The following is a 72,089-nucleotide window of genomic DNA, read 5'->3' as shown; positions in this document are numbered from 1 at the left end:
ATCTATAATTTCCTCACAAACAGAACACAAAGAGAAGTAGTCAACAGAGTAAAGTCCGAGGCAGGTACCGTGAAAAGCTCTGTTCCACAAGGCACAGTACTCGCTCCCATCTTGTTTCTCATCCTCATATCTGACATAGACAAGGATGTCAGCCACAGCACCGTGTCTTCCTTTGCAGATGACACCCGAATCTGCATGACAGTGTCTTCCATTGCAGACACTGCAAGGCTCCAGGCGGACATCAACCAAATCTTTCAGTGGGCTGCAGAAAACAATATGAAGTTCAACGATGAGAAATTTCAATTACTCCGATATGGTAAACACGAGGAAATTAAAACTTCATCAGAGTACAAAACTAATTCTGGCCACAAAATAGAGCGAAACACCAACGTCAAAGACCTGGGAGTGATCATGTCGGAGGATCTCACATTCAAGGACCATAACATTGTATCAATCGCATGTGCTAGAAAAATGACAGGATGGATAATGAGAACCTTCAAAACTAGGGATGCCAAGCCCCTGATGACACTCTTCAGGTCACTTGTTCTATATTGGCTGGAATATTGCTGCACACTAACAGCGCCTTTCAAGGCAGGTGAAATTGCGCATAACGGAAATAAAACACCTCAATTACTGGGAGCGCTTGAGGTTCCTAAACCTGTATTCCCTGGAACGCAGGCGGGAGAGATACATGATTATATACACCTGGAAAATCCTAGAGGGGCTAGTACCGAACTTGCAAACGAAAATCACTCATAACGAAAGCAGAAGACTTGGCAGATGATGCAACATCCCCCCAATGAAAAGCAGGGGTGTCACTAGCACGTTAAGAGACCATACAGTAAGTGTCAGGGGCCCGAGACTGTTCAACTGCCTCCCAGCATACATGAGGGGGATTACCAATAGACCCCTGGCAGTCTTCAAGCTGGCACTGGACAAGCACCTAAAGTCAGTACCTGACCAGCCGGGCTGTGGCTCGTACGTTGGTTTGCGTGCAGCCAGCAGTAACAGCCTGGTTGATCAGGCTCTGATCCACCAGGAGGCCTGGTCACAGGCCGAGCCGCGGGGGCGCTGACCCCCGGAACTCTGTCCAGGTAAACAGTCCACAACAGTCGACTAACACCCAGGTACCCATTTTAAACTGATGGATGAACAGGGACAGCAGGTGTCTTATGGAAACACGTCCTAATGTTTTCCAGCTGTACCGGAGGAGATTCGAACCCCGGACCTCAGTGTGCGCGCTGAGTGTGCTAGCGATCGAGCTACGGGACACCTTGATGGGTAAACATAGGCAACCGGTGTAAGGAAACACGCCCAATGTTTCTACCTTCGCCGGGAATCGAACCCGGACTCACCGTGTGAAGAGAGAGCTTTTGCCACCAGGCCATGGGGCACCATATAATAATAATAATAATAATAATAATAATAATAATAATAATAATAATAATAATAATAATAATAATGATAATAATAATAATAATAATAATAATAATAATAATAATAATAATAATAATATCTTTATTTACTACAAGTACATGTGCAAGGTATACAGACCTAGCTGACAACAACGACATACTACTATATAGAAAGCAGCTTGTTATGCTCCGCATGTCGGGCTGTCCTGGGAGACAGTAATGGTGAAGCTGGAGGTGCTGTCCTGGGAGACAGTAATGGTGAAGCTGGAGGTGCTGTCCTGGGAGACAGTAATGCTGAAGCTGGAGATTTTGTCCAGGTAGTCGGGAATTATACGCAGGAAGGAATACATATAAATGACCTCATAGGGGACAGGAGCCGTAGTGGGGAAACAAGTGTAGTCAAAGATAAGATAAAACCAATATTGCAAACTAGAAATACACAGTAAATAGCAAACAAGAGGACTCCACTAGCAATAGTGAGGATATATTACCAAAAACAACTGGTGGGAGCTCCATTGTTGGTGCTAGGGAGGATAGGAATAAGACAGGTAAACATGCACCAACAGGGAATAATAATAATAATAATAATAATAATAATAATGATAATAATAATAATAATAATAATAATAATAATAATAATAATAATAATAATATCTTTATTTACTACAAGTACATGTGCAAGGTATACAGACCTAGCTGACAATAATGACATACTACTATATAGAAAGCAGCTTGTTATGCTCCGCATGTCGGGCTGTCCTGGGAGACAGTAATGGTGAAGCTGGAGGTGCTGTCCTGGGAGACAGTAATGGTGAAGCTGGAGGTGCTGTCCTGGGAGACAGTAATGCTGAAGCTGGAGATTTTGTCCAGGTAGTCGGGAATTATACGCAGGAAGGAATACATATAAATGACCTCATAGGGGACAGGAGCCGTAGTGGGGAAACAAGTGTAGTCAAAGATAAGATAAAACCAATATTGCAAACTAGAAATACACAGTAAATAGCAAACAAGAGGACTCCACTAGCAATAGTGAGGATATATTACCAAAAACAACTGGTGGGAGCTCCATTGTTGGTGCTAGGGAGGATAGGAATAAGACAGGTAAACATGCACCAACAGGGAATACAGTCACAGAAACCCAAGGCAAACGGAAACCAAGCCTGTGCACATACTATGCACTTGGTATCTGCAGACATGGGAAATCTGGAAAAACAGACGGGACATGCAACTATGACCACCCTAGAAAATGCTGTGCCCATATGACAACACGAAAATGCAAACTCCCTTCCTGTAAGCTTTTTCATCCTGAAATGTGTACCTCTTCAGTACAGGAAAGACTGTGCTGTAACTAAAATTGCCAGGCACACCATCTAAAGGGGACAAAAAGATACAAAACATCCAGGCCATGGGAAAACCTGGGTAGCCACAGCCACTCAAGAGGGAGAGGTTTTTTAGTGCCAGGAAGGAAAAAAAACTGGCAGGAAATGGCAGAAATCGTACACCAAATCCAGTCATTCCTGGAGTGGAACCACAGTCGATGGCCTCCACTCCAAACCAACAGATACAGATACTAATGCCGGAAAAAAAATCCCCCCCCCAATACCAACAATACCACCAGTCCGATAACATTCTTCTTTGCAAATATACAGGGTCTAAAGCCAGCAACAAACAACAAAATACCTTTCATCCGTGGACTGCTTGCAGAAGCAAAGGCAATGTTCGCAGCTTTCACTGAGACCCACATAAAGGATCACTTGGACAACGAAATATGGATCCCAGGTTACAACCTATACAGATGTGACAGAGTGAACAGGCAAAAAGGAGGGGGGATTGGCCTGTATATTGCAGAGTCACTTGTTTGCACAAAACTGCTTAATGCCTCAAATGATGTAGTGGAAGTTTTAGCAGTAAAGATCGAGAACCAAAACCTAGTCATTGTGGTAGTCTACAAGCCTCCGGATGCAACATCCCAGCAATTCCAGGAACAGCTGTTAAAAATTGACCACTGTCTGGAAAATCTTCCAGCTCCTGCACCCAACATCTTGCTCCTGGGGGATTTCAACTTAAGGCACCTAAAATGGAGGAATATAGCAAATAATATTGTTGCAGTAATAACACCAGGAGGCAGCTCTGATGAAAACTCACACTCACACGAGCTTTTAAATCACTGCACAAAATTCAATTTAAACCAGCAAATAATAGAGCCTACTAGACTGGAGAATACACTAGACCTCATCTTCACTAACAATGATGATCTGATAAGAAATGTCACCATATCAAAAACAATATACTCAGATCACAACATAATTGAGGTTCAGACATGTATGCGCGGAGCCCCAGACCGACATAATGAGACTAGTCACGAGGGAGCATTCACCAAATTCAACTTCAATAACTAAAACATAAAGTGGGACCAAGTAAACCAAGTCCTAACCGATATAAGCTGGGAAGATATACTAAGCAACACAGACCCCAACTTATGCCTAGAACAGATTAACTCGGTGGCACTCGATGTATGCACAAGGCTTATTCCTCTAAGAAAAAGGAGGAGTAGATGTAAAATAGAAAGAGATAGGCGCTCCCTTTAAAGGCGACGGAAAAGAATAACAGAGCGGCTAAAAGAGGTCAATATAACTGAAATGCGTAGGGAGACACTGGTCAGAGAAATAGCAAGCATCGAACTTAAGCTAAAAGAATCCTTTAGGAGTCAGGAATCGCGGGAAGAACTAACAGCCATAAATGAAATCGAAAGAAACCCAAAGTATTTCTTCTCCTATGCCAAATCAAAGTCGAGAACTACGTCCAGTATTGGGCCCCTACTTAAACAAGATGGGTCCTACACAGATGACAGCAAGGAAATGAGTGAGCTACTCAAGTCCCAGTATAACTCAGTTTTTAGCAAGCGCTAACCAGACTGAGAGTCGAAGATCAAAATGAATTTTTTTATGAGAGAGCCACAGAATTTGGTTAACACAAGCCTATCCAATGTTATCCTGACGTCAAATGACTTCGAACAGGCGATAAATGACATGCCCATGAACTCTGCCCCATGGCCAGACTCATGGAACTCCGTGTTCATCAAGAACTGCAAGGAGCCGCTATCACGAGCCTTTACCATCCTATGGAGAGGGAGCATGGACACGGGAGTCGTCCCACAGTACTAAAACCAACAGACATAGCCCCACTCCACAAAGGGGGCAGTAAAGCAACAGCAAAGAACTACAGACCGATAGCACTAACATCCCATATCATAAAAATCTTTGAAAGGGTCATAAGAAGCAAGATCACCACCCATCTAGAAACCCCTTCAGTTACACAACCCAGGGCAACATGGGTTTAGAACAGGTCGCTCCTGTCTGTCTCAACTATTGGATCATTACGACAAGGTCCTAGATGCACTAGAAGACAAAAAGAATGCAGATGTAATATATACAGACTTTGCAAAAGCCTTCGACAAGTGTGACAATGGCGTAATAGCGCACAAAATACGTGCTAAAGGAATAACAAGAAAAGTTGGTAGATGTATCTATAATTTCCTCACAAACAGAACACAAAGAATAGTAGTCAACAGAGTAAAGTCCGAGGCAGCTACGGTGAAAAGCTCTGTTCCACAAGGCACAGTACTCGCTCCCATCTTGTTCCTTATCCTCATATCTGACATAGACAAGGATGTCAGCCACAGCACCGTGTCTTCCTTTGCAGATGACACCCGAATCTGCATGACAGTGTCTTCCATTGCAGACACTGCAAGGCTCCAGGCGGACATCAACCAAATCTTTCAGTGGGCTGCAGAAAACAATATGAAGTTCAACGATGAGAAATTTCAATTACACAGATATGGTAAACACGAGGAAATTAAATCTTCATCAGAGTACAAAACAAATTCTGGCCACAAAATAGAGCGAAACACCAACGTCAAAGACCTGGGAGTGATCATGTCGGAGGATCTCACCTTCAAGGACCATAACATTGTATCAATTGCATCTGCTAGAAAAATGACAGGATGGATAATGAGAACCTTCAAAACTAGGGAGGCCAAGCCCATGATGACACTCTTCAGGTCACTTGTTCTATCTAGGCTGGAATATTGCTGCACACTAACAGCACCTTTCAAGGCAGGTGAAATTGCTGACCTAGAAAATGTACAGAGAACCTTCACGGCGTGCATAACGGAGATAAAACACCTCAATTACTGGGAGCGCTTGAAGTTCCTGAACCTGTATTCCCTGGAACACAGGCGGGAGAGATACATGATTATATACACCTGGAAAATCCTAGAGGGACTAGTACCGAACTTGCACACGAAAATCACTCTCTACGAAAGCAAAAGACTTGGCAGACGATGCAACATCCCCCCAATGAAGAGCAGGGGTGTCACTAGCACGTTAAGAGACCATGCAATAAGTGTCAGGGGCCCGAGACTGTTCAACTGCCTCCCAGTATACATAAGGGGGATTACCAACAGACCCCTGGCAGTCTTCAAGCTGGCACTGGACAAGCACCTAAAGTCGGTTCCTGACCAGCCGGGCTGTGGTTCGTACGTTGGTTTGCGTGCAGCCAGCAGTAACAGCCTGGTTGATCAAGCTCTGATCCACCAGGAGGCCTGGTCACAGACCGGGCCGCGGGGGCGTTGACCGTTCTACCTCATAGTCTTAATTGTGTTTAATATCTACAGAATCTATCTCCTTTTTTACAACTTACCGCATCACTGTTCTATCTTATTTTATTATAAACTAGCCATAACTTGTCCTCAGTAATTCTACCTCACTTTAAGAAATACTCAATTGCCCAATTTTATTCTAAAATCCCTATTATTGCCCAATTTTGCTTTAAACTATATTGATCAAACTTATTGTAAACTTCTTTTATTGACCATTTTTATTCTATACTTTTTTAAACTAGTGTTTTCAACTACAACTTTTATATCATCCTGTCTACCATCTTACTAGCATATTATAACCAAGTCATTGCCATTTTTATTTTTATCATTTTTTTTATTATTCTTTTGCTACCTTAACTTGTGTATTTTATCCTGTCAATTTAAATCTAGTTATACTGTAATTCTTGTAGACAACTTATATAAGACCTTAGTGCAATTACAATTGAGAGTCTTGTGCCTTTTTTATATTATTAGATTAAACTCAGTTGTACTATAGCTCATTGTAGCTCAATACATAGTCAATACCAAATTCATTATATTAGACCATAGTGCAATTACTAGTGAGAGACTGGTGCTATTTTTAATTTGTATTTTTATATTATTAGATTAAACCTAGTTGTACTATAGCTCATTCTAGCTCAAAACATAGACTCCACAAAAGTCATTATATTAGACCTTAGTGCAATTACAAGTGAGAGTCTTGTTCTATTTTTAATTAGTATTTTTATATTACTAGTTTATACCTAGTTGTACATTAGTTCATTCCAGCACAACACATAGACAACATCAACTTCATTATGTGTAGTAGTGACTACACCTGGAGTTTACCTGGAGAGAGTTCCGGGGGTCAACGCCCCCGCGGCCCGGTCTGTGACCAGGCCTCCTGGTGGATCAGAGCCTGATCAACCAGGCTGTTGCTGCTGGCTGCACGCAAACCAACGTACGAGCCACAGCCCGGCTGATCAGGAACTGACTTTAGGTGCTTGTCCAGTGCCAGCTTGAAGACTGCCAGGGGTCTGTTGGTAATTCCCCTTATGTATGCTGGGAGGCAGTTGAACAGTCTCGGGCCCCTGACACTTATTGTATGGTCTCTTAACGTGCTAGAGACACCCCTGCTTTTCATTGGGGGGATGTTGCATCGTCTGCCAAGTCTTTTGCTTTCGTAGTGAGTGATTTTCGTGTGCAAGTTCGGTACTAGTCCCTCTAGGATTTTCCAGGTGTATATAATCATGTATCTCTCCTTCCTGCATTCCAGGGAATACAGGTTTAGGAACCTCAAGCGCTCCCAGTAATTGAGGTGTTTTATCTCCGTTATGCGTGCCGTGAAAGTTCTCTGTACATTTTCTAGGTCGGCAATTTAACCTGCCTTGAAAGGTGCTGTTAGTGTGCAGCAATATTCCAGCCTATACAGAACAAGTGACCTGAAGAGTGTCATCATGGGCTTGGCCTCTCTAGTTTTGAAGGCTCTCATTATCCATCCTGTCATTTTTCTAGCAGATGCGATTGATACAATGTTATGGTCCTTGAAGGTGAGATCCTCCGACATAATCACTCCCAGGTCTTTGACGTTGGTGTTTCGCTCTATTTTGTGGCCAGAATTTGTTTTGTACTCTGATGAAGATTTAATTTCCTCATGTTTACCATATCTGAGTAATTGAAATTTCTCATCGTTGAACTTCATATTGTTTTCTGCAGCCCACTGAAAGATTTGGTTGATGTCCGCCTGGAGCCTTGCAGTGTCTGCAATGGAAGACACTGTCATGCAGATTCGGGTGTCATCTGCAAAGGAAGACACGGTGCTGTGGCTGACATCCTTGTCTATGTCGGATATGAGGATGAGGAACAAGATGGGAGTGAGTACTGTGCCTTGTGGAACAGAGCTTTTCACCGTAGCTGCCTCGGACTTTACTCTGTTGACGACTGCTCTCTGTGTTCTGTTAGTGAGGAAATTATACATCCATCGACCGACTTTTCCTGTTATTCTTTAGCACGCATTTTGTGCGCTATTACGCCATGGTCACACTTGTCGAAGGCTTTTGCAAAGTCTGTATATATTACATCTGCATTCTTTTTGTCTTCTAGTGCATTTAGGACCTTGTCGTAGTGATCCAATAGTTGAGACAGACAGGAGCGACCTGTTCTAAACCCATGTTGCCCTGGGTTGTGTAACTGATGGGTTTCTAGATGGGTGGTGATCTTGCTTCTTAGGACCCTTTCAAAGATTTTTATGATATGGGATGTTAGTGCTATTGGTCTGTAGTTCTTTGCTGTTGCTTTACTGCCCCCTTTGTGGAGTGGGGCTGTGTCTGTTGTTTTTAGTAACTGTGGGACGACCCCCGTGTCCATGCTCCCTCTCCATAGGATGGAAAAGGCTCGTGATAGGGGCTTCTTGCAGTTCTTGATGAACACAGAGTTCCATGAGTCTGACCCTGGGGCAGAGTGCATGGGCATGTCATTTATCGCCTGTTCGAAGTCATTTGGCGTAAGGATAACATCGGATAGGCTTGTGTTAATCAAATTTTGTGGCTCTCTCATAAAAAATTCATTTTGATCTTCGACTCTCAGTCTGGTTAGCGGCTTGCTAAAAACTGAGTCATATTGGGACTTGAGTAGCTCACTCATTTCCTTGCTGTCATCTGTGTAGGACCCATCTTGTTTAAGTAGGAGCCCAATACTGGACGTTGTTCTACAGTACTACAGTACTACAGACCACTACCCTACCTTCCTCCTGACAAACATTAGTAAACCACCACTTGAATACAAGAAAGTCTCATTTAGACTCCATGACGAGGTCTCAATAAGGAAGTTCACAGCTGACCTAGAGACTGTTGACTGGCCTACAGAATTCTCCAAGGCCAATGGTATTGATGACTGGACAGACATTTTTCTTAACAAATTACTTAGACTATACAACAAACATTGTCCTATAAAAACGAAACAGATCACAAACAAACGGTTGGTTGCCCATGGCTAACCATCACCATTCTGAAATCCATTGACAAGAAACACCAATATGAAAAGCAATATAGACAGGGCTTAATACACAAAGATATTCTTAAACACTATTCATCAGTTCTCACCAAAGTAATAAAGAAAGCCAAACAACTATACTACTCCAGTAGATTCACAGACACTAGAGGAGATATAAAAAGACCTGGAAAACACTCTCTCAGATTCTAGGGACCCACAAATTGAAAAAAACCAAGAATATTGTCCTAACTAAACCTAATGAAACACCACTACATCCCACTGACACAGCTAACAAGATAAACGACTTCTTCTCAACCATAGGATCTAATCTCGCCAATAAAATCCCACATACCAATGCTCATGCCGGGGACTACCTAGATGGGAATTTCCCAAATTCCTTCTATCTTGCACGAACTGAGCCCTCGGAAGTCACCGAGATTATAAAGTCACTTAAAAATAACTCAGGGAATCTGTCTCATGTCCCACCATTACTGTACAAGCGAGCGGCCCATGTCCTTTTGCATGCTATTTCATTACTTTTTAACAAGTCACTAGAAACTAGCACCTTCCCGAAACTACTCAAGATGGCAAGGGTTACACCAATACATAAAGGTGGTGACCCAACAGACTTAAACAACTATAGGCCAATATCAAACTCACCATTGCTATCCAAAATCTTTGAGAAACTCGTGCACAGGAGACTATATTCATTTATAACGGCACAAAACATACTCAACCCCTGCCAATTTGGATTCAGGAAAAATAAAAGCACTAATGATGCAATCATAAAAATGCTAGATCTGCTTTACACAGCATTGGAAAATAAGGAATATCCACTAGGAATTGTTATTGACCTAAGAAAAGCTTTTGACACGGTAGACCACGACATCCTACTCCACAAACTTGACCATTACGGTATAAGAGGCCATGCTCTTGCTTATTTCATATCTTACCTTACTAATAGGTATCAGTATGTCACCATTAAAGACACAGCATCAACAACACGGCCACTTGGTACTGGAGTTCCGCAGGGAAGTGTCATTGGTCCCCTGCTCTTCCTCATATACATCAATGATCTTCCATACGTATCCCAACACCTGAAACCCATTCTCTTTGCTGACGACACGACTTATGTCATCTCTCACTCTAATCTTGCCACCCTCAACACCATTGTTAACGAGGAGCTGATCAAAATATCGACTTGGATGACAGCCAATAAACTTACGCTTAACACTGACAAAACCTACTATATTATAGGGCGAATGAGTTAGTCAGTGCTTGGGCTGCTACATCTAGCTATGACAGTCTTCCCAGTACCACACAGGCGAAATTAATGGACAAATATGATGCAAGGGAGAGACTTGTTTGCTTTATGCTCAGCAAGGCAGATGACTGCAACATTCCTTTCACTAATTATGAACTTGATGCAGCACTAACTAAGGGCAACTCCACGTCGCCTGGTGAGGATGGTATTACTTACAACATACTCAGATTGCTGTGTCGAGCACCAGGTAATCCTTTACTTGAATTATATAACATGAGTTATGTCACTGGGGAGCTCCCTAAATCATGGACCAATAGCCTCATTATTCCCATTCCAAAGCCCAATCAACAAAACTCATTTCGCCCAATATCCCTTACTAGCTGCTTGTGTAAAACATTTGAAAGGATGATTCTTAATCGTCTTATGCACAGAATTAAGGAATTCTTGTCACCCCGGTTGCATGGCTTCATGCATGGAAGGAGTGTGCATCATTGCATTACCACCTTTTTCACTCTGCACACTGACAGCTCATACACTACGTTCCTTGACCTTAAATCCGCTTTTGATGTAGCCAACAGACATGTAATCATTAGTGAACTTGCCAGAATGGATGTTGGAGGATGGCTTCTCCGCTGGATTAAAGGTTACCTATCCAACAGAAAGTCGTCTGTGTTGTTCCAGGGACATAGAAGTGTAACTAAAGATTTTGAATTAGGAACCCCACAGGGAGGTGTGCTTAGTCCCACCCTTTTCAACATTTTGATTAATGCCTTACTTAATGCCATGCCTAGCCAGCCCCATCATTATATGGTTAGTTTTGCTGATGACATAATGATTCACACTACCGGATTCTCCAACACCCAAAACATTCTTAATCATGTTTTAGCCTCGTGTCAGGACCTAGGGTTAATAATCTCAGGGGATAAAACAAAGATACTCAACAGGCGTCCTCCTCGGCAGAGAGGCACAGTTCGTCAGATCCAGTTGCATGATGGGTCTCTTCTAGAATATGTAAGCAGATACAGGTATCTAGGCTTTGAGGTTCCACTACTTGGACCTGTTGTAACGAGACTTTGTCGCCAATACAAAGAAAGGCTGAGAGCACTTAGAGTTGTGGCAGGTTTTCATCCCAGGTATGGTGCTAATGTTAAAATTGTGAAAATGATGTATCTTGCTTATATTAGATCATTGGTTGATTATGCAGCGCCACTACTTGCACTCGTGTCTGACTGGAAGCTTGGAGGGCTGGAAAAACTGCAAAACGAAGCAATGAGGATCATCCTAGGATGCCCTCGTACTGCCAAAATTTTAAATATGCGGAAAGAACTTAATATTCCAAGCATTAGAGATCGTGTTACTGAAAGAAATATCCTTATTGGGGTCAATATGCTTAGGCTAGCCCATTCAAACCCCTGCACAGAAGCCCTCCAAACTTTCCTCAGCACTGGTGAACATCCTTCCAGATGGATCGAAAAAACTGGAACCGACCTCCGCATGAACCAGCTACATGATCTATATCAAGTTGGACAACAGAGACATTTCCCTGCTCCATGGGATATTACCCCATTCCAAACTACCATTCCTCCATTTCCCCCCAAAACTCTTCTTAAATCACAACCAAAGCTTCGTCTTGAAGCCAAACATGATGCCTTAAGCTGTATTGATAACTTAGTCACACAGAACAATCTTTCACAAATTATTTACGTCGATGGTTCTGTTCACCAGTCCACTGGTGCAGCTGGTAGTGCTGCTGTTGTCACACAGAGTGATGGCTCTCATAAAGAAATTGGAGCACGCATCAATAACTGAGCCTCTACCCTTCAAACAGAACTGTTTGCCATACTCCTTGCACTTAAATGTGTCCATGTATCTAAGGTTGACACTTTAATTGTAACTGATTCTCTGTCATCCATAAATGCTCTCAACTCATTAAGTATAAATTGTGGCATGCTTTTGTCAGAAGCCAGACATAGATATGGTAAGATTGTGGACAGTGGAGTCAGAGTGCACATGCTGTGGATTCCATCTCACATTGGTCTTCAGATGCATGATAGAACTGATAAATTGGCTAAGCTGTATGCTTTCAAAGAGGGGGTAGATTACAATCTTGGGTTGTCATTTAGCAGTTTGAGAACAATAATACGAAAAGAACTTCAAATGAACTTTATTGACTTAAGACTTAGGGAGATTGACACAAGTCAGTCCATCTATCATCATTCCATCATGCAGGAGGAGCCACATGTCTATGGTGCATCCAACAAGATAAGCAGACTCTTGGATGTCACTACTGCCCGGCTCCGGCTGGGTTACAAGTATCTTTGGCAGGTTAAATCACCACCACCAGATGTAGACCAAACGAAATGTAAACTTTGCCAGATGGACTATTGTCACACATTGCGTCATTATGTACTGGAGTGTGATAAAATTAATGAATTTAGAAACAACTCACTCAGAAGTGTTCAAGAAATGGCTAAGTATTTTATCCACAGTGGTATATTGCAGTCCATTCTGGAGAAATACCCTGACTTTGCTAGCTGTAAATAAAGCATTACCACATGTGTGCATGTGTGCATGTGTGTGTGTGTGTGTGTGTGTGTGTGTGTGTGTGTGTATGTGTGTGTGTGTGTGTGTGTGTGTGTGTGTGGGTGTGTGTGAGGGTGTATGTGTGTGTGTGTGTGTGTGTGTGTGTGTGTGTGTGTGTGTGTGTGTGTGTGTGTGTGTGTGTGTGTGTGTGTGTGTGTGTGCGTGCGTGTGTGTGGGTGTGTGTGAGGGTGTGTGTGCGGGTGTGTGTGAGGGTGTGTGTGTGTGTGTGCGTGTGTGTGTGTGTGTGTGTGTGTGTGTGTGTGTGTGGGTGTGTGTGTGCGTGTGTGGGTGTGTGGGTGTGTGTGTGTGTGTGTGGGTGTGTGTGTGTGGGTGTGTGTGAGGGTGTGTGTGTGGGTGTGTGTGAGGGTGTGTGTGTGTGGGTGTTGGTGTGTGTGTGTGTGGGTGTGTGTGTGTGGGTGTGCATCCTTGTGTGTATGCATATATTTGTACGCTCGTGTGCACATGTCAGTGCATGCGCCCTCGTGTGTGTATGTGCACGCACGCGCTAGTGTGGGTGTATGATCCACTTAATATTTGTATTTATAACTCATTACAATTGTGACCAGGTGTGGACGTATCAGTGGTTCATTACTTAGTAATTTGTTCATGACTGTAACCATGTATAGGAGTGAAGCTGATTCATTACCTCTGTAACTTGCCATGATTAGTGACCAGATCTACCTGGAGTTCATTACCTTTGTAACTAGTTCAGCTATCATAACTTTGGGGTCCAGTCACTGGACCCATTATGTACCTTTGTAATCTTTTGACTACCGCCCACAGGATGGGTATGGGGTGCATAAAGATATTAAACTAAAGTGTGTGTGTGTGTGTGTGTGTGTGTGTGTGTGTGTGTGTGTGTGTGTGTGTGTGTGTGTGTGTGTGTGTGTGTGTGTGTGTGTGTGTGTGTGGTGTGTGTGACTCAACAATCAATATTTGCACCAATAACTCATTACAGTTGTGACCGGGTGTGGAAGTGTGAATTGCTCATTACTCTATAATTTGTTCATGATTGTAGCCAAAGTATAAACGTAAGTAACCATTCTACAGAATTCATTACCTTTGTAACTTGTGAGCTCATTACCTTTGTACCTAGTTCAGCTATCAAAACTTTGGGGGCCCAGTCCCTGGACCCATTACGTACCTCTGTAATCTGTAAATACCTTTGTAACTTGTCATGATTGTGACCAGACTTACCTGGAGTTCATTACCTTTGTAAATTGTGAGTTCATTACCTTTGTAAATTGTGAGTTCATTACCTTTGTAAATTGTGAGTTCATTACCTCTGTAACTTGCTCAGCTATCAAAACTTTGGAGTCCAGTCCCTGGACCAATTATGTACCTCTGTAATCTTTTGACTACCGCCCACAGGATGGGTATGGGGTGCATAATAAACATATTAAACTAACTAACTACTATATTATGTTTGGTAGCAGAGCAGGAGATGCACAAATTAACATTAAGATCGACAACACTCTAATTACCAGACATAATGAGGGCAAATTCCTAGGCCTATACCTTAACAACAACCTGAATTTCAGCACCCATATCCAACACAACCAAAAAAGTATCCATAACGGTTGGGATCCTCTCCAAGATACCGTACTACGTGCCGCAAAATGCCCTTCTCACACTATACCACTCACTTATTTATCCATACCTCACCTATGCTATTTGTGCTTGGGGATCAACTGCAGCAACACACCTAAAGCCAATAATAACCCAACAAAAAGCTGCAGTAAGAATAATCACTAAATCCCATCCCTGGCAACACACCCCCCCCCACACGGCGAGGGCCTGGGTTCGATTCCCAGCCAGAGTTGAAACATTGGACGTGTTTCTTTCCACCTGTTGTCTATGTTCCCCATCAGTAAAATGGGTACCTGGGTGCTATTCGACTGGTGTGGGTCGCATCCTGGGACACTGACCTAATTTGCCCGAAATGCGGAGCATAACAAGGGACTTTCTATATAGTAGTATGTCATTGTTATCAGCTAGGACTGTATACCCTGTACATGTACTTGTAGTAAAATAAAGATATTATTATTATTATCTAAACTTACTCCTTGTTCAGTACATCCACACTTACTACTGTGCAATCTACATCTACAGGACCTTAAACTCCAATATCAACCTTGACCTAAAACGCTTTCTTGATAGTTGTGACAGAACCCACAGGCATATCACCAGACACAAACATCTCTACGACATTCCTCGTGTCCGACTAAACCTTTACAAAAATTCAATGTATGTCAAAGGCCCTAAAATCTGGAACACCCTACCTGAGAACTCTAGAACTGCAGACACATTCATCACCTTCAAATTATTATTATTATTATAATCAAGGGGGAAGCGCTAAACCCGGAGGATTATACAGCGCCCGGGGGGGGGGATGTGGAAGGCATTCAGGCTTAATTCGGGGAACTGGAGCACAGATCCAATTCCCTAAATCAAGAGCCCCTCACCAACATCAAGGAACCTTCCTTGAGGGGCATCACCTTCAAAACTACCATTAGAAAACATCTTATCTCCCTGATACACCCCATCAACTACCTACACGAATACCACCTGGTGGTTCACACTTACACTCACTCACCCATTTGACCATAAACAGAAATATTAATCTCAATCTTAAAATAATGAATCCTATGATACTCCAATACTGAAACTATGTACTGTGCCAAAACAAAAGCATTCACATTGCTAAACTCACAAACTAGCATTTAGTCACTTAGCCATAATACCAACTTACCTCATAATTTGTAATATTTTAAAATAAAGAATTAAACTAAGTCTGCCCGAAATGCCTAGCCATGCTAGGCGTTCTAGTGGTACACTCTGTAATAATTATTTAACTACATGTAAACCACACAATAACCAAATTCTGTAAATTCAACATTGTAATCCTTATAGAGAATAAACTTTGAATGAATTGAACGAATGAATGGAACTCTCTCCAGGTAAACTCCAGGTAAATTATGTCAGTGTCCCAGAATGCGACCCACACCAGTCCACTAACACCCAGGTACCCATTTTACTGGAAAGAAACACGCCCAATGTTTCTACTCTGGCTGGGAATCGAACCCAGACCCTCGCCGTGTGAAGCGAGAGCGTTAGCCACCAGTATATTATGAAGTTATAAAGATTTTTAACTTAAAGGATTCCCAGTGGAAATAAGTTACTTTTTCTGACTTTACTGGGTTATCCTAGGTAATATACACATGTTATTATGATAATTTGCATAATTGTATTTATGCGTACCTGTACCTCAATAAACTTAATTCATGCCTCTGGAAGTGAGTCGACTACATCATCCAGTATAAGGTTCACACGGCTCCACCACGCCCGCTACCCTTCAACCCAACAATAACAAATCATATTCAAAAATTGCATATATATGTAATGGGTATGTGCAATAAGCAATACGATTTACATATGAGTGCAAATATATTATATTTCCTTTAATATATTTATGATACTGACATAACGAAATAAATAAACAAAGAAGAGACCCTTTTTTTTTTGTCTTTAGAAAGAGACAACCTTGTGGAACTTATTTGGTATTAATTACATCTTTAATGAAATTTATAAATATCCTATTTATGTTAATAATCGTTGCTAAATATTCCACTCAGTGGCTCTTTTATTCCATCTCTTGTGTTATTTTTTCTTAGAATTGAGTTGCGTCAGCTGCTGAGCACAACATCAGTGAGAACCTTATCATTATCTTTCACTCTTCACTTTATCAATGTTCCTTCATGTTATGTCAGTAGTTAATTTAACACCGCCAATATATAAACATTTAATATGCTTACATAAAATTTTCGGTGAACCTGGATAATGCTGTTTTTTTTTTTTTATCCAAATTCCCCAGGCCACTCCGTCGATGTTTAGCAGGATGTAGCTCTTGAAGCTGTCTAGCTCTTGATCCAAGGAACTGGACTCTACCTCCACTTCCTTGGATCGATCCTGAATGTCTCCCATTTTCCAGGCGTTATATAACCCCAACAGGTTGAGCGCTTCCCCGTGAATAAAATGAAAATAATTGCCAGGATGTTATTCCAGAGTAATAACCTCTCAAGGTTCCTTGATGTTGCTGAGGGGCTCTTGATCTAGGGAATTGGATCTGTGCTCCGGTTACCTGAATTAAGCCTGAATACCTTCCACATTCCCCCCTCCCCCACAGGCGCTGCATAATCCTATGGGTTTAGCGCTCTGCCTTAATTATAATCCAGATTAATGACCCTTGTAATAATAATTATTTTATTTACTACAAGTACATGTACAAGGTATACAGACCATAGTTGACATCAGTGACATACTACTATATAGAAAGCTGCTTGTTATGCTGAGCATTTCCCGCAAATTATGTCAGTTTTGACCCAGGATGCGACCCACACCAGTCCACTAACACCCAGGTACCTATTTTACTGCTGGGTGATCATGCACAACAGGTATTTAAAAGGAAACATGTCCTAATGTTTCCACCTGTACTGGGGGTTGAACCACGGACCTCAATGTGTGAGCTGATTTTATACCAACTGAGCTATGGTATAATTGTAATAATAATGACAATAGTAAGGTTGCATAGCAAAAAAGTCACTGACTTTTTTGGGGTTATCCTAGGTAGTTTACACATATGTTACTATGTATGATAATTTGTGTAACTGTATTTTTGTGTATCTGTACATAAATAAACTTATTTGAAGGTCAGTGGCCCATAAACAGCAACAGCCTGGTTGACCAGGCAGGCACTTGGGCCAGGCTCTGGGAGTAGAAAAATTGTAGCAACTCATGAAAGGTACCTAATTGTGCAATGCTCTGCTGTACTATGTACATTAATGCACATATAATATTTTTTGTAGGTACGTTATTAAATATTTACATTATACATGTACATTAGTTACTGTCTGACATTTGTTTCAGAAATTGAAATGAACAGTTATGACATTTGCCAGCAATGTAGTTGCAGGCAGTATCCTTACATGATGTTGATGTATTTACTTACTGTACATTTATGTTTCATTTATTTTCATAACAAAAACATTTATTTTGTACATATTGTAGCATCACTAGTACCATTGTAATGACTCTCTGGGATACTATGATGTACATAAAATTTATGCCTCCTGATGACTCCCAGAATGGTACTAAGTACGTACAATGGACCCCCAGATATCGGCCAGTGTGGCAGTCGGCCAATTCGGTAATCGAGCACTCGGTAATCAAGAAATTTCCCCCCAGATTTCAGCCATCTCCTCGGAATTCATTGGTATGAGATGCGTCCACCTGCTGGCGATGCACTTCCTCGCGTATATTTCACTCAGTCTGCGGTCTCTCTCGTTAGGTTAGGAATACTCCGCGCATTCATCCATTGTTGTTGGTGCTTGTTAATTGATTGCAACTATGAAATAAGCCACCATGGGTAAAGAAGATGAGAAACACGATAAAATTCAAGAAAGAAGTTATTGCAAAATATGAAAGTGGTGTACGTGTGGTGGAGCTGGCCAGGATGTACGAGAAATCTACATCAACAATCAGTTCCATCCTGTTGAAGAATACAGAAATCAAGGAAGCTGATGTTGCGAAAGGTGTAAATATGCTAACGAAACAGAAGTCTCAAACAGTCAAGGATGTGGAGAAGTTGTTGATTTCAAAGTGAAGCCTTTACTTGTGTATCACTCTGAAAATCCCCGAGTGTTTAAGAAAAACAATGTCATGAAGAGTAAATTGTGTGTGATATGGAGGGATAACAATAAGGCATGAGTCACAAGGTTAATTTTCTTTGAGTGGGTCAATGAAGTGTTTGGCCCGAGTGTGAAGAAATACCTCCTGGAAAATAAATTGCCACTCAAGTGCCTCCTGGTAATGGACAATGCTCCTGCTCATCCTCCAGACTTGGAAGACCAATTGTTGGAGTTTAGTTTCATCACAGTGAAGTTCTTGCCCCCTAATACCACTCCTCTCATCCAGCCCATGGACCAGCAGGTTATTTCAAACTTCAAAAAACTGTACACCAAAGCAATGTTTCAAAGGTACTTTGAAGTGACCTCGGACACTGAATTGACCCTAAGAGAGTCCTGGAGGAATCGCTTCAATATCCTCCACTGCATAAGCCTTAGAGATAAGGCTTGGCAGGAGTGACTTCCAGGGCTTTGAACTCTGCTTGGAGAAAATTGTGGCCAGAATGTGTTCTCGACAAGGGTTTTGAAGGGTTTGAGGCTGACTCTGATGACCCTATGCCTGTTGTGGAATCTATTGTGTCTTTGGGGAAGTCCATGGGGTTGGATGTGAGTGGCGAGGATGTGGAAGAGTTGGTGGAGGACCACAGGAAAGAGCTAACCACTGAAGAGCTGCAACACCTTCAACAGGAACAGCAACAGATCACAGCTGAGGATATTGCTTAGGGGAAAGAATGTGCCTTCTTCAGTGATTAAGGACATTTGTGTAAAGTGGAGTGAGGTGCAAAGTTTTGTGGAGAATTATCACCCTGACAAAACTGTTGCAAGCTGTGTCTGCAACATGTTCAGTGACAATGTCTTGTCCCATTTTAGGTAAATTTTACAGACGCCAGAAACAGGCATCTCAGACAGATTTTTTATGCGACAGGGGTGCAGTGACTCTCAAGCTGGTCCTAGTGCCAGTAAAAAACAAAGAAGAGAAGCAACCCCAGAGAGGGACTTGATAAGAGATAAGATAAGATTTTGTTCGGATTTTTAACCCCGGAGGGTTAGCCACCCAGGATAACCCAAGAAAGTCAGTGCGTCATCAAGGACTGTCTAACTTATTTCCATTGGGGTCCTCAATCTTGTCCCCCAGGATGCAACCCACACCAGTCGACTAACACCCAGGTACCTATTTGCTGCTAGGTGAACAGGACAAGTGTAAGGAAACGTGTTGAAATGTTTCCACCCGTTGGGAATCAAACCTGGGCCCTCCGTGTGTGAAGCGGAAGCTTTAGCCACCTTGGAGGGGGATTTCCCTTCCAAACAATAAGCTCTCCTCCCTCTCACCTCCTCGCCTTCTTCCATATGCCAACAAGAGTATACAATTGAGGTATGTAATATTCATTTATCATTAAAATTACTGCTTTATATTTCTTTCTCATTGTTTTCTGTATGTAAAACTATAGGTATTCTTTAAAAAATGTATTGTTAATACTTTTGGGTGTCTGGAGCGGATTAATTGGATTTACATTATTTCTTATGGGAAATATTACTTCGGATTTAGGCCAACCTTCTGGAACGGATTGTGGCTGATAACCGGGGGTCCACTGTACACATTTCTTTTTCATCAGGCGTACTGTGGGTGTGCAATGTATCGGTAAGGTGGGTATTGGCCAGTTTTCTTGGTATTGATATCGGTCTAAATTTTAATATTGGTATCGTCTCATTCCTAAAAGACCCACATTTACTTTTGCCAGATGAATTTTGCACATTAGAACGATGTGGACCTTAATATGAGCTCACTGTGGTTCTTGCATAGATTTACTTAGCACCCAGTTGCCCACTTGGTGTAAATTTAAGCTTCCACCTGTTGCAATTAAGTCATTTGTGCTACTAATATATTAAACATTAGTGAAGAGGTCAACGAATGTATGTAAATCTTAGTCCATAGTTGTATAGGCAAATTGTTGGAGTCTGAACATTAACTGGTTTGTATATTTTTTGTTATACAGTGGTATGTAAACTTATGTAATCCATTGGTACCCTGTAATGTATGTAATCTCTTGATATCCTGTAGTGTATGCTATCTCTTGGTATCTTGTAGTGTAACTTATCTCTTGGTATCCTGTTGTGTATGTAAGCTCCTGGTATCATGTAGTATATATAATATTTTGGAATCCTGTATTGTATGTAATCTTTTGGTCTCCTGTCTTGTATGTAATCTCTTCGAATCCTATAGTGTATGTAAGCACTTGGTATCCCTTACTGTATGGTATCCTGTACTGTATGTAGGCTCTTGGTATCTCGTACTGTACTGTATGTAGGCTCATGGTATCTCATACTGTATGTAGGCTCTTGGTATCCCATACTGTAAGTAGTCTCTTGGTATCCCATACTGTAGGTAATCTCATGTAATCTCTTGGTATCTTGTACATGTATGGAATAAGTTATTATACACTTGATCAATCCTTATTTTGTAATAGAGGGAAGTATTAAAAGATTTATATAAATAACATTCCCTAATTTTATGAAATGTTTAATTAATTATCGTCTCAAAACAGGAACTGTGGTGTTATCCACATGCAGCTCAGTGATGCGTGGACAGTTGTATGCGGTGGCTTCTGGCCTCTTGGCTGCGCTGGCAAGTCTCTGTGGCAAATATGCTATGGCCAGTACAGAAGCTCAAGATCTTTGTGAAAGTGTCCTTTTAATGCTTCATAATGAGGAAGAAATTACAAATACAAACAATGTCATTACCATATGTGATCAGGTAAGTGAGAACACTATGGATAAGGACTAAACTAATAAAATATCTGTTAGGTATCTATTTACTACACTGCACGAACATGATAATAATAGTAGTAGTAGTAATAGTAATAATAATACGTAATAGTAAATAATAATAATTTTTTTTTTTTTTTCAACAAGTCGGTTGTCTCCCACCGAGGCAGGGTGACCCAAAAAAGAAAGAAAATCCCCAAAAAGAAAATACTTTCATCATCATTCAACACTTTCACCACACTCACACATTATCACTGCTTTTGCAGAGGTGCTCAGAATACAACAGTTTAGAAGCATATACGTATAAAGATACACAACATATCCCTCCAAACTGCCAATATCCCAAACCCCTCCTTTAAAGTGCAGGCATTGTACTTCCCATTTCCAGGACTCAAGTCCGACTATATGAAAATAACCGGTTTCCCTGAATCCCTTCACTAAATATTACCCTGCTCACACCAATAATAATAATAATAATAATAGTACAGTATAATAATAATAATAATAATAATAATAATAATAATAATAATAATAATAATAATAATAATAATATTTATTTCTACAAAGTACATTGTACAATTTATACAGGAATAGATGTCATTATTGGTATATTTTATAGAAAGCCCCTGTGTATGCAGAACATTTCAAGTGGCCTTAAAATTAACTTATAACTATGGAATGACTATTTAAGTATGGATGGAAAAAGAGAGACAAATGCAGTGTAATGCAATCCTCTACTGACAGTGTTTCACTCACACAGTGGGCTTTGTCAAGTTTGCAGCCTTTGACATTATCACCGTGATTTATGATTGATATTTTTTTAAATTTTTTGTAAAACAATGTGTTATAACATTTGAAACAGTTATTATGTATGTTGTTCGAATGAAAATAATAAGCAATATTTCGGCATTATATGGCGTTTTTAGCTGTACAAAATAAGAAAGGTTTGCGATGTTGAAATACTTTTTCATAAGTAAAGAAGGCTTATGACTAATGGGGTGGGGGGGGTTAGGTGGCCAGTAATGGCAGTTATGTGGATAGAGAAAAGATTATTTTGCCATGATTGTAACAAAGAACAGTTCTGTGACCAAAGGAGTTTGTCCATTGTTTCCAAATCTATTGATCCAGCAGATTTTGCTCCGAATTTCCGAAGTCCATTAAATAGAGGGTTAACTGTATATGGTGCATAAGTGGATCTTTGCCATGGTTTGTGTGTTAATGTATGGTGTCCATGGACTGTCTCTAAATGAAACAAAGCATGATCTGATAAAAGAGGAATTATTAAGTACTGAGAAATTAAAAAGTTAAGATAAATCCTTAAAACTTTTCATGCTACTAATCTTTCCCTTCATTCCTGTTTGATTGGTCAGCTAAGGCAGATGGGCAGAGCTAAATTATGGCACGTTCTTCTTGGATTATACAAGAACTAGCTACAAGCAGTATTAAAACAGGGAAGTGTTTTTGGGTATGCCCAAATGAGATAAATCTGTGGACTAAAATCACAAGGGTATTAAAAGAGGTCAACATCAAAGCTGCTTTCATAGAAAACCTGGAAGCTTTCTACAACAGATGGGAACATAAAAAGTCCGGGCTGAATGGTACTGCCCTTGATACTGGCCATGTAGTCAGAAACTGTAAGGCTGGAGATGATGTCCTGGTAGTCAGTAAATGGGGGGCTGATAGTGCTGTCCTGGGAGACAGTAATGGGGAAGCTGGAGGTGCTGTCCTGGGAGACAGTAATGGTGAAGCTGGAGGTGCTGTCCTGGGAGACAGTAATGGTGAAGCTGGAGATGCTGTCCTGGGAGACAGTAATGGGGAAGCTGGAGATGCTGTCCTGGGAGACAGTAATGGTGAAGCTGGAGATTTTGTCCAGGTAGTCGGGAATTATACGCAGGAAGGAATACATATGAATGACCTCATAGGGGACAGGAGCCATAGTAGGGAAACAAGTGTAGTCAAAGATAAGATAAAACCAATATTGCAAACTAGAAATACCGCAGGAAATAGCAAACAAGAGGACTCCAGTAGCAATAGTGAGGATATATTACCAAAAACAAATGGTGGGAGCTCCATTGTTGGTGCTAGGGAGGATAGAAGTAAGACAGGGAAACATGCACCAACAGGGAATACAGTCACAGAAACCCAAGGCAAACGGAAACCAAGCCTGTGCACATACTATGCACTCGGTATCTGCTGGCATGGGAAATCTGGAAAAACAGATGGGACGTGCAACTATGACCACCCTAGGAAATGCCATGCCCATATGACAACAGGAAAATGCAAACTCCCTTCCTGTAAGCTTTTTCACCCTGAACTGTGTACCTCTTCAGTACAGGAAAGACTGTGCTATAACTTAAATTGCCAGGCATACCATCTAAAGGGGACAAAAAGATACAAAACATCCAGGCCATGGGAAAACCTGGGTAGCCACAGCCACTCAAGAGGGAGAGGTTTTTTAGTGCCAGGAAGGAAAAAAAACTGGCAGGAAATGGCAGAAATCGTACACCAAATCCAGTCATTCCTGGAGTGGAACCACAGTCGATGGCCTCCACTCCAAACCAACAGATACAGATACTAATGCCGGAAAAAAAATCCCCCCCCAATACCAACAATACCACCAGTCCGATAACATTCTTCTTTGCAAATATACAGGGTCTAAAGCCAGCAACAAACAACAAAATACCTTTCATCCGTGGACTGCTTGCAGAGGCAAAGGCAATGTTCGCGGCTTTCACTGAGACCCACATAAAGGATCACTTGGACAACGAAATATGGATCCCAGGTTACAACCTATACAGATGTGACAGAGTGAACAGGCAAAAGGGGGGGGTTGGCCTGTACATTGCAGAGTCACTTGTTTGCACAGAACTGCTAAATGCCTCAAATGATGTAGTGGAAGTTTTAGCAGTAAAGGTCGAGAACCAAAACCTAGTCATTGTGATAGTCTACAAGCCTCCGGATGCAACATCCCAGCAATTCCAGGAACAGCTGTTAAAAATTGACCACTGTCTGGAAAACCTTCCAGCTCCTGCACCCAACATCTTGCTCCTGGGGGATTTCAACTTAAGGCACCTAAAATGGAGGAATATAGCAAATAATATTGTTGCAGTAATAACACCAGGAGGCAGCTCTGATGAAAACTCACACTCACGCGAGCTTTTAAATCTCTGCACAAAATTCAATTTAAACCAGCAAATAATAGAGCCTACTAGACTGGAGAATACACTAGACCTCATCTTCACTAACAATGATGATCTGATAAGAAATATCACCATATCAAAAACAATATACTCAGATCACAACATAATTGAGGTTCAGTCATGTATGCGCGGAGCCCCAGACCGACATAATGAGATTAGTCACGAGGGAGCATTCACCAAATTCAACTTCAATAACAAAAACATAAAGTGGGACCAAGTAAACCAAGTCCTAACCGATATAAGCTGGGAAGATATACTAAGCAACACAGACCCCAACTTATGCCTAGAACAGATTAACTCGGTAGCACTCGATGTATGCACAAGGCTTATTCCTCTAAGAAAAAGGAGGAGTAGATGTAAAACAGAATGAGACAGGCGCTCCCTTTACAGGCGACGGAAAAGAAAAACAGAGCGGCTAAAAGAGGTCAATATATCTGAAATGCGTAGGGAGACACTGGTCAGAGAAATAGCAAGCATCGAACTTAAGCTAAAAGAATCGTTTAGGAGTCAGGAATCGCGGGAAGAACTAAAAGCCATAAATGAAATCGAAAGAAACCCAAAGTATTTCTTCTCCTATGCCAAATCAAAATCGAGAACAACGTCCAGTATTGGGCCCCTACTTAAACAAGATGGGTCCTACACAGATGACAACAAGGAAATGAGTGAGCTACTCAAGTCCCAATATGACTCAGTTTTTAGCAAGCCGCTAACCAGACTGAGAGTCGAAGATCAAAATGAATTTTTTATGAGAGAGCCACAAAATTTGATTAACACAAGCCTATCCGATGTTATCCTGACGCCAAATGACTTCGAACAGGCGATAAATGACATGCCCATGCACTCTGCCCCAGGGCCAGACTCATGGAACTCTGTGTTCATCAAGAACTGCAAGAAGCCCCTATCACGAGCCTTTTCCATCCTATGGAGAGGGAGCATGGACACGGGGGTCGTCCCACAGTTACTAAAAACAACAGACATAGCCCCACTCCACAAAGGGGGCAGTAAAGCAACAGCAAAGAACTACAGACCAATAGCACTAACATCCCATATCATAAAAATCTTTGAAAGGGTCCTAAGAAGCAAGATCACCACGCATCTAGAAACCCATCAGTTACACAACCCAGGGCAACATGGGTTTAGAACAGGTCGCTCCTGTCTGTCTCAACTATTGGACCACTACGACAAGGTCCTAAATGCACTAGAAGACAAAAAGAATGTAGATGTAATATATACAGACTTTGCAAAAGCCTTCGACAAGTGTGACCATGGCGTAATAGCGCACAAAATGCGTGCTAAAGGAATAACAGGAAAAGTCGGTCGATGGATCTATAATTTCCTCACTAACAGAACACAGAGAGTAGTCGTCAACAGAGTAAAGTCCGAGGCAGCTACGGTGAAAAGCTCTGTTCCACAAGGCACAGTACTTGCTCCCATCTTGTTCCTCATCCTTATATCCGACATAGACAAGGATGTCAGCCACAGCACCGTGTCTTCCTTTGCAGATGACACCCGAATCTGCATGACAGTGTCTTCCATTGCAGACACTGCAAAGCTCCAGGCAGACATCAACCAAATCTTTCAGTGGGCTGCAGAAAACAATATGAAGTTCAACGATGAGAAATTTCAATTACTCAGATATGGTAAACATGAGGAAATTAAATCTTCATCAGAGTACAAAACAAATTCTGGCCACAAAATAGAGCGAAACACCAACGTCAAAGACCTGGGAGTGATCATGTCGGAGGATCTCACCTTCAAGGACCATAACATTGTATCAATCGCATCTGCTAGAAAAATGACAGGATGGATAATGAGAACCTTCAAAACTAGGGAGGCCAAGCCCATGATGACACTCTTCAGGTCACTTGTTCTATCTAGGCTGGAATATTGCTGCACACTAACAGCACCTTTCAAGGCAGGTGAAATTGCCGACCTAGAAAATGTACAGAGAACTTTCACGGCGCGCATAACGGAGATAAAACACCTCAATTATTGGGAGCGCTTGAGGTTCCTAAACCTGTATTCCCTGGAATGCAGGAGGGAGAGATACATGATTATATACACCTGGAAAATCCTAGAGGGACTAGTACCGAACTTGCACACGAAAATCACCCACTACGAAAGCAAAAGACTTGGCAGACGATGCACCATCCCCCCAATGAAAAGCAGGGGTGTCACTAGCACGTTAAGAGACCATACAATAAGTGTCAGGGGCCCGAGACTGTTCAACTGCCTCCCAGCACACATAAGGGGGATTACCAACAGACCCCTGGCAGTCTTCAAGCTGGCACTGGACAAGCACCTAAAGTCAGTTCCGGATCAGCCGGGCTGTGGCTCGTATGTTGGTTTGCGTGCAGCCAGCAGCAACAGCCTGGTTGATCAGGCTCTGATCCACCAGGAGGCCTGGTCTCAGACCGTGCCGCGGGGGCGTTGACCCCCGGAACTCTCTCCAGGTAAACTCCAGGTAATCCCTCCCTTAATAATCAGAAACATGCTATCTACTTTCAGCTGGAAAATCAGTTTCTAGTTTACAGTGCAAGGCCCAAGGACAAGTCCAGGAGCTTTGAACTGATTCCTAAAAGCAGGGGTCGATTCATAAACCATGTTTGTGTGTTACTATTATAATAAAGAAGCACTAAACCCATTAGGGTCATACAGTGCCATGTATGTACAAGAAAGAATATAAGCTGCTTGATCATGCGCTTAAGACCACAACAGTGCATCTACCTCATCCACTAGGAAAATGATAGGATGGATAATGAGAACCTTTAGAACTAGGGACACCAAGCCCATGATGAGTCTCTTCAAATCGTTTGTGCTCTCTAGGCTGGAATACTGCTGTACACTAACGGCCCCCTTGAAGGCTGGCGACATTGCAGACCTGGAGAGTGTACAAAGAACTTTCACGGCACACATAAGTGCGATAAGGCACCTAAACTGCTGGGAACGGTTGAAGGTCCTTGACCTGTATTCCCTCGAATGCAGGCGAGAGAGATACATGATAATATACACTTGGAAGGTCCTGGAGGGATTGGTACCAAACCTACATATGAAAATCATTCTATATGAAAGCAAAAGACTCGGCAGGAGATGCAACATTTCCCCGATGAAAAGCAGGGGTGCCACGAGTACATTGAGAGACAACACAGTTAGTGTCTGGGGCCCAAGACTATTCAGTTGCCTCCCAGCATACATAAGGGGGATTACCAATAGACCCCTGGCTGTCTTCAAGAAGGCACTGGATAAGCACCTAAAGTCAGTACCTGACCAACTGGGCTGTGGTTCGTATGTCAGCTTGCATGCGGCCAGCAGTAACAGCCTGGTTGATCAGACCCTGGTCCACCATAAGGCCTGGTCTCAGACCGAGCCAGGGGGGCGTTGACCCCTGAAACCCTCTCCAGGTAAACTCCAGATAAGTAGTAAGGATTCTTAATTGTTATGCATGAGCCTCTTGCAGAACATAAACTGGATCTATAGAGACTGTCAATTAACAATGTAGTTCTTTCTTTCTTTCAACACACCGGCCGCATCCCACCGAGGCGGGGTGGCCCAAAAGGAAAAACGAAAGTTTCTCCTTTTACATTTAGTAATATATACAGGAGAAGAGGTTACTAGCCCCTTGCTCCCGGCATTTTAGTTGCCTCTTACAACACGCATGGCTTACGGAGGAAGAATTCTGTTCCACTTCCCCATGGAGATAAGAGGAAATAAACAAGAATAGGAACTAGAAAGAAAATAGAAGAAAACCCAGAGGGGTGTGTATATATGTGCTTGTACATGTATGTGTAGTGTGACCTAAGTGTAAGTAGAAATAGCAAGACGTACCTGAAATCTTGCATGTTTATGAGACAGAAAAAAGGACACCAGCAATCCTACCATCATGTAAAACAATTACAGGCTTTCGTTTTACATTCACTTGGCAGGAAACAATGTAGTTATGTTCTTAAAAACAGTGTAAACAAAAAATCATATAAAATAAACTGATGAACATATGGGAAAATAGATTTATGTTTGTGGGATCTCCCAAAAATGCCAAACAACTGTTTTTAAGCTTTGTAATTCACCAAAACTAAAAAATAACCAGGTTTTGAATTCCTTACATTATAATTGTCGCTGCTTGTTGATCTAAAAGTGTGTGGAGCACGTTGATGTGACTTTGTACAATACCTGTATAAACATGACATGCAGTTTCACAACTGTCATCTGCTATCACAATCATAGTCACCTTCAAACATAAGTAAAAATACTGAACAGTAGGGCCCCACTTATACGGCAGGTTAGGTTCCAGGTTACTGCCAGAAAGCAGACATATGCAGAATGCCATTTTTTCCACTTATAAATACATATAAATGCCAGATAACAACTTTACCCTAACATATATTAAGTAGCAATAGAACTAGGCATTAAAACAATAAAAATAGTAAAATACATGCACAGTACACTCATTATTTACCTCAAAATATTTGTAGTCTTAATGTAGGGCAAAAGGTGAGTAGTATTTACTTTAAGATGTTAGGTGTGGTAGCTCTCCTAGCCACCCCACCCACATATAGTATACTATGATGATGCTTTAAGCTCCATAGAGTGATAAAATGAATATACAGTACACTCATTATTTACCTCAAAATATTTGCAGTCTTAATGTAGGGTGAAAGGTGAGAAGTATTTATTTGTAGAAAGTCATGTGGTAGGTAGGGTAGTGTAGGGAAGCCAGCCTGGCCACCCCACCCACTATGTAAACAAACAAACGATGTGTCTGGTTATGGTTCGTAAACATTCAAACAAACACCTTACATTGTGTACAAATTGTCTCCAGAGTGGTACAGTAGAATAAATAAAAACCAACACTTTCAGTCTCATGTAATTTTTAGAAGGAATGATGCTCTGACAAATTATTATTACAGTGGACCCCCGGTTCCCGATGCTATCGGTATCCGATAAATCCGGTAACCGATGCATTATATCGCAGAAAATTTGCCTCGCTTCCCGATACAAAACCCGGTATGCAATGTGGTTCGTACGAGACGTGTCCATGTGTGGCCTGAACTGCCCTGTGTGTGCCAGTGTTTACAAGCCAGCCAGTGTGCGCGCATCTAAGGATACATTCGGTACATTCCATATTATCCATATTATCACTGTTTTTGGTGCCTGTTTTTGCAAAATAAGTCACCATGGGCCTCAAGAAAGCTCCCAGTGCCAACCCTTCGAGACCGAGGGTGCTAATGACTGTTGAAATGAAGAAAGAGATAATTGCAAAGTATGAAAGTGGAGTGCGTGTGTCGGAGCTGGTCAGGTTGTATAGTAAACCCCAATCAACCATCTCTACTATAGTGAGCAAGAAAACGGCAATTAAGGAAGCTGTTCTTGCAAAAGGTGCAACTGTGATTATGAAACAGCGACCGCAAGTGTTAGAAAATGTTGACTGTTATTGGTGTAGATAAATGAAAAACAGATAGCAGGAGATAGCATCTCTCAAGCAATCATTTGTGAAAAGGCTAGGCAGTTGCATGACGATTTGGTAAAAAAATTGCCTGCAACTAGTGGTGATGTGAGTGAATTTAAGGCCAGCAAAGGTTGGTTTGAAAGATTTAAGAATCGTAGTGGCATACATAGTGTGATTAGGCATGGTGAGGCTGCCAGTTATGTTGTGCGACAGAGGTCCAGTGACTCTCAAGCTGGTCCTAGTGCCATTAAAAGAAGAAGGGAAGTAACCCTGGAAAAGGACTTGCTACCTCAAGTCCTAATGGAGGGGGATTCCCCTTCTAAATGCTAACACCATCCACACTCCCCTCCTCCCATCCCATCAATCATCACCAGATCTTCATTAAAGGTAAGTGTCAATTATTCTTTTGTTATTTATTGTTATTGTTGTTATTGTAATTACTATTCTATTGCATTAAACTTAATATTTCACGTGGTAAAAGTTTTTTTTTTATATTTTTGGGTGTCTTGCACGGATTAATTTGATTTCCATTATTTCTTATGGGGAAAATTGATTCGCTTTCCGATATTTTTGGTTTACGATGAGCTCTCAGGAACGGATTAGTATCGCGAACCGGGGGTCCACTGCATTATTATTATTACAGATTATTAAAAGTTATTATTATTGCAAGTTATTATTACAAATTATTATTATAATAAAAAAGAAGCACTAAACTCACAAGGGTCATGAATTGCTATATATAGAGTGAAGGCATACGAGAGGAATATTTATCTACAGTTATCCCCCAGTGTTTGACTAGAGAAAACGTAATTCTTCCCACACTCCTACAAAGCCGCTTTGTAAACAAATCTCATATTTATGTAAATTTTTATTCTGTGGGTGTATATATAATGTTTATGTGCTATGTAACGTGTTTCTTATATAATTTTGAAGAAAATATCATAGATGGATTAATGAAAATGTCTATACATGTATTAACATAAAATAAGACATTTAATGTGCCCAAGAGAGATTATTATTATGTTGTATTACTATGGCGTCATGAGTAGAGAGAGCCTTAGTGATTTTAATGTGTACCTGCATGCCAGCACAGTGTGTAAGTATATTTAGGTACAGGTACACATAAGCATAATTATCAGAGTACATACAAAATACGCAATACAGTGGACCCTCGACCAATGATATTAATCCATTCCAGAGAGTTTATCCTTAGGCGAATTTATCATTAGTTGAATTAATTTTCCCCATAAGAAATAATGGAAATCCAATTAATCCGTTCCAAACACCCAAAAGTGTGAAAAAAGTTTTTTTTTTTTTTCACATGAAATATATATTTTCCTACACAGGAACAGAAGGATACACACACATGCACAATAAATACTGTACTAAATGAAGAATAAATGACACTTACCTTTATTGAAGATGTAGTGATGAGTGATGAGATAGGAGGAGGAGATGGAGGTGTATTATTGTTTGGAAGGGAAATTCCCTTCCATAAGGGCTTTAGGTACCAATTTCTTTTGCGGGGTTACTTCCCTTCTTTTTTTAATGCCACTGGGAACAACTTGAGAGTCACTGGATCTCTGTCGCAATAAAAATCTGTCCATAGAGCTCTGTACCTCGCATTCCTTCAAGATTTTCCTAAAGTAGTCCACAACATTGTCATTGTAAAAGTCCCCAGTATGGCTTGCAATAGCTGTGTCAGGGTGATTTTCATCCATAAAGGTTTGCACATCAGCCCACTTTGCGCAAATTTCCTTAATTGTTGAAGAAGGCAACTTCCCCCATCTCTCTCTCCCCTCTGAAGCAATTTCCTCAGTTGTGGTCTCTTGCTGTTGCAGATGCCCTTGCAGCTCATCAGTGGTTAGTTCTTCATCGTCATCCTCCACCAACTCTTCTACATCCTCCCCACTAACCTCCAACCCCATGGACCTCCCCAATGACACAATAGATTCCACAACTGGTATAGGCTCCTGAGGGTTAGCCCCAAACCCTTCAAAATCCCTCTCTTGTACACATTGTGGCCACAATTTCCTCCAAGCAGAGTTCAAGGTCCTGTTAGTCACTCCCTCCCAAGCCTTACCTATAAAGTTTATGCAATTGAGGATACTAAAGTGATCTTTCCAAAAGTCTCTTAGGGCCAGTTGAGTGTCTAAGGTCACTTCAAAGCACTTTTGAAGCATTGCTTTGGTGTACAGTTTTTTGAAATTTGAAATGACCTGCTGGTCCATGGGCTGGAGGAGAGGAGTGGTATTAGGAGGCAAGAACTTCACTTTGATAAAACTCAAGTCCCCCGAAATTCGCTCTGGCAACTCTGAAGGATGAGCAGGAGCATTGTCTAATACCAGGAGGCACTTCGAGGTCCAATTTATTTTCCAGGAGGTAATTTTTCACAGTGGGGCCAAACACATGATAAAACCAATCATAGAAAATGTCTCTAGTGACCCATGCCTTACTGTTTGCACATATGGTACCATATGGTACATTGTACCATATGGTACCATTGTACCATATGATACCATTGTACCATATGATACCATTGTATGACATGGCACCATTGTACCATATGGTACCATTGTACCATATGGCACAATGGTACCATATGGTTCAAAACCATAGAATTCATCCTCAGCTCCACTTCCATCAGTCTTAGAACTGTAAGTTGTGAAGAGAAGAGTCAGAATTCACCCAGAGAGTGAGTGGGGAGTGAGAGCTTCCTTGCCGTCAGGCACGATGAACAAAGCTACTTTGCCGGCATTCCCACAATGCCATGTGGGCGTCCAGATTTTTTCTATAGTGTGCACACTGACCACCCAGACCCATTCTCTCAGATGTAGGCCTACCAGCCTTCTCATGCCAAATTTGACACCACTAGAATTTTGGTGTAGCTCTACGGTTCGGACCCTGAACGTAAAGCCGTAGATCTACGGGATGGACCCTGAAAGGGTTAATATTAAAGTAGAGCACTGATTATCATGGTACAGTAGTTATGTTCCTGAAAATGGCTTGTCATTAAAAAATCATGCAAATGAGCTAAAGAACATATGGGAAAAATAGGGTTGCATTCCTCAGCTCCCCTCCCAAAAAAAAGATGCCAATTAATTGGTGCACCTTCTATTGGTTGTCTGCTTAAGCCACTTACTTAATAATTATTCCCTCCTATTTAGCCATTGTGACCTATGTGTCACTCTTTTATGGGTCATAACCTGGATTACTCATTGTACAAGCTTGTATCATCCCCTTATATTTTTTAAAGTGTATTAAATGATACTTCCTTCAAATCATAAGCTTGTGCCATTTCCATTGCTTTAAAGTTTATATAAGATCTTGACTTGCAAAATACCAAAACTTTCATTTTTATGCTTCTTTGCACTTCCCGCATCACTTGCATTCCTTGAGTGCCATAGTTATTATTCGGAGATGATGTGGAATGATGAAAAGATTAAAAATTGATTCATTAATACAGGGTGAGTATGGTATGAGAACCATATGCATAGAGAACTGATAGCATGGGAGTTGTTTACATTAAGAGTGTGACTAGGCCTCCTTTGTATGATAGTGGCCTTGCCCATTAGGACTGTGAGATGGAGGGGGGTAAAGAAACTGCAACATGCCATATTTTCCACTAAATTGACTTTTTCCTAAGTGATAAATACAACAAGCATATTGAAAATAGGCCACAATTTTTCAGAGTGTTAATGGAAAAAAGGTTAATAAATCATGTGTTAATTGACTGTTTACTGTACATCCTTATTACATTCAACAATGCAGTATTAATTACAGGCATGCACATGTATTCAGCAGGTACTGTTCCACCACATGTATTCAGCAGGTACTGTCCCACGTCTAAGTTTCCTGCACCACTGATGGAAGAATAATAATATAAATGTGTTTAAGACAAATTTATTGTAATAGTTTCTTTTCTCCAGTGTTTTATGCTTGTTAATATTTCGTCCTCTTTTTATCAGCTACCAGAGAAGTTCAGTCCTATATTTTCTGTTATTTTATTTGCTGAGGCAATTTGTTCCATCTGCAGATTATGCAAGTAAATGGAAGTGCATCATATGTGAGCTAGCCAAGCACACATCAAGTTTAGGCTCTGCACCACAAGTATGGTACAGTATAAGTACTGTATAACAATAAAGACAATAATAGAAGAAGTGCTGTGGAAAAGTTTTTCAGCTTTTATAATTTTCTGAATGAAGGAAGTGACAAATTTAATATGGCTAGTTAACCTTTTAAGCAAAGGATGTCTTTCATTGTCTCCACTGTGTGGCTTTGATTATTCAGAATTTTGAACAAGGCAACAAGACAAGTCTTGTTAATACTACATGTTTGGACCATGACTTGTGAATGTTTTGTTATTTTGTATCCCTGACACCAACAAAGTAGTTACTGTTAATTGTGCTTTTTGTACTAAATATATCTTTTCTTAAAAGCTTAAGGAAGATATCATAAAAAACCATAAACATCCTACCATTTTACTGGAGTTTTGAATTGTTTTAATCTACAGTATTTAGTTACAAATAATAGTACTGCATGCTATAAAAAATCAACCAGAGCAGCTCGAGTGATGGATTACTTTTTAACCCTTGAATTGTGCTCCAGAGAATGGGGAAAAGTGTAGCTGTGACATCCATGTGGTTAGGAAAGTTTTTGTAAATTATTTTTTCTTGTATGATTGTAGAACATCAGTTCTGAGTATAACTATGGTAAGTTCAGTGAGAAATGTAGTAGTGTCATATTACTCAGTATTGTGAGTTGAAATACGGCAATTTTTCCTGGTTAAGCAGGGTTATACAGTCTTATGGACTACCCAAATACTGTACTCTGTTTTTAGCCTCAACAACCCTACTGAAATCTCGCTTATCATCAAAACACTAAAGAACAAGACCACTCGTGTATAAAAAAGCTTCTCATGTGTTATCACCAATTATTGCAACTCTTTTTAACAAATCCATTGAATCTTCCACCTTCCCATCCATACTCAAGACAGTAAGAGTCACCCCGATCCTCAAAGGAGGTGATCCAACTGAATTGAACAATTATAGGCCTATATCAAACCTGCCCCTGCTATCTAAAATCTTCAAAAAGTTAATGCACAAACAAGTCTACTCCTACTTCGTATCCCACAACATACTCAACCCTTGTCAATTTGGGTTCAGACCGAAAAGAAGTACTAATGATGCTATTATACATATGCTTGAACTAACATATTCTGCACTCAAGAAAAAATGAATTTCCCCTGGGACTGTTCATAGATTTACGAAAAGCTTTTGATACAGGTGACCATGACCTTTTACACCAAAACCTTTAACATTACTGGGTCAGAGGACACTCTCTCAATTACCTAAAATCTTATCTTAGCAATAGAACCCAGTATGTATACACAAATGGAGCCTGTTCCACTACACAACCTATTCTTGTTGGAGTCCCACAGGGAAGCATTCTTGGCCCACTTCTCTTTCTCATTTACATCAGTGACCTACCAAACGCATCTAATCTCCTTAAACCCATTTTATTTGCAGATGACACAGCTTATGTCTTTTCTCACCCAAACCCAACCATACTAACAGACACAGTAAATGCTGAACTGCTAAAAATATCTACTCGGATGATTACCAACAAACTTACTCTCAATATAGACAAAACCTACTTCACGCTTTTCAGAAACAGAGCTTCAAATATACAGCTAAACATATTGATAAATGGTTCACCTATCTCAAGACAGGCAGAGGGCAGATTTCTAGGTCTCCACCTTGACTGCAGTCTCAAATTTCAGACACACACAGCAAATTTCCAAGAAAGTCTCCAAAACAGTAGGTATCCTTTCAAAGATACAGTACTACTGTATGTACCCCAGTCAGCTCTTCTAGCTTTGTACCACTCTCTCATTTACTCTTACCTCACCTATGGTATTTGTGCATGGAGCTCAACCACAGCAAATCACCTTAAGCCTTTAATAACCCAGCAAAAAGCTGCAGTGTGATTGATTACTAACTCCTGCATTAGACAACACACTCCACCTCTTTTCAAGAGTCTTAACTTGCTAAATATACAAAACATCCACACTTACTATTGTGCCTACTACATACACAGAACACTATACTCTAATGTAAACCCTCCTCTCAAACTCCTCCTTGATAACTGTAACAGAACACACAACCATAATACGAGACACAGATCACTCTTCGACATCCCCCGTGTTCATCTCTCTCTATGCAAAAATGCTATGCACGTAAAAGGCCCGAAGATCTGGAATTCATTGCCAGAACAAACTAAAGGACCCCTGTCTGCAAATCAGTTTAAGGTCCAAATAAGAAATCACCTCATCACCCAAAATTAACCAGACAAACCATACCTAACTACTACCAGTTTCTGGTAGTAGTTAGGTATGAATGCTCAACCACTTACTATGAAATTAGGATGTCTGTTCTTTTCATTGTTTTAAATAGTATTAGATTGTAATACAGTACATCATAATGTAAATTGTTCCATTGTAAAACCAAATTTCATTGTTTTAAATAGTAGTAAACTGTAATACATCGTATTGTAAATTGTTTTAAATTGTTACTTTGTAATATTGTAATCTTTATTAACTAATTCAATAGTGTAAAAAAGCTTCTACTAGACTTATCAAACCATGTGGCATCACCTGATATAATATTCAATTTTCCTGTACACACTCTAGCTCATCTAATGACCATATGAACTATGTATTATTGCCTTACTATTCATAAGTTAATCTTTAAGTTTGCCCAAAATGCTCAGCATACAGAGGGGCTTTTGGCATGTACACCCTACTATTATATTCCTCTGTACAACCATGTAATTTGTCAGAATAAAAAATCTTAATTTTATAGTGAGTTACCTAAATTTTAATGTTTAGATGTATCAAAAACTGCTTTCTGTGTCCAAAGGAATAACAACCTATCAGTATAATCTTTATAATCTTTATAATCTTTCATTGGTTTATACACCATAATTCATCTTTTTACATTCTCTTGCACATGTGATATCTGTTTTGCTAACTGCTCAGACTCTTGCTTCAATTGGATCAGCCCGATGACGAACAGCTAACAAGTGAAGGTGATGGGCACCATTCAAATTCAGATTCTTATTTCTTTTTTGTCCAGTACAGAAATAATGTAGTTTACATGTACTAAAGCAGTGTTAGGCACAAAAGAAAGTCACTAGTATGCAGTGCATTTTGGACAAACTAATCCTTATTCTTCAATACATAAGAATTAGACATAACTATTAAGTATGATTCCTTGCTCATTAACCTTCCACAGAAAGTAATTTTTCCAATTTCAGAATATTATATTCTTCATTCAGGTTCCATGAATCACTAATAGGAATCTTAACCCTTTGGGGGGTACCACCGATAATTGTCGGTATATCAAAAAGTAATGAAGACGAAATTGCAGCGCTGAAGATTTTAAAGGGGATTTTCCAAATAAAGTGCACTGACACAGGAAAATTTTTGGCCCATGATGTGGGAGACTTCAAAATCAAATTGCTAGACAGCAACCACCCAGGAAAGTACTACCATCCTGCCAGATGACTTTGAAACAGAAACCTGTAACTGTTTTGCATGATGGTAGGATTGCTGGTGTCTTTTTCTGTCTCATAAACACGCTAGATAACAGGGATATCTTGCTTCTCCAACTTACACTTTGGTCACACTTCACAGACATGCACATGCATATATATATACATGCATCTAGGTTTTTCTCCTTTTTCTACATAGCTCTTGTTCTTCTTTATTTCTTCTATTGTCCATGGGGAAGTGGAAAAGAATCTTTCCTCCGTAAGCCATGCGTGTCGTATGAGGCGACTAAAATGCCGGGAGCAATGGGCTAGTAACCCCTTCTCCTGTAGACATTTACTAAAAAAGAGAAGAAGAAAAACTTTATAAAACTGGGATGCTTGAATGTGCGTGGATGTAGTGCAGATGACAAGAAACAGATGATTGCTGATGTTATGAATGAAAAGCAGTTGGATGTCCTGGCCCTAAGCGAAACAAAGCTGAAGGGGGTAGGGGAGTTTAGGTGGGGGGAAATAAATGGGATTAAATCTGGAGTATCTGAGAGAGTTAGGGCAAAGGAAGGGGTAGCAGTAATGTTGAATGATCAGTTATGGAAGGAGAAAAGAGAATATGAATGTGTAAATGCAAGAATTATGTGGATTAAAGTAAAGGTTGGATGCGAGAAGTGGGTCATAATGAGCGTGTATGCACCTGGAGAAGAGAGGAATGCAGAGGAGAGAGAGAGATTTTGGGAGATGTTAAGTGAATGTATAGGAGCCTTTGAACCAAGTGAGAGAGTAATTGTGGTAGGGGACCTGAATGCTAAAGTAGGAGAAACTTTTAGAGAGGGTGTGGTAGGTAAGTTTGGGGTGCCAGGTGTAAATGATAATGGGAGCCCTTTGATTGAACTTTGTATAGAAAGGGGTTTAGTTATAGGTAATACATATTTTAAGAAAAAGAGGATAAATAAGTATACAAGATATGATGTAGGGCGAAATGACAGTAGTTTGTTGGATTATGTATTGGTAGATAGAAGACTGTTGAGTAGACTTCAGGATGTACATGTTTATAGAGGGGCCACAGATATATCAGATCACTTTCTAGTTGTAGCTACACTGAGAGTAAAAGGTAGATGGGATACAAGGAGAATAGAAGCATCAGGGAAGAGAGAGGTGAAGGTTTATAAACTAAAAGAGGAGGCAGTTAGGGAAAGATATAAACAGCTATTGGAGGATAGATGGGCTAATGAGAGCATAGGCAATGGGGTCGAAGAGGTATGGGGTAGGTTTAAAAATGTAGTGTTAGAGTGTTCAGCAGAAGTTTGTGGTTACAGGAAAGTGGGTGCGGGAGGGAAGAGGAGCGATTGGTGGAATGATGATGTAAAGAGAGTAGTAAGGGAGAAAAAGTTAGCATATGAGAAGTTTTTACAAAGTAGAAGTGATGCAAGGAGGGAAGAGTATATGGAGAAAAAGAGAGAGGTTAAGAGAGTGGTGAAGCAATGTAAAAAGAGAGCAAATGAGAGAGTGGGTGAGATGTTATCAACAAATTTTGTTGAAAATAAGAAAAAGTTTTGGAGTGAGATTAACAAGTTAAGGAAGCCTAGAGAACAAATGGATTTGTCAGTTAAAAATAGGAGAGGAGAGTTATTAAATGGAGAGTTAGAGGTATTGGGAAGATGGAGGGAATATTTTGAGGAATTGTTAAATGTTGATGAAGATAGGGAAGCTGTGATTTCGTGTATAGGGCAAGGAGGAATAACATCTTGTAGGAGTGAGGAAGAGCCAGTTGTGAGTGTGGGGGAAGTTCGTGAGGCAGTAGGTAAAATGAAAGGGGGTAAGGCAGCTGGGATTGATGAGATAAAGATAGAAATGTTAAAAGCAGGTGGGGATATAGTTTTGGAGTGGTTGGTGCAATTATTTAATAAATGTATGGAAGAGGGTAAGGTACCTAGGGATTGGCAGAGAGCATGCATAGTTCCTTTGTATAAAGGTAAAGGGGACAAAAGAGAGTGCAAAAATTATAGGGGGATAAGTCTGTTGAGTATACCTGGTAAAGTGTATGGTAGAGTTATTATTGAAAGACTTAAGAGTAAGATGGAGAATAGGATAGCAGATGAACAAGGAGGCTTTAGGAAAGGTAGGGGGTGTGTGGACCAGGTGTTTACAGTGAAACATATAAGTGAACAGTATTTAGATAAGGCTAAAGAGGTCTTTGTGGCATTTATGGATTTGGAAAAGGCGTATGACAGGGTGGATAGGGGGGCAATGTGGCAGATGTTGCAGGTGTATGGTGTAGGAGGTAGGTTACTGAAAGCAGTGAAGAGTTTTTACGAGGATAGTGAGGCTCAAGTTAGAGTACATAGGAAAGAGGGAAATTATTTCCCATTAAAAGTAGGCCTTAGACAGGAATGTGTGATGTCACCGTGGTTGTTTAATATATTTATAGATGGGGTTGTAAGAGAAGTAAATGCGAGGGTCTTGACAAGAGGCGTGGAGTTAATAGATAAGGAATCACACATAAAGTGGGAGTTGTCACAGTTGCTCTTTGCTGATGACACTGTGCTCTTGGGAGATTCTGAAGAGAGGTTGCAGAGATTGGTGGATGAATTTGGTAGGGTGTGCAAAAGAAAAAAATTAAAAGTGAATATAGGAAAGAGTAAGGTTATTAAGATAACAAAAAGATTAGGTGATGAAAGATTGGATATCAGATTGGAGGGAGAGAGTATGGAGGTGAATGTATTCAGATATTTGGGAGTGGACGTGTCAGCGGATGGGTCTATGAAGGATGAGGTGAATCATAGAATTGATGAGGGGAAAAGGGTGAGTGGTGGACTTAGGAGTCTGTGGAGACAAAGAACTTTGTCCTTGGAGGCAAAGAGGGGAATGTATGAGAGTATAGTTTTACCAACACTCTTATATGGGTGTGAAGTATGGGTGATGAATGTTGCAGCGAGGAGAAGGCTGGAGGCAGTGGAGATGTCATGTCTGAGGGCAATGTGTGGTGTGAATATAATGCAGAGAATTCGTAGTTTGGAAGTTAGGAGGAGGTGCGGGATTACCAAAACTGTTGTCCAGAGGGCTGAGGAAGGGTTGTTGAGGTGGTTCGGACATGTAGAGAGAATGGAGCGAAAGAGAATGACTTCAAGAGTGTATCAGTCTGTAGTGGAAGGAAGGCGGGGTCGGGGTCGGCCTAGGAAAGGTTGGAGGGAGGGGGTAAAGGAGGTTTTGTGTGCGAGGGGCTTGGACTTCCAGCAGGCATGCGTGAGCGTGTTTGATAGGAGTGAATGGAGACGAATGGTTTTTAATACTTGACGTGCTGTTGGAGTGTGAGCAAAGTAACATTTATGAAGGGGTTCAGGGAAACCGGCAGGCTGGACTTGAGTCCTGGAGATGGGAAGTTCAGTGCCTGCACTCTGAAGGAGGGGTGTTAATGTTGCAGTTTAAAAACTATAGTGTAAAGCACCCTTCTGGCAAGACAGTGATGGAGTGAATGATGGTGAAAGTTTTTCTTTTTCGGGCCACCCTGCCTTGGTGGGAATCGGCCAGTGTGATAATAATATATATATGTATATCATTGTGAATGTGGGTACTTGCAGAGTACGTCTCATACAGGCCCTGGGTAGTAAAGCCCTGTGTCCAGAGGTAGGGATTGGCTTAAGCTCCTTGCTGCTAGTCAGAAAACTTATGATCATTGCAACATATAAACACACATAAAGAACAGATGTGCTGTATAAACATCACATTCAATCAGGAACTCAAACATCATTCTGGAGAACTACAAGTATCAGGATTTAATAAGAAAACTATGGGTTTGTATACACTTGGTGGCTCACTAAATGTTGTCTGGGTACAGTCCAACCTTCAGAGTTGTGGGAATTTACTCATGTGTTTTGATTATACAATGTAAATAGCTTTGATTACTAATGTTTTCTTAGTTTTTGTTCCAAGTGTGCTCAAAGGATTTCTCACTCTTAACCTTTAAACGGTCCAAACGTATATATACGTTCACTCGCTCAGCACCCCGAATATTTTGAAAAAAAAAAAAAATCTTGGAGGAGGAGGAGGAGGAGGAGGCAGAGGAGGAGGAGGAGGCAGAGGAGGAGGTGGAGGAGGCAGAGGAGGAGGAGGAGGAGGCGGAGGAGGAGGCAGAGGAGGCGGAAGAGGAGGAGGAGGCAGCGGAGGAGGTGGAGGAGGTGGAGGAGGCAGAGGAGGAGGAGGAGGAGGCGGAGGAGGAGGCAGAGGAGGCGGAAGAGGAGGAGGAGGCAGAAGAGGAGGAGGAGGCAGAGGAGGAGGCAGAGGAGGAGGAGGCAGAGGCGGAGGCGGAGGAGGAGGAGGAGGGGAGGAGGAGGCAGGAGGAGGAGGAGGAGGCAGAGGAGGAGGAGGGAGGAGGAGGCGGAGGAGGAGGAGGAGGCAGGCAGGAGGAGGAGTAGGAGGTGGAGGAGGAGGAGGAGGAGGAGGAGGAGGAGGAGGAGGCGGAGGAGGAGGAGGAGGAGGAGGAGGCAGAGGAGGAGGAGGAGGCAGAGGAAGAGGCAGAGGAGGAGGAGGAGGCGGAGGCAGAGGAGGAGGAGGAGGCGGAGGCAGAGGAGGAGGAGGAGGAGGTGGAGGAGGAGGAGGAGGCAGAGGAGGAGAAGGTGGAGGAGGAGGAAGAGTAGGAGGAGGAGGAGGTGGAGGAAAAGGAGGAGGCAGAGGAGGAGGAGGAGGAGGAGGTGGAGGAAGAGGCAGAGGAGGAGGAGGAGGCAGAGGCAGAGGAGGAGGAGGTGGAGGAGGAGGCAGAGGAGGAGGAGGAGGTGGAGGAGGAGGAGGTGGAGGAGGAGGAGGCAAAGGAGGAGGAGGAGGAGGCGGAGGAGGAGGAGGAGGCAGAGGAGGAGGAGGCAGAGGAGGAGGTGGAGGAGGAGGAGGCAGAGGAGGAGGAGGAGGCAGAGGAGGAGGAGGAGGAGGCAGAGGAGGAGGAGGAGGAGGAGGAGGCAGAGGAGGAGGAGGCAGAGGAGGAGGAGGCAGAGGAGGAGGTGGAGGAGGAGGCAGAGGAGGAGGAGGAGGAGGAGGAGGAGGAGGAAGAGGAGGAGGCGGAGGAGGAGGAGGAGGCAGAGGAGGAGGAGGAGGCGGAGGAAGAGGCGGAGGAGGAGGAGGCAGAGGAGGAGGAGGCGGAGGAGGCAGAGGAGGAGGCAGAGGAGGAGGAGGAGGAGGAGGCAGAGGAGGAGGAGGAGGAGGAGGCAGAGGAGGAGGAGGCAGAGGAGGAGGAGGCAGAGGAGGAGGAGGAGGAGGAGGAGGCAGAGGAGGAGGTGGAGAGGAGGAGGAGGAGGCAGAGGAAGAGGTGGGAGGAGGAGGCAGGAGGAGGAGGAGGAGGAGGAGGAGGTGGAGGAGGAGGTGGAGGAGGAGGCAGAGGAGGAGGTGGAGGAGGAGGAGGAGGAGGTGGAGGAGGAGGCAGAGGAGGAGGCAGAGGAGGTGGAGGAGGAGGCAGAGGAGGTGGAGGAGGTGGAGGAGGAGGAGGTGGAGGAGGAGGTGGGAGGAGGAGGAGGAGGAGGCAGAGGAGGAGGCAGAGGAGGAGGAGGTGGAGGAGGAGGCAGAGGAGGAGGTGGAGGAGGAGGAGGCAGAGGACGCAGAGGAGGTGGAGGAGGAGGCAGAGGAGGTGGAGGAGGAGGAGGAGGTGGAGGAGGAGGAGGAGGAGGAAGAGGCAGAGGAGGAGGAGGAGGCAGAGGAGGAGGAGGAGGAGGAGGCAGAGGAGGAGATGGAGGAGGAGGAGGAGGAGGCGGAGGAGGCAGAGGCAGAGTAATAGGAAGAGGCAGAGGAGGAGGCAGAGGAGGAGGAGGAGGAGGAGGAGGAGGAGGCGGAGGAGGAGGAGGGAGGAGGCAGAGGAGGAGGAGGAGAGGAGGAGGAGGAGGCGGAGGAGGAGGAGGAGGCGGTGGGAGGAGGAGGAGGAGGAAGAAGGAGGAGGCAGAGGAGGAAGCAGGAGGAGGCAGAGGAGGAAGCAGGAGGAGGCAGAGGAGGAAGCAGGAGGAGGCAGAGGAGGAAGCAGGAGGAGGCAGAGGAGGAAGCAGGAGGAGGCAGAGGAGGAGGAGGAAGAAAGAGGAGGAGGAGGAAGAAAGAGGAGGAGGAGGAGGAGGCAGGAGGAGGAGGAGGAGGAGGAGGAGGAGGAGGAGGAGGCAGAGGCAGAGGCGGAGGAGGAGGTGGAGGAGGAGGTGGAGGCGGAGGAGGAGGCGGAGGAGGAAGAGGCAGAGGAGGAGAAGGTGGAGGAGGAGGCAGAGGAGGAGGAGGAGGCAGAGGAGGAGGAGGCAGAGGAGGAGGAGGAGGAGGTGGAGGAGGAGGAGGCTGAGGAGGAGGAGGAGGCGCAGGAGGAGGCAAAGGAGGAGGATGTGGAGGAGGAGGAGGAGGCAGAGGAGGAGGCAGAGGAGGAGGAGGCGGAGGAGGAGGCGGAGAAGGAGGAGGAGGAGGAGGCAGAGGAGGAGGAGGCAGAGGAGGAGGCAGAGGAGGAGGAGGCAGAGGAGGAGGCAGAGGAGGAGGTGGAGGAGGAGGCAGAGGAGGAGGAGGAGGCAGGAGGCGGAGGAGGAGGCAGAGGAGGAGGAGGAGGCAGATGAGGAGGCTGAGGAGGAGGAGGAGGAGGTGGAGGAGAAGGAGGCAGAGGAGGAGGAGGCAGAGGAGGAGGCAGAGGCAGAGGAGGAGGCAGAGGAAGAGGAGGCAGAGGAGGAGGCAGAGGAGGAGGAGGAGGTGGAGGAGGAGGCAGAGGAGGAGGCGGAGGTGGAGGAGGAGGAGGAGGTGGAGAAGGAGGCAGAGGAGGAGGAGGAGGAGGCAGAGGAGGAGGAGGAGGCGGAGATGGAGGAGGAGGCAGAGGAGGAGGTGGAGGAGGAGGAGGAGGCGAGGAGGAGGAGGAGAGGAGGAGGAGGCAGGAGGAGGAGGAGGTGAGGGAGGAGAGGAGGAGGAGAAGGCGGAGGAGGAGGAGGCAGAGAAGGAGGCGGAGGAGGAGGCAGAGGAGGAGGAGGAGGAGGTGGAGGAGGAGGAGGCAGAGGAGGAGGAGGAGGAGGAGGAGGAGGCAGAGGAGGAGGAGGAGGAGGCAGAGGAGGAGGCAGAGGAGGAGGAGGAAGAGGAGGCAGAGGAGGTGGAGGAGGATGAGGAGGCAGAGGAGGAGGCAGAGGCGGAGGAGGCAGAGGAGGAGGAGGGGGAGGAGGAGGAGGCAGAGGAGGAGGCTGAGGAGGAGGAGGAGGCGCAGTAGGAGGCAAAGGAGGAGGAGGAGGAGGCAGAGGAGGAGGCGGAGGTGGAGGAGGAGGAGGAGGCAGAGGAGGAGGTGGAGGAGGAGGAGGAGGCAGAGGAGGAGGTGGAGGAGGAGGCAGAGGAGGAGGAGGAGGCGGAGGAGAAGGCGGAGGCAGAGGAGGAGGCAGAGGAAGAGGAGGAGGAGGAGGAGGCAGAGGAGGAGGAGGCAGAGGAGGAGGCAGATGAGGAGGAGGAGGAGGAGGTGGAGGAGGAGGAGGAGGAGGTGGAGGAGGAGGCAGAGGAGGAGGAGGAGGAGGAGGAGGCAGAGGAGGAGGAGGAGGCGGAGATGGAGGAGGAGGAGGAGGTGGAGGAGGAGGTGGAGGAGGCAGAGGAGGAGGAGGTGGAGGAGGAGGAGGCAGAGGAGGAGGAGGAGGCAGAGGAGGAGGCAGAGGAGGAGGAGGAGGCAGAGGAGGTGGAGGAGGAGGCAAAGGAGGAGGAGGAGGAGGAGGTGGAGGAGGAGGCAGAGGAGGAGGAGGAGGCGGAGGAGAAGGCGGAGGCAGAGGAGGAGGCAGAGGAAGAGGAGGCAGAGGCAGAGGAGGAGGAGGAGGCAGAGGAGGAGGAGGTGGAGGAGGCAGAGGAGGAGGAGGAGGCAGAGGAGAAGGCGGAGGCAGAGGAGGAGGCAGAGGAAGAGGAGGAGGAGGAGAGGAGGAGGAGGAGGAGGAGGAGGCAGGAGGAGGAGGAGGAGGAGGAGGAGGCAGAGGAGGAGGAGGAGGCAGAGATGGAGGAGGAGGAGGAGGTGGTGGAGGAGGCAGAGGAGGAGGAGGCAGAGGAGGAGGCGGAGGAGGAGGAGGAGGCAGAGGAGGCAGCAGAGGTGGAGGAGGAGGAGGAGGCAGAGGAGGAGGAGGAGGCAGAGGAGGAGGAGGTGGAGGAGGAGAAGGAGGCAGAGAAGGAGGCAGAGGAGGAGGAGGAGGTGGAGGAGGAGGAGGAGGCAGAGGAGGAGGAGGAGGCAGAGGAGGAGGCAGAGGAGGAGGAGGAGGAGGTGGAGGAGGAGGTGGAGGAGGGGGAGGAGGAAGAGGAGGGGCAGGAGGAAGAGGAGGCGGAGGAGGAGGAGGAAGAGGAGGCGGAGGAGGAGGAGGAGGAGGAGGAGGCAGAGGAGGATGAGGAGGCAGAGGAGGCAGAGGTGGAGGAGGAGGCGGAGGCAGAGGAGGAGGCAGAGGAGGAGGAGGAGGAGGAGGCGGAGGAGGAGGCAGAGGTGGAGGAGGAGGAGGAGGAGGAGGCAGAGGAGGCAGAGGAGGAGGCAGAGGAGGAGGAGGAGGCAGAGGAGGAGGCAGAGGAGGAGGAGGAGGCGGAGGAGGAGGAGGAGGAGGAGGCAGGAGGAGGAGGTGGAGGAGGAGGTGGAGGAGGAGGCAGAGGAGGAGGAGGAGGAGGAGGCAGAGGAGGAGGCAGAGGAGGCGGAGGAGGAGGCGGAGGCAGAGGCAGAGGAGGAGGAGGAGGTGGAGGAGGAGGAGGAGGAGGAGGAGGAGGAGGAGGAGGAGGAGGCACCGGCGGCGGCACCGGCGCGTGCTGGGTTAAAGGCTGGCTTGTGTTATGTTTTCAGCACCTTATTTCATTATTCTTTTGGGTATACTGTATGGTCTGTAACAAGCCAGTGATTGCATCCTATCAGTTCTTGAGCATACTTCATTTTACTCTAACAAAACTAACATTGAGCAATATTTGTTTGAACAGTGATGCTGGTGTCAGTTACCTAAAATTTTCTCAAATGTAGAGAGGGAAAGAGTCTGTGTCAGCTTCCCTTTCCATGAAAATACTATACATTCTAACCTCTTGATTGCCAAAATGTTAGGAAACATGCAGTGTTTTGTGTATCAAGGAGAAAAGACTTTTTTTGGGGCTGTCCATAAATTTGGACATAGGAGTTAAGATGGTCTCCCACATTTTATGTCACATGGGGCTTAATTTGAGCCTGCTGTGATTTATGTTTATTGTATACTTTATAGTGTTTTTTAACACATCAACTGTTTCCCACTGAAGCCAGGTGACCAAGAAAGAAAGAAAAACCCAAAAGAAAGAAAAAACTCATCATTCAACACTTTCACCATCACTCATACATAATCACTGTCTTTGTAGAGGTGCTCAGATATGACAGTTTAGATGTCCCTCTAAACTGCCAGTATCCCGAACACCTTTAAATTGTAGGCATTGAATCCCTTCACAAAATATTACTCTGCTCGCACTCCAGAAGCTTGTTAGGTCCCAAAAGCTATTCATCTCCATTCACTCCTCTATAACACTCTCATGCACTCACACAGGAAGTCCAAGCCCTTCGCCCACAAAACCTGTTTTACCCCCTCCCTCCAACCTTTTCGAGGACGACTCTTACCCCGTCTTCCCTCCCTTACAGATTTATACGCTCTCCTAGTCATTCTATATTACGTATATTATGTAAAGTATGTAGTGTTCGGTTCCCAACATGGATATGTATTATATGCTATGCACAGTTTAAGGGTTAATTCAGACATATGTACTATTAATGTCAACAGGTAACCATCAGTTAGCTGATAAACATGATTTTAGTTTAAAAGTAAATTATCTAAGAATATACGGTACAGTATGTGAAAAATTGACAGCAAGCTCCATACTGAATTGTATTCTATGTAATGCAGTACTTCTGAATACAAAGGAGAGTATAGTATTACCATCATACTGTAGTCACCCACCTATAATTATCTGACCACTAATGAGTCACAGTAGTAAGCCTTTAGGTTGGATAAAATTATTTGATTGTGGGAGTCCCAAAGTTAGCTAAGATAAATTATTGGAATACAGGTTTTTTTGTGACTTCAGATAAAATGAGCGATCTAATTGCACAGAAATCTTGAGGTAAAATAAAAGAAATTATTTATCTGGGCAAAGGAATATTTTATATTTGAAGAGATGATTGAACCTATTATCCATTTTTTTTATTTCACCTACTGCAAGTCAGATAATAGGTAAATGACTGCACCATATATTCAAGTATAGACCAGAAATTCAGCATTTGCTTTTATTGAATACTTTTTCATTGTATTTACTCAGTTTGAAGACTTGCATGTTTTTTGTGAAAACTTACATATATGAAGTTTCCAAGTTATGCATTTTGTATTTCATGTTTGGGATTGCTGACAGTATGCAGTGGTGCTGAGGATATTATTCTTTGCCTTAATGGTTGGTGTGAATTGTATCATGTGGACGACTTTCACCAAAGCTCTTCGTTTTTCCTCTACTTCACTTGAAGCCACCATCACCAATACTGCTGCTAACTTCTTTTTTACGGTAAGATGTTCTTTTTTATTCGAGTTTCACAATATGTTTATACTACAGTTTTTGCTTGATGTTACAATGAATATTGATAATTGATATATTGTAATTGATTAATATGTTATCTACAACAGGTCAGTTTCCTGCACCCCTTGCCTTGGGTAGGTGTGCAGTTCAATTTTGCTAATCTTCACTTCTCTCTTCTTATGGGAACATAACTCCTCTAGAACTACACCTTTCTCAATATGTGCAGGTGATATATTAGTCTTCCTCTGCTCTTCACAGAGAAGCACCTTCTTCCTTTCCTCTAATGCTTCAAAAGGCTCTCATGGAATTTGAACCTAGCCAGCCTTCAGGGCCAGTGCCTATGATTTTTTCCTTCCCATGCATTCCTTCTGACTGCTAGCCAGCCTTCAGGGTCAGTGCCCATGATCTTTTACTTCCCTTACATTCCTGCTGACTGCCACATTCACGTCCATTTGAGGATTTGCCCTTACTGTGTTCACTCAGTCTGCAAGGCTTTGGTGCTCTCACCGGTTTCAAATTTTTGTTTTAGAGATGGTACAACATTTGGGAATCTTCCTCAGTAAAGATTCCCAAATGTTGTACAAGTGTCTCATTCTTCAACTTGTCAGTTTTCTAAACCATTTACATCACATTAGGGATGATACTCAGGAAGAACACTTATTGCTCTCCGTCCATGCTCAACTGTGGCTCTGGGGTCTGTCTTTGAAGATCAGGTGTCTGCTATCACTGATGTGAGTACTTAGGGTTTCCTGCTCTGGGTTGTCAGGTTGATGCTGTTTGGTCAGTGGTGTTGGAGCAGAAAAGAATATCCTGATCTATATAAGGAGTAAGACTCAGTAAGTGAATCATCCAATATCTTGCACTGATGGGAGGGGTGGGGGGGGGGCAGTGCTAGATTTTCTATAATGCACCACATTGGATTTTTAGTGCCAACATTTTGATACAAAATGCTATTTTGACAGAAAAATGGTCATTTTCATTATTTTAAGATGCTCATTAATGCATTCAAGCAGTCTATTGGTTTCCTTGTTTATCATAATTTGCTAGATGGGCCCTACTCTTTCTGATCATTCCTGCTCATATCCAGTTAAACTGAAATTAATGTTTTCTTACATAAGAACAGAGGAACTCTACAGTAGATTTGCTGGCCCATGCTAGGTAAGTCTTACTTTCATCTAATCATTCCCACTCTAAGAAGAGAGGAATACTACAGTAGATTTGGCCCAGACTAGTTAGTGCCTTCTCTCATCTAACCATTACCATTCATAAGAACAAGAACATGAGATTAGAGGAATATTGCAGTAGACTTATTGTCCTAAACTAGCCAAGTCCTCAAATTCAGCTCATCTTACTCATATTTTTACAATCTATTTTTGGAAGCTACTCAAGGTGCTAGGTCCCTGGTCTTTCTCCTCTACACTTGGATTGCCTTTTAACCCTTTCAGGGTTTCAGCCGTACTAGTACGGCTTACGCACCAGGGTTTTTGATGTACTAGTATGCCTAAATTCTAGTGCCCTCAAATCTAGTGAGAGAAAGCTGGTAGGCCTACATATGAAAGAATGGATCTATGTGGTCAGTGTGCGCAGTATAAAAAAAATCCTGCAGCACACAGTGCGTAATGAGAAAAAAAAACTTTGACCGTGTTTTTGGATTAAAACCGACTTTGCACTGTATTTTCGTATGGTATTTATTGCTGCATTCTAGTTTTCCTGGTCTCATTCTATAGAATGGAAGACATATTACAGAAATTGAGATGATTTTGACTGATTTTACAATGAAAAGTACCTTGAAATTGAGCTGAAAGTAGCAGAAATTTTTGATTTTTACCAAAGTTCAAAAGTAAACAAATCATGCTAAGCGTCCAATACATGTCAACTGGTGAGTCTAATATTCTTTCACAAGTGCGCCGATATTATTTATACCATTTTTTACACTAATGCAGTAGTCTGCATAACAGTAAATCTTCTATTTTTTGTGTGAATAAAAATTCAAAATAGAAAGGAAGAGTAATATCAGAGGGGCCTGGAGACATGACTGATGAAGAAATAAAATGTTATTTTAGAGCCAGGAATGTCTGCATTGTTCTTTCTGGACCCTATTTTGAAATTGTCATATTTTTTAATTTTTGTGAAATTGGCCAAATTGCAAATTTCTGACCACATTATTGGGTAGTTGAAATCAGTAAATGGGCAGTTTCTTGTATTCAATCGATAGAAAAAATGGAGTTCTAAAGAAATAGCTATGAGTTTGGTTGACTGGAACAATGGAATTAGCTAAAAATAGGGCTCAAAGTGGGCGAAATCGCTGATTCATAAATATCTCCAAGGTCGCTAACTTTGCAAGAGCGTAATTCCGTCAGTTTTCCATCAAATTTTGTTTGTTTGGTGTCATTACAATCGGGAAAAGATTCTCTATCATTTCATAAGAAAAAAATAATATTTTTTTTTTGGAAATTTTGTGACACCAGGAGACTCCTCAGGATGTGGGGTTGCGACAGTCAAGGGGTTAAGGATGAAGTGAGATACATGAGATGAGGATTGATAGAGAAAGACAGAGACAATATAGGGTGAAAGAATTACTCAGTATAATTGTTGTTAGAATGATCACATTAGGGTAAGGTGGTGTTTTTTTAACAGTAGCTTTGTAGTGGCTGGCAGATATATGTATGTATATATATATATATATATATATATATATATATATATATATATATATATATATATATATATATATATATATATATATATATATATATATATATATATATAATACACTGGACAAATAAATAGCTTGGGGGTGAGTTTTGCAAAGGACCTGTCCAAGTTGGCTCGCCGTGCGTCACGTGTTTAACCGTTGTGGGATCTGATAGTGAGGTGCTGGCCGACCCCTTATATAGCTTCCTTGGATGCTTCACTTTCATAGTTCCTTGATAATGTTTTCCATATATATATATATATATATATATATATATATATATATATATATATATATATATATATATATATATATATATATATATAAATAAAGTTAGAGAGAGAGAGACAGAAACAGACACATAGACACAGAAACAGAGACACAGAGACAGACAGACAGACAGACAGAGACTGACATTTTCAGATTGAGAGTTTCAGATTTTAGGTCCTTTTATACACACTGAGTTTTTACAAAGATTATGCTGGGTGTGGAGAATATCATAGAGATTTTTGTGTCTAGTATTATGCCTATGGGTTCTGTTGCAGCTATCAAGAGAGAGTTTTAGGGCAGGATTGATATTGAAATTTATTGTCCTATATATGTAGTATGCACAGTATTATAAGTGAATTTTTGTGCATTAACCCGTAAACGGTTCAAACGTATATATACGTTCACTACCCCAGTGCCCCGAAGTATTTTGAAAAATAAAAAAATTGATTTTTTATGGAAATAAAGAGCATATTTTTCTAAGTGTTATTGGATAAAAAAAAAATTAGGGTCAGTACTTACAGAGATATGAAGCCGAGAAGTTGGCGCTGGATGCTCACCTGACGCCAACCTCCAATCCTGCCACTGGCACAAGTGTTGCCGATATACCTTTTTTTCTCTTTTTCATATTACAGTGGACCCCCGCTTTACGATCAGCTCCCAATGCGACCAGTTATGTAAGTGTATTTATGCAAGTGCATTTGTAAGTGTATATTTGGGGGTCTGAAATGAACTAATCTAATTCACAATATTCCTTATGGGAACAAATTTGTTCAGTAATGGCACCTGAACATACTTCTGGAATGAAGTAATATAGTAAGCCAGGGGTCCACTGTATTTTATATAATTTTTATGTTCTGATAATTACAATTTATAGTAGTTCTTGTCATTTCATAACCAATCTTTGTTCTGACACTAGTATTAGGTACTGAAATTGTGCTCAAATTGTCACAAACACATTGACAGGTGGACATTTACACCTGCCTTGGCCATTTACTATTGTCTTGGAATATATACAAAGTATTTATATGTCCCAGCAATGTTTTGGACACGTGGGAGTATATAAGAAGAAGTAGTAGTGGTAGTAGTGGTAGTAGTGGTAGTAGTGGTAGTAGTGGTAGTAGTGGTAGTAGTGGTAGTAGTGGTAGTAGTGGTAGTAGTGGTAGTAGTGGTAGTAGTGGTAGTAGTGGTAGTAGTGGTGGTAGTGGTGGTAGTAGTGGTGGTAGTGGTGGTAGTGGTGGTAGTGGTGGTGGTAGTGGTGGTAGTGGTGGTAGTGGTGGTAGTAGTAGTAGTAGTAGTAGTAGTAGTGGTAGAAGTAGTGGTAGTAGTGGTGGTAGTGGTGGTAGTAGTAGTAGTAGTAGTAGTAGTAGTAGTAGTAGTAGTGGTAGCAGTAGTAGTGGTAGAAGTAGTGGTAGTATTAGTAGTGGTAGTAGTAATAGTAGTAGTAGTAGTAATAGTAGTAGTAGTAGCGGTAGTAGTGGTAGTAGTAGTAGTTCTTCTATTTCCCTTGAAGCATGTAAAACAAGCCTCAGTCGACCCCGGACAGTGAAGTGATAAGATGAAATACCATAAGATAAGAGATGACATTTGATGAGCATACATAAGGGTGCAGTGATAAGACTTGATAAGATAAGATTAGAGGCGACATTTGATGAGCATTGGCCCTCGCTTTGTTTTCGCTGGTACACAAACATGTCTGTCTGTCTATTTGTTTGTCTGTCAAGCTCCTTGTCTATCTGTCATTCCATCTAGCTCTCTGTCTCAGAGAGAGCCACAAGACTGCGTCATCACCTTTACTCACATCTTCAAGCAGAGTATAGCACTTTGTCTGGATTTTTTGGGTTATCCTAGGTAATTTACACTATGTATACTTGTATTTATGTGTACCTGTGAGACAGAGATAGACAGAAACATATAGACAGAGACAGACAAACATAGACAGACAGAGATAGAGACAGAGAGACACACAGAGATAGAGACAGAGAGACAAACAGAGATAGACATAGGTACAGACAGACAAACAGAGATAGAGCCAGGCTGCCAGCAGCCGGCCAGCCTGCCTGCCGCCCTGCCCGCCCGCCCTGCCCTCCCGCCCGCCCGCCCGCCCGCCCTGCCCGCCCGCCCTGCCCGCCTGCCCGCCCGGCGCCCTGCCCTGCCCGCCCGCCCGCCCTGCCCTGCCCGCCCGCCCGCCCGCCCGCCCTCCCGCCTGCCCGCCCGCCCGCCTCCCGCCTCGCCTGCCCTGCCTGCCCGCCCGCCTGCCCGCCCTGCCCTGCCCGCCGCCCGCCCGCCCGCCCGCCTGCCCGTCCCGCCCGCCCGCCCGCCCTCCGCCCGCCCTGCCCTGCCCGCCTGGTTCCCGCCTCCCGCCCTGCCCGCCTGCCTGCCTGCCCTGCCCGCTCCCGCCCTGGCCTGCCCGCCCTGGCCTGCCCGTCCGGTTGCCTCCTGGCCTGGCCTGCCTGCCCGCCTGCCTGCCTGCCCGCCCGCCCTGCCCGGATGCCCTGGCCCGCCCGCCCTGCCCGGTTGCCCTCGCCTGCCCTGCCCTGCCCTGCCCTGCCTGCCCGCCCTGCCCGCATTGCTTGGCCCGCCCGCCTGCCCGCCCGCCGACGCCTGCCTGCCTTGCCCGCCCGCCTTGCCTGCCGGTTGCCTGGCTGCCTGGCCTGGCCTGCCTGCCCGGTTACCTGCCCTGCCCGCCCTTGCCCTCCCGCCCTGCCTGCCCGCCCGCCCTGGCCCTGCCTGCCTGGCCTGCCTTCCGCCCGGGCTGCCCTGCCTGGCGCTCCTGCCTGCCCTGCCCGCCTGCCCGCCCGCCCTTGGGCCCGGCCCTGCCCTGCTCCCGCCCGCCCCTCCCGCCTCCTGCCTGCCCTGGCCTTCCTTGCCCGGCCCGCTCCGCCGGCCTCCCGCCCGCCCGCCTGCCCGCCCGCCTTGCCCTGCCCTGCCTTGCCCTGCCTCCGCCCGCCCTCCCGCCCGTCGCCTGGCCCGCCCTGCCCGGCCTTGCCTGCCGGTTGCCCGTGCCCGCCCTGGCCCGCTGCCCGCTCTTGCCCGCCCGCCTTGCCCGCCCGCCCGCCCGCCCGCCCGCCTGCCCTGCCCTGCCCGCTCCCGGCCTTGCCTCCCTGCCTGGCCCTGGCCTGCCCTGGCCCGGCCCTGCCTCCCGCCCGCCCGCCCTGCCTTCCCGCCCGCCTGCCCGGCCCGCCCTGGCCCTCCCGCCCGCCTTGCCCGCCCGCCCTGCCCTTGCCTCCGCCCGCCTGCCCGCCCGCCTTGCCCGCCCTGCCCGCCTGCCTGCCTGCCCGCCTTGCCCTGCCCGCCTGGCCCTTGCCCGCCCGCCCTGCCGCCCGCCCTGCCCTGCCCTGCCCGCCCGCCCTGCCTGCCCTCCCGCCCGCCCGCCTCCCGCCCGCCCTCCCGCCCGCCCGCCCGCCCTGCCTGCCCGCCCTGCCCTTCCCGCCCTGCCCGCCCTGCCCTGCCCGCCCTGCCCGGCCCGCCCGCCCGCCCGCCCGCCTGCCCGCCCGCCCGCCCGCCTGCCCGCCCGCCCGCCCGCCTGCCCGCCCGCCCGCCTGCCCACCTGCCCGCCTGCCCTCCCACCTGCCCGCCCGCCTTGCCCTGCCCTGCCCTGCCCTCCCGCCCGCCCTGCCCGCCTGCCCGCCTCGCCCGCCTGCGCCCGCCCGCCCGCCCTGCCCGCCCTGCCCGCCTGCCTGCCCGCCCGCCCGCCCGCCCTGCCCTCCCGCCCGCCTGCCCGCCCGCCCGCCCCGCCTTGCCTGCCCGCCCGCCCGCCCGCCCTTGCCTCCTGCCTCCTGCCCGGCCTGCCCGCCCGCCCGCCCGCCCTGCCTGCCCGCCCGCCCTGCCCTCCCGGCCCGCCCTCCCGCCCGCCCGCCCTGCCCGCCCGCCCTGCCCGCCTGGGCCTGCCCGCCCGCCCGCCTGCCCGCCCTCCCGCCTGCCCTGCCCGGGCCTTGCCTGCCCGCCCTGGGCCCTGCCCTGCCCGCCCTGCCTGCCCGCCCGCCCTCCCGCCCGCCTTGCCCTGCCTGGCTGCCCGCCTGCCTGCCCGCCTGCCTGCCCTGCCTCCCCGCCCGCCCTGCCCGCCCGCCCTGTCCGCCCGCCTGCCTGCCCGCCCGCCCGCCCGCCTGCCCGCCCGCCCGCCCGCCTGCCCGCCCGCCCGCCTCCCCGCCCGCCCTTGCCCTGCCCGCCTGCCTGCCCGCCCTGCCCTGCCCGCCCGCCTGCCCGCCCGCCCTGCCTGCCCGCCCGCCCTGCCCGCCCTGCCCGCCCGCCTTGCCTGCCTGCCCTGCCGGCCCGCCTGTCCTGGCCCGCCCGGCCCCCCCGCCTGCCCGCCTCGCCCCCTTGCCTGGCCCGCCTGCCTGCCTGCCTGGCCCGCCCGCCCGGCCCGGCCCCGCGCCCGCCCTGCCTCCCGCCCGCCCGCCCGCCCTGCCTGCCTCCTGTCGCCCGCCTGCCTTGCCCGCCTCCTGGCTGCCCGCCCTGGCCCTGCCCGCCCGCCCTGCCCTCCCGCCCGCCCTGCCTGCCTGGCCTGCCCGCCGGTCGCTCTGCCTTGCCTTGCCTCGCCCGCCCGCCCTGCCCGCCCTCCCGCCCGCCCGCCCTTGCCCTGCCCGCCTGCCTGCCTACCCGCCCTTGGCCTGGCCTGCGGGTCACCTGCCTGGCCTTGCCTGCCTGCCTGCCTGCTCCGTTGGGCCTCCCGCCCTGGGCCCCGCCCTGCCTCCGCCCGCCTGCCTCCCTGCCCTGCCTGGCCCTGCCTCCCGCCTCGCCTGCCCCTTGCCCTCCTGCCCGCCTGCCTTGCCCTCCCGGGCCCGCCCGCCTTGGCCTGGGCCCGCCTCCCTTGCCTGCCCTGCCTTGCCTCCCGCCCGCCTGCCTGCCTTGCCTGGCCCTGCCCGCCTGCCCTGCCTGCCTTGCCTGCCTGCCAAGCCCGCCCTTAGGGCCTTGGCCTGCCTGCCCGGCCTGCCTTGAGCCTAAGCCTTGCCCGGCTCTGCCGCCTTGCCTGGGCCTTGCCTAAGATGATCTGGCTCGAAAGGGCTAGGGCCCTGTTGCATTTATGGCTACATCCACCTCAAAGCCACTAAACTTGGGGTCAAAATCACTTTCCTCCTAAAATGGGAAAGTTAAGACTACATGAAATCAGAGAATCCCAGGTGTTTGCCGCTCTGTTTGCTCTAGCTGGCGCTCATTTGAACTGGTGCTCCCACAAGGTACTAAGTGGTCCCAGATTTTTTTAATACAGTGCACACTGAGTGGTCTGGTGGCTAAAACTCCCGCTTCACACACGGAGGGCCCGGGTTCGATTCCCGGCGGGTGGAAATTTCGACACGTTTCCTTACACCTATTGTCCTGTTCACCTAGCAGCAAATAGGTACCTGGGTGTTAGTCGACTGGTGTGGGTCGCATCCTGGGGGACAAGATTAAGGACCCCAATGGAAATAAGTTAGACAGTCCTCGATGACGCACTGACTTTCTTGGGTTATCCTGGGTGGCTAACCCTCCGGGGTTAAAAATCCGAACGAAATCTTTGCTTTTCTTAAGACCCATTCTATGCTGACAAGGCATCTCAGGCCAATCGTGCCAAATTTGAGGGCAGGAAAAATAAAACGTACAGCAGGGCCCCGCTTTACGGCATTTCACTTTACGGCGTTCTGCTAATACGGTCATTTCAAATTATGACCAAAACTCGCTATACGGCTCCCCCTACCTGACTTTCTAATATGGTCACCGCGCCCCACCCTGTTTGTTTACATTCTTCGTGAGCTCAGTAAGCACTAAGTCTCTCCATTTTGTCTGGAAACTCCAAAATTTCAAATGTTTTTAAAAGTTATTTCATATTTTATATATACTCTGATAATTATACTTATGTATACCTGTACTTAAATAAACTTACATACTGTGCTGGCATGCAGGTACACATTAAAATCAGTAAGAGTGTCTTATGTCTCCAGACGTCATATTAGTAATGATAATAATAATCATCGAGTCTCATTTAAATGTCGTATATTACGTTAAATACATATTTTCATTAATCCATCTATGATATTTTTTCAAAATTATATAATAAACACGATACATAACATAAAAAGATGATAAATACACCCTACAATAGAATAAATAAACATAAATATGAGATGTCGTAGCCAGATAACTTGTACAAGTGATGCCAAGAATAACATTTTCTCTAATCTAACATAAGAGAAAATGTGTTACTGGGCGTAATTGTAGAAAATTATTCCTTTCGTATGTATGTAAGTAAGTTTATTCAGTTATACACAAATACAGTTACATAGATTATCATACATAACAACATATGTGTAGAGAACCTGGGATAACCCAAAAAAGTCAGAGTGACTTATTTCCATTGCCTTCACTCAGAGCATCATTTCTTCTCAAAATGATGTTACATGAGAATGGGAGTGTTCTTCTTTATTTATTCTACTGTATCAATGTAGAGACAACCTGTACACAATGTAACTTGTACACAAACCAGACGTGTACACTTCGTTTACAAAACTTACCTTCGCCTGGTTTGTTTACATAACTCTGCGCCTGTCCTCTCTCATGCACTCATTCTTTCTCTCTCTCATTTATTCGTTTTATCTCATTTACTTACTCCTGACCCTACATTAAGACTACAAATATTTTAAGGTAAGTAATGATTGAACTGTATATACATTTTATCGCTCTGGGATGCTTAAATAGTATCATGGAATATATGTGTGGGTGGGTTGGCCTGGTATGGTAGCCCGGATGACTACCATACATACCACACTTGATTTTTTACAATAAATACTACTCATCTCACCCTATATTTTAAGGTAAGTAATGAGTGAACTGTATATACATTTTATCGCTCTGGGATGCTTAAATATCATAGAATTGTATGTGTGGGTGGGGTGGCCTGGTATGGTAGCCTGGCTGACTACCATACCTACCACACTTGATTTCTTACAATAAATACTACTTGTCTCACCCTAGATTAAGACTAAATATTTTAAGGTAAGTAGTGAGTGCACTATGTGTGTATTGTACTTTTTTATTGTTTTTTGATGCCTGGTTCTATTGCTAACTTAATATATGTTAGTGTAAACTTGTTATCTAGTGTTTGTATGCATTTGTAAGTGGAAAAAAAGGGTGTTCCACTTTACGGCAGTTTCCGCTTTATGGCGGTAGCCTGGAACCTAATCAGCCGTATAAGTGGGGCCCTACTGTATATATACGTTTGGGGCACTAGAAGTAAGAACGTACATATATATTTGGACCGTTTATGGGTTAAGTAGGTTTAGACCTTTGAAGAGTGAGGGAGTGTGTTGTTTGGCAATAGATTGGGTGATCATTCGTACTGCTGCTTTTTGTTGTGTTATTATTGACTTAAGGTGATTTGCTGGGGTGGATCGCCAGGCACTAATAGCATAGATGAGGTAGAGATAGATTAGAGACAACAACCTGAATTTTAGCACCCAGATCCAACACATAACAAAAAAAGTATCCAAAGCAATTGGGATCCTCTAAAAGATACGATACTATGTGCCGCAATCTGCCCTTCTCACACTATACCATTCACTCACTTGTGCATACCTCACCTATGCTATTTGTGCTTGGGGATCAACTGCAGTAACACACCTAAAGCCAATAATAACCCAACAAAAAGCCGCAGTAAGAACAATCACGCAATCCCATCCCAGGCAACCCCCCCCCACTCTTCATAGATCTAAACTTACTCACTGTTCAGAACATCCACACTTACTACTGTGCAATCTTCATCTACAGGACCTTAAATTCCAATATTAACCCTGACCTAAAACACTTTCTTGATAGTTGTGATGGGACCCACAGGCATAACACCAGACACAAACATCTCTATGACATTCCCTGTGTCCGACTAAACCTCTACAAAAATTCAATGTATGTCAAAGGGCCTAAAATCTGGAACACCTTACCTGAAAACTCTAGAACTGCAGACACATTCGTCACTTTCAAAACTACCATTAGAAAACATCTTATCTCCCTGATACACCCCATCAGCTAACTACATAAAAACCACCTGGTGGTTCACACTTACACTCACACACTCACCCAACTGACTATAAACACAGAAATACGAATCTTAAAATAATGGATCCTAGCTAGTCATAAGTTTGCCTGATACTCCAATATAGAAACTATGTATTGTACCAAAACAAAAGCATTCACATTGCTAAATTTACAAACTGTAATGTAGTTACTTACCAACTTGCTCCATAATCTGTAATAATTTAGAGTTATGAATCTTAGTCTGCCTGAAATGCCTAGCCATGCTAGGTGTGATAGTGGCCCCCTCTGTAATTAGTATTTTATAACATGTAAACCACACAATATCTTAAAATATGTAAATCCCGCATTGTAATCTTTATAGAGAATAAACTTGATTTGATTTGATATAATGCAAGTAGTGCTGTTTGAGTTATGTGCATAGTAACGTATCTTGGAGAGAATGCTAACGGATTTTTTTTTTTTTTTGTTTTGAAATGTGTTGACTGTGGGTGTTGAATTTTGTAGCAGCCTAGGAACAGACCTAGCAATTTTCCTTTCTTTTGTTAGGTAATGGGAGAACTGTTAATTATAACGTTTAGTTGGACGTTTATTGCTCTGCTCCCAAACATCATGTAAAAGGTCTTGTCACTGTTTAGCGTGAGTGTACTGGTAGTCATCCAGGTTGATATCTACAGTTTTTGACCAATCTCTACCAAATGTATATGAACCCTTCACACATTCATAAAATGAACATATATTTTTTTTTTTAACAAGTCGGCCGTCTCCCACAGAGGCAGGGTGACCCAAAAAGAAAGAAAATCCCCAAAAAGAAAATACACCTACCATCCGACTTACAACCGAGTTCGGTTCTGAGAAACCGGTCATAAGTTGAAATGGACGTAAGTCGAACTTTACTACTGAATATCAACATAACATTTTTGTAATGACTTTCTTTTGTTTTACTTTGGTATTTCATGTTTTACTTTACTTTTTATGCTGTTAGTACTATATTTTATACTGTAAGGCTTAGGATAAACACTGTGTACAACACAAACACTTGTTTATTTCTCAGAAATTGGCATAAAAAACACGGTCGTAAGCTGAGTCGTCGTATGTCGAGCAGGTCGTAAGTCAGATGGTAGGTGTACTTTCATCATCATTCAACACTTTCACCTCACTCACACATAATCACTGTTTTTGCAGAGGTGCTCAGAATACAACAGTTGAGAAGTATATACGTATAAAAATATGCAACGTTTCCCTCCAAACTGCCAATATCCCAAACCCCTTCTTTAAAGTGCAGGCATTGTACTTCCTATTTCCAGGACTCTAAGTCCGGCTATATAAAATACATAACTGGTTTCCCTGAATCCCTTCACTAAATATTACCCTGCTCACACTTCAACAGCTTGTCAGGTCCCAAATACCATTCGTCTCCATTCACTCCTATCTAACACGCTCACGCATGCTTGCTGGAAGTCCAAGCCCCTCGCCCACAAAACCTCCTTTACTCCCTCCCTCCAACCTTTTCGAGGACGACCCCTACCCCGCCTTCCTTCCCCTACAGATTTATACGCCATCTCCCAACAAGGTAGGGTGACCCGACAAAAAATAAAACTCTCACTGTTACTCATTCAATCACTGTCTTGACAGAGGCTTACTGACATTACAGTTCAATTGACCCTCCAAACCTGAACATCCCCCCTCCCCTGCAGGGTGAAGGCAGAGCACTTCCTACATCCTGGACTCAAGTTTGGCTAACCAGTTTCCCTGAATCCCTTCATAAATATTACCCTGCTTACATTCCAACAGTTTGTCAAGTCATAATAATCACTTACCTCCACTCACTCCTATCTAACATGCTCACACAAGCCTATTGGATGTCCAAGACACCTTTACCTTCTCCCTTTAACCTTTCCAAATGGTCAAACTACCTTAGCAACCCCTCCTCAGCCCTCTGAATAATACATTTCATAACTCTACACCTCCTTATGTCCAAACTCTGAATTCTTTGCATAATATTTACACCACACATTGCCCTCAAACATTACATCTCCATTGGCTCCACCCTCCTCCTTCCTACAACATTCAAAAATCATTCTTCACATCCATACAGCACTGTTGGTACCACTATATTCTGGTACATTCCCCTTTTTTCTCCATGGATGCAGTTCTTTGTCTCCACAGATACCTCAGTGGAACCCCCTACCTTTTTTCCTTCATCAGTTTGGTTCACCTTATCTCTCATCAAACCATTTGCTGATGAGTCCATTTTCTTCCTGCAGTCTGATATCCAGTCTGTAATTGCTTATATTTTTTTATACTCTCGTCACCTATCTTTTTCCTGTGTTCACTTTCTTGACAAATCCATCCAAAGTACTGTAGCATGAAATTGAATAGTGTCGGATTCATCTGTTTCTAAAATGAAGCATAAAAAAGTAAGTTGGAACCGGTACTTGGCTGAGTGATTAAAAGAAATAGCAGGACACCTCTAGGGGTAGGAACTAGAGGATGGCCATCAACCACTGATTGAGTGTTGGATGACAGGTTGAGGGGTGGTAGAAACATTGAGGACATAATTAACCCTCTTCTGAGGAGATAAATCTGCAAGACTGGGCAGAGGATGTTCAGATCAGTAAAAAATCATCATTGATAACCTGGAAGTTTCCACAGATAGCTACCATATGTATGGTTCAGCACACCAAACAGAAGATTGCAAGAAAATAGTCTATTTGTCAGGCAGAATGCATGCTGGTGACTATTTCCAAAGATGGCAGTGGAAGTTTATATCCACTAAAATGGTGAAAGTTCTCATTTATGGGAAGAGGTTTGTAACATACATTGAAACACTTTTAAATGGTAGTTGAGTCCTGAGGAGTGTCTGTGGTAGATGCTAGAGGAGGCAGAAAGCCATTAGAATCTTTCATATGGATAGCAGAGGTTATACAGACAGATGGCTATTCTTGATGTTGTTCATGCAACTCCAAAACATCTACACCATTTTATAAGATAATTTATGTTCTTAGATTCTTTTTGTTAATACATGTATCTGATGATTTAATTAATCCACACATGGAAGTTTCATATTTATGCTTCCAAACATTGGAAAGGTTAAAGTTTTTATATTGTAATGAAAGTAAAAGACACTTGAGACATTGTTAAACTTTTTGGAGCATTTCATTCATTACTGTATTATCATCACATTATCTGGGAAGTGCTAAATCCATAGGGAGGTCATAGGAGGTTATAGAGTGCCTGGAGAATCAGGTTTGATTTGAAGAAGCAGTAGGTAGTTCCAATTCTTATAATCAAGACCCCTTTACTGGCATCAAGGCACCTTTCATAAAGGGTGTTTATAACTGAAGAATTTGATACTGGAACTTATGTTAAGGAATATATATTTTAATGTATCACATTGCACTATATTTTGTATAAAGAACTGAATACTGTATTTAAATTGATTTTTTAATAGATTAATGTGTTGTACTTGCAGGCTATTTTAGGCCAGGTGCTATTTGGTGAGGTAGTAAGAAGTCTGTGGTGGTTGGGAAGTGTATTGATCATCAGTGGTCTCTTACTGATGCACCATGCCACCAATATTCCTCCCCGCAAACCTGGCACCAGACCCAAAACCCACTAGACCTCAACTATAGTGAGTCAGATATTATTCTTCAACATAATCCTTTCTTCATATTGTCATCAAAATTCTTAATAACATAAGATGGTTTGTTTGAGATATACTGTGTAAAGAAGTTCTGTTGTACACAGTACCTGTTTTCAGTATTGTACTGTATATAGGGAATATTTTTAGTAATAAGATGCTATAGTATATTCAGGAAAATACGTCTTAATTATTTGATTCACATTGCTTGTCAGAATGCTGAGGCTTTGATGGCAGTTTGGGAGTGCAAAGATACTCGCCAGGCCAGTAAATAATGTGTGCTTGCTCACTTCATCCCTGCTCTATATTCACTGGGCATTATGACAGTTTCAGTACTAACACAGTATTATCAGTTTTGCTTGGTGTGTTATAATCAAAGATATGTCTGACAACCATAAAATTTCTTGTGAGTGGCTTGACATTCTGCATCAAATAAAGTCTGTGTATAAAAGTGTGTGGCAAGTTCAAATGCAGAAATTATTGAAGGAACATAATGTATTTTGTATTGATATACTGTATACATGTATAGGGATTTGCCCATTAAAAATGAATTTTGTTAAAGTTATGTATATGCTACTTAAATAATTTATGAAATACCAATTTATTAATTTTGAGTTTTTGTTTAAGATTTTTATATGCCTGTGCAATATTACATAAGCAAGTAATTCAGGCAGGTTTTCAGGCTTCTCGCTGTCAGTACAGTTGCTGAGCTGCGTCAGCAGTAGTGTATAGTTTTATCAGTAACACAGTTTGCCAGTACCTATTTGTCTAAAAGATTTATTATTATAAGTACTTTATAAAAGCCTTTCATAACTCATCTTTCAGTGCTTAAATTATATATTAATTATTTATTGGTTCTGATTTAGCTTGATTAATTGGAATATGTATTATTGTTTTAATATTTTTCTATGTAGAGGTTTCCTCTTGCTTTATGAGGTATCACTTATGCAAACTTGTTTATACAGTCAGAGCTCTTATAAAGCTTCTGTATATAGTGTGTTTCTTCACAAATGCAATTGAAAAGGTGCTTCAGAAATTTATTTTATTCATATTATGAAGGCCTTTCATGTTCTATTCAGTTTTGGTGTATTTTTTCAGTCTTTAATAGAGGATCTCTATAAGAGAGCTGACTGTATATGGTGACCCTATTTCTGCCAGTAATTTACTGTGGGCAATGTAAATTTTCTCTATGCTATCACCTAATCCCAGCTTCACTTGATTAAAAGTGAACATAAGAGAAAACAAGGTGATGAGGGTAACATATGATTTAGGTAATGAAATATTGGATATCAGATTGGAAGCAGGAAATATGGAGGAAGTAAGGAGTGGATTTGTTGATAGATGGGTCTATGAAAGACAAAGTGATCCATAGAAGTGATGCAGGGAAAAATGTGGGTGGATCACTGAAGCATCTGTAAAGACAAAGAGGCAAAAAAGAGGAATGTATGAGAGTATAGTGGTACCAACACTCTTATATAGGTGTGAAGCATAGGTTGTGAATGTTGCAGCAAGGAGGAGGTTGGAGGCGGTGATGTCGTGTCTGAGGGCAGTGTGTGGTGTGAATATTATGCAGAGAATTTAGCAGAGGGACTGTTGAGGTAGTTTAGACTTTTAGAGAGGATGGAACAAAATAAGATAACTTGGAGGGTGTATAAATCTGTAGTGGAGGGAAGGCAGGGTAGGGGGTCATCCTAGGAAAGGTTGGAGGGAGGGGGTAAAGAAGGTTATCAGGAAATGGTATGGTGATACCGACAAGATGTGGAAAAGGACACTTATGTACAGTTCAGGACATTTATTAGAGGAGACGTTTCGCCACGAGTGGCTTCTTCAGTCCTAATACAGAGAAAACTAAGAAAACGTATATATATAGTGGCAGGAGTCAGGTGAGGTGACGCGTGGGTAGAGGTGGTAGTAGTAGTAGTAGTGGAACTAAGGAGGTGATACTAGAGAGGGACCTGCTGGCATCATGTAACACCAGTTCCCAGGATGGGTAATATCCTCTTGCTTAGTAATTTTGAAATACAGAAGCCACTCGTGGTGAAATGTCTCCTCTAATAAATGTCCTGAACTGTACATAAGTGTCTTTTTCCACAAAGAAGGTTATGTGTGTGAGGGGCTTAGATATCCAGCAGTTGTGTGTGACAGTATTAGATAGGAGTGAGTGGAGGCAAATGAGTTTTGGGACTTGACAAGCTGTTGGAGTGTGAGCAAGGTAACATTTGTGAAGGGATTCAGGAAAAACGGTTAACCAGACTTGAATCTTGGAGGTGGGAAGTACAGTGGCTTTACTCTGAAAGAGGGCTGGGGATATTTGAAGTATGGAGGGCATCTGAACTGTAGTGTTGGCATGCTTCTGGCAAGACAGTGATAAAGTAAATGATGGTAAAAATGTTTCTTTTTTTTTGGGGGGGGTCACCCTACCTTGGTGGGAGATGGCCGGTGTGTTAAAAAAGAATTTTACATTGGTTTATATTGACACATGAAAGAAAACAGATTTAAATTTGGGAAATCCAATGAGCATATATTAAATGAAATCCTTTGGATGGTTTTTCCTATGGCCGATTCATTTTCACAAGAAAATTAGTGGATGGCCGCATGAAGTTGAGTTGCACCGACACAGAGTTGGGCCTTAGGGTGGAGGGAGGGAGGATTATTATTATTATTATAATCATGGAGGAGTGCTAAACCTGTAGGGATTATACAGCACCTGTGGGGGGGTGTAAGGTATTCAGGCTCAATTCAGGGAACTGGATTCCCTAGATTAAGAGCCCCTCACCAGTGTCAAGGAACCGCCCCTGAGGGGAGAGGAAGGGAGGAAAGAGTGGTAGGGAGATATGAGGCCACAGGTTCATAATATGGGCCAGTTCAGTCCAGACAAGTTGGTTGGTTGGTTGGTTCAGACAGGTTGGTTGATTGGTGGTGGAGAGAGGCTGAAATGGAGGGAGTATTTTAATTTAATTTTTTATTGAATTTTTTCTTATTTTTGTAACTAATTGCAGTTTTTTTATGTGACTCTTTGGTACCAGCTTGGTATCCTCATAATTGTTTGATTAAAATAAGTAAAGAGATATAGATTTTTCCAAGTTTATATTGTATAGGGATTACAATTGAATTTTGTTTTTTCTTATTTCTTTGACTAAATTTGTTTCTTTGTATATTATCATTTGGTGCATGTGTGGTAAACTTATATTTTTTTTTTATAAACATAGATCAAGTAATGTGGAATTTGCAGAGTTTCAGAAAGAATCCTGTTTTTCATATAGCGTATTATAATGTGTTTGCTTTATGTGAATTTGCTCTATGCCATGTGCCAGGAATGCATGTATTGCATACAGTGAGGGATACCCATACATATACAGAGATCACTTATGGCCCATATAGAGCCAATAAAGCATTTAAATTACTGGTATCACTTTGGAGTTCTGAATTTGTACTCACTGGAGTGGAGGAGAGAGATGCATGATAATGTATGTGTGGAATGTACTTGAGGGACTAGATCCAAATCTGCACACTGCCATAACAATATACTAGGTTGAGAAGTATGAAAGATAATGTAAAATAAACCCAGTGATAATCAGGGGTGCCATAGATATGTTAAGATAACATTATATGAAGATCTGTAGGCTCAGACTATTTAACATGTTGCCAGTAAGTACTGGGGACACTGCCAGAACAAATGTAGAATTCTTCAAGAAGAAATTTGGCAAGTTCCTCCACAAAGTGACAGGTGAACTAGGTTGTGATGGATATGTAGGCCAGTGGGCCACCAGCAGCAACAGTGTGGTTGACCAGGCAAGCACCTGACAAGCTGGCCTAGGGTTGGGTTGTGGGAGTAAAAAAATCTGAAAACCCATCAAAGGTATATCCAAGATGTACAGTGTGGGGGATTATTTTCCTGAAAATTGGCACCTTATGAAAAATGGTTTTATGTGAAGTGAAGAACATATGGGAAAAATAGAGTTATATTCCAGGTACCTCCAAGTTTGCCATTGAGCAAATCTACCTCATATTGTTAGTCATTACTTGAACTGTTTGAAGAGTGTTGCCTACTGGACTGAGTTCAGTGTAACAAGGTTTATCAGCTGACACACACAGTACATACATATCAGCATCATAAAAATACAAGAAACATTTCCTTGTGAAATTGTACCAAATGTATAGAAACTCATCACTTGTACCAAACATACATATATTAAAGATAATTGCATTTGACGAGGTAATAGCCAAGAAAATACAAATGATGCGTAAAATGTGGGAGGCTGTGCCTGGAAGATGTGGAGAGAGCTGTAGACTTTGGCTTTGGCTGCTAGCAATAAGAAGAGAAAGTAGTTATGATAGTTGGCTACACTACCTGTGTGGCTAATCTGAGGGCAGAGTTAGCAGAGAAATAGCATGCCTCCACCTTGTCTCAAAATATAACTATTATCTTGATAATATAACAGAGACAGCAGTTGGCAGGAGACTTGCCCATATATCTTTCCTCATTTTATTAGCTAAATAAACACTACTTTACCTTTCTTAGTCTGCTTTGGGGAATCTCTTGAAATATGTCCCTACCCTCTCCCCAAGGATACCCACCGCCCAGCCCATCCCACCTACCAGCCACCCCACCACCAGCTGCACATAATAAATACACCATCCACCACATACACCTGTTTTAAAAGTAATCATGGGCAAGTATAAAGGCTGTTGTATATGTGAAAAAATCTTTGGGAGAAACATGAGGGGCATTGATTGTGAAATATGCGGTAAAACATCACATATATCATGTACAAAGCTTCATGCAGCCATGACAAATGACCAAAAACAAGAAAGTTGTATCTGGATTTGCCCCAGTGAAAGGGACAGCTAGTTAAGCATAAGAAAGGTACTGAAAAGTGAAAACCTAGAAAGCGTAAGGAAGTTTCTAAGGGGTGGAAAACAGGGGAAAGGGAACAAGAAAAGGAGGAAAACCAAGGTGAAAACCAAGGAGTGAAAGTAAGAGCAAGAGTAGAAAACGTCATACAGAGCAAGTCGGACAAGGAAACAGGAATACATAACATAGCGGAAAGGGGAAGGGAGGATGAGAAAACTAGAAAAGGAACAAACGAAAATGAGCAAAGGGAAGAAATTAGCCTAGAAGAAAGTGAACAAGGGAACTCAGATCAGGTGGCAGAACTTAGGAACGACACAGAATCAATAAATATAAGTAGTCAGAACATTTGCAGTTACTATGCTAAAGGTATGTGCCTATATGGCAGAGATTGTTGGAATAAACACACCAGAAAATGTGCGAACATGTTGAGGAAGGCAAAGTGTCGTTTCAACAAAGAGTGCAGCAAGTACTTCCATCCAGTAATGTGTAAAGCTTCAATGCAGTCCAGAGAATGTTATGACCTGCGCTGCCCAGACCATCATGTAAAAGGAACGCGGTGCTACAGAGCTAGCAGAGAAAGGGAAATTGAACAGCATTCTTTTTTAGACAAAAAGAGAAAAGATCAAAACAAAGGAAGAGACAAACAGGGGGAATGGTATAGAGAGGACAGGTGGGCAGTAAAATGGGGCGTACGAAACCAGGCATCAGCCCGTCAAGGCCGAATAAGCAAAGAAACGTGAAGCCAGTACTGGAGAAACCAGGGGAGTGTACACCAGGGGACATACCAGGTAATACACCACTAGTGGTACTAATGAAACACAGAGCGAGACAAAACATCCCACTTGGTAATTCCTGCTTCATATTTGCAAATATACAGGGTTTGAAATCAAATAAAAATGACAAAGTTAGTTATGTCAGTGGGCTCCTGACAGAAGTGAATGCCATATTCGGAGCATTTACAGAAACACATACAAGGGATGTTTTGGACAGAGAGATAAAGATAGAAAACTACAACACGTATAGATGTGATAGAATCAATAGGTCACAGGGAGGAGTAGGAATCTATGTAAAGGATACTTTCTGTTGCACATAAGTGCTGAATTCTATGAATGATATAAATAATAAGAAAAGGTACAATACCGTGACTGGAACGATACACAAATAACCCCCACATAAAAGAGAGAAGCTTACGACGACGTTTCGGTCCGACTTGGACCATTGACAAAGTCACACTAACCAGAAGTGGAGCAGGACGGCTATATATAGGCAGGAAGAGGTGGTGGTAGTAGTAGTAGTAGTAGTACAAGAATGGTACGTAATACAGACAAGGTGAAATTAAGAATCATGCGCAACACCCGGGCATCCCCATCGTAGACATTTCGCCATCCAGCCAGCCACTGGATGGCGAAACGTCCACAACAAAGACAACCAGACGCCGCACATATGTCTTAATTTCATCAGTAGTTGTAGTAGCAGTAGTAGTAGAAGAGGTAGTAGTAGTGGTGGTGGTAGAAGTGGGAAATAAGGAGGACGAGCCAGTCAATTACAAAGGAAGGGGAGCACTGCAAGAGAGCTAGGTGACCACTGAGGGAGAGCAACCGCATCAAGGAGTGATAGCGCACAAAATGAAGGCCATGGGCATTACGGGGAAGGTAGGCAGATAAATTTTCGGTTTCCTAACACACACAACACAAAAAGTAGTAGTGAACAGGGCAAGATCCAGCATCAGCGAGGTCAAAAGCTCAGTGCCCCAAGGCACTGTCCTGGCACCTCTGCTGTTCCTCATCCTCATAGCAGACATAGACAAAAACACCCGGTACACTTTTGTATCATCATTTGCAAATGACACTAAAATAAGCATGAAAATCAGTACAGTAGAGGACACTGAAAAAGTACAGGAAGACATAAACAGGGTTTTCCAATGGGCAGTGGAAAACAACATGACATTCAATAGTGATAAGTTCCAGCTGCTTAGGTATGGAAAGAATGAAGAGGGTCACCAAATAGAACGTAAGGAACACGTAAAAGACCTAGTAATAATTATGTCAGTGGACCTTTCTTTTAAAGACCATAACAAGACAAAGATCACGACAGCCAGGGAGATGACTGGGTGGGTATTGAGAACTTTCAAACAAGGGGAAAGAATGCCGATGGTGACACTTCAAATCGCTAGTGCTCCCTCACTTAGAATATTGCTCAGTGCTGACGGCCCCGTTCAGGGCAGGAGAAATATCGGAGCTGGAACAAATACAGAAATCGTTTACGGCTCACATTGAGCCAGTAAAGCACCTAAACTACTGGGAACGCCTGCAAGTCTTGAACATGTACTCATTGGAGTGGAGGAGAGAGAGGTACATGATAATATATACAGTGGACCCCCGCATAACGATGGCATCACATAGCGATTTTTCCGCATACCGATTACTTTTATCGCAAAATTTTTGCCGCGCATACCGATTAAAAACCCGCTCACCGATTTTCGTCCGAGACGCGTCCAATGTGCCCTCAGCCAGCCTCACATGTGCCGCCCGTCCCATTGTTTACCAGCCAGCCTCCGCGGTAACATCCAAGCATACACTCGGAATATTTCGTATTATTACAGTATTTTCGGTGCTGTTTCTGGAAAATAAGTGACCATGGGCCCCAAGAAAGCTTCTAGTGCCAACCCTACACCTCAAAGGGTAAGAATTACTATAGAAATGAAGAAAGAGATAATTGATAAGTATGAAAGTGGAGTGCGTATAGCCGACCTAGTCAAGCTGTACAAGAAACCCCAATCAACCATCGCTACTATTGTGGGCACCAGAAAGACAATCAAGGAAGCTGTTCTTGCCAAAGGTTCAACTGTGTTTTCGAAACAAAGATCGCAAGTGATGGAAGATGTTGAGAGACTCTTATTGGTGTGGATAAATGAAAAACAGCTAGCAGGAGATAGCATCTCTCAAGCGATCATATGTGAAAAGGCTAGGAAGTTGCATGAGGATTTAATTAAAAAAATGCCTGCAACTAGTGATGATGTGAGTGAATTTAAGGCCAGTAAAGGTTGGTTTGAGAGATTTAAGAAGCGTAGTGGCATCCATAGTGTGATAAGGCATGGTGAGGCTGCCAGTTCGGACCACAAAGCGGCTGAAAAATATGTGCAGGAATTCAAGGAGTACATAGAAACTGAAGGACTGAAACCTGAACAAGTGTTTAATTGTGATGAAACAGGCCTGTTCTGGAAGAAAATGCCAAGCAGGACCTACATTACTCAGGAGGAAAAGGCACTCCCAGGACATAAGCCTATGAAAGACAGGCTTACTTTGTTGATGTGTGCCAATGCTACTGGTGATTGCAAAGTGAAGCCTTTATTAGTGTATCACTCTGAAACTCCCAGAGCGTTCAGGCAAAAGAATGTCCTCAAGGATAATTTGTGTGTGCTGTGGAGGGCAAACAGTAAGGCATGGGTCACTAGGGAATTTTTCTATAACTGGTTACACCATGCATTTGCCCCCAATGTGAAAAATTACCTAACTGAAAAGAAATTAGAACTTAAGTGCCTCCTGGTGTTAGACAATGCCCCTGGTCATCCTACAGACGTGGCAGAGCGACTTTATGGGGACATGAGCTTCATTAAGGTGAAGTTTTTGCCTCCTAATACCACTCCTCTCCTGCAGCCCATGGACCAGCAGGTTATTTCCAACTTCAAGAAACTGTACACAAAAGCTCTGTTTGAAAGGTGCTTTGTAATGACCTCAGAAACTCAACTGACTCTAAGAGAGTTTTGGAGAGATCACTTTAATATCCTCAATTGTGTAAACCTTATAGGTAAGGCTTGGGAGGAAGTGACTAAGAGGACCTTGAACTCTGCTTGGAAGAAACTGTGGCCAGAGTGTGTAGACAAAAGGGATTTTGAAGGGTTTGAGGCTAACCCTGAGAATCCTGTGCCAGTTGAGGAATCCATTGTGGCATTGGGAAAGTCCTTGGGGTTGGAGGTTAGTGGGGAGGATGTGGAAGAGTTGGTGGAGGAGGACAATGAAGAACTAACCACTGATGAGCTGATAGATCAACTTCAAGAGCAAGAGGCCAGACCTGGGGAAACTGGTTCAGAGGAGGGGAGAGAGAAATTGAAGAAGTTGCCTACTACAAAGATAAAGGAAATCTGTGCAAAGTGGCTTGAAGTGCAAACCTTCATGGATGAAAATCACCCTCACACAGCTATTGCAAGCCGTGTTGGCAACCTGTACACTGACAATGTTGTGAAACACTTTAGGCAAGTCATAAAGGAACGAGAGGTACAGGCCACTATGGACAGATATCTTGTGCGAAAGAAGTCCAGTGACTCTGAAGCTGGCCCTAGTGGCATTAAAAAAAGAAGGGAAGTAACCCCAGAAAAGGACTTACTACCTCAAGTCCTAATGGAAGGGGATTCCCCTTCTAAACAGTAAGAAGATAATGCTCTCCCCTCCTCCCATCCCATCAATCATCACCAGATCTTCAATAAAAGTAAGTGTCATGTAATTGTGCATGCCTTTTTCAGTTTGTGTGTATTAAAATTAACATTTCATGTGGTAAAAAAAAATTTTTTTCATACTTTTGGGCGTCTTGCACGGATTAATTTTATTTCC

The 72,089-nt window shown here is 43.7% G+C and overlaps 1 protein-coding gene across 2 annotated transcripts; it reads left to right on the top strand.

Annotated features, from left to right (window-relative positions):
- The first annotated feature begins 16,210 nt into the window (after nucleotides 1–16,210).
- On the top strand, nucleotides 16,211–70,733 carry LOC128692474 (transmembrane protein 42). 2 transcript variants are annotated; one of them, XM_053781631.2, is made up of 4 exons: nucleotides 16,211–16,298; nucleotides 21,120–21,328; nucleotides 47,863–48,009; nucleotides 62,460–70,733. In XM_053781631.2, exons 1-4 carry the CDS (start codon nucleotides 16,295–16,297, stop codon nucleotides 62,604–62,606), a joined length of 507 nt encoding a protein of 168 aa, XP_053637606.1. In that variant the 5' UTR covers nucleotides 16,211–16,294; the 3' UTR covers nucleotides 62,607–70,733. The 2 variants fall into 2 exon arrangements, with proteins under 2 accessions (XP_053637606.1, XP_053637614.1); XM_053781639.2 differs by lacking the exon at nucleotides 16,211–16,298 and adding an exon at nucleotides 16,561–16,600.
- Nucleotides 70,734–72,089: the final 1,356 nt, after the last annotated feature.

The sequence above is a fragment of the Cherax quadricarinatus genome, chromosome 6 (genome assembly GCF_038502225.1).
Source record: "Cherax quadricarinatus isolate ZL_2023a chromosome 6, ASM3850222v1, whole genome shotgun sequence".
NCBI classification, from domain to species: Eukaryota; Metazoa; Arthropoda; class Malacostraca; order Decapoda; family Parastacidae; genus Cherax; species Cherax quadricarinatus.
This window is presented reverse-complemented; position numbering and strand designations above follow the sequence as displayed.

Excerpts from the sequence above, each read along its gene's own strand:
- LOC128692474 (XM_053781631.2), top strand. Across the intron at positions 21,329-47,862 it reads TCATTACCATATGTGATCAG|TATGCAGTGGTGCTGAGGAT; the intron begins GTAAGTGAGAAC and ends GATTGCTGACAG. Across the intron at positions 48,010-62,459 it reads CTGCTAACTTCTTTTTTACG|GCTATTTTAGGCCAGGTGCT; the intron begins GTAAGATGTTCT and ends TTGTACTTGCAG.